This window comes from Camelus bactrianus, chromosome 10 (assembly GCF_048773025.1).
Source record: "Camelus bactrianus isolate YW-2024 breed Bactrian camel chromosome 10, ASM4877302v1, whole genome shotgun sequence".
In the NCBI taxonomy this organism is placed as follows: domain Eukaryota; kingdom Metazoa; phylum Chordata; class Mammalia; order Artiodactyla; family Camelidae; genus Camelus; species Camelus bactrianus.
Window position 1 is genome coordinate 43,401,056 of NC_133548.1, and position 71,676 is coordinate 43,472,731.

Sequence of the window (71,676 nt, forward strand, 5' to 3'; positions counted from 1 at the left end):
GACACCTTTCCAGATTGAAAACCCAAAGAAATCTAGCAGCGCACAGTCATCCTCACCACGGAGAAGGCTCTTTCCAGCAGCGCGTACTCCTGGGTCTTAGGACTGAGATCTGTACCTACTCCTTCTCTCCCCTCCTCTCCCTCAGCAGCACACGCTCCAGATACTTCAAACTGTGCATAAGGCAACTCTTTGGACTGCCATCCATGTAAGACACTATGGAATAAAAGCGATAAAAATCAGTTTTTTTCAGTTTGTTCTGTGTATAGGCAAAAAAGAGTAGGGAGCAGGTGTCCCTGTACCAGCAGTGCTGAGAAGGCTCTCTGGTCTTGGGTCAGGAGAAGCTAAACTGGCTTGGGCTGTGGGTGCCACTGCTGATGACAGTCACGCCACATTCACTGCCAACTTCTACCAGAACACTCACTTCCTGGTTTCTGTGTGAGTCCCAGAACAGTTTCCCTCCTCCCACCCAGCGGTAAACTCACATAAGATGGCATTCATTTACAAAAGGTAGGCTATGTTTATTTAGAGTCACAAGCAGTTGACTGACTCAGTGTGACTCAAACCACAAAGAAATCATTTCTCCTTCACTCCATTCTGAGTCGCAGGGTGGGATGGGGCCCAGGCTTGCAGGAGTGCTGCCTGGGGCCCATTCACAGGTTTACAAGTTTCTCATTGAGGGCAATTTGTGACTGTGTGAGATTGGCCAGGTAGGTCACCATCAGCAGGTCCTGGAAGAAAAGGGATCCACAGTGAGTGAGGGGCCGGGTAGAAAGGGAGCAGAAAGGCTAGCCTCTGATGGACCCTGGGTGTGAGGACAGTCCTGGGTAAATGACAGCTAGGAGACGCTGAGCAAGAGTGGAAGGTGGAAGACAGGAGGGAAATGCTTGAGAACGCTTTCTCATCTCTCCTGATACACCTGAACTGATGGAAACAAGGAAGCAGGAGGGGAATCTCCATGCACGTGGACTCCCTTCCTTCCTCCCAGCCTGGACTGCAGGGGGGCCACGGGCAGAGCCCTGCCTCCTCTGTCCCCGCCAGGCCCCCTCCCCCAAAGCCCCTCACACACGAGCACATGCTGAAGCGGGGGAAGGCACAGCTCTGAGAAGCCCCGGGCTGGCACTCACGTTGATGTTGCTGTTGAGCATGGTCTCGAAGTCCTCGGGAACTATTTTGGGGACTTGGTTAACCAGACTCATCAAGAAGCGGCCCACGGTATTGTCAGCAGACACCTTTCCAGACTGAGCAGCAAATGCAACGAGGCACAGTTAATTCTCACCCCTGAGACTACTGCTCGACCTGTGCCCCCGTCATGATCTCAGGGTGAAGGTCCCTGCATGCTTCCCCCTCCTTCCCCTGCTCACCAGCACGTCCTCCGCATACTGCAGCACCGTGCTGAGGGCGTCCTGGATGCGGGCCGATGCCCCGCCCACCTGCTGCAAGTCACTGGAGAGGCCGATCACCCGGTTGGGGCTAAAACAGGTCTTCATGATCAGGTCAACTGTGGGAGTGGGTTGGGGGAAGAAGAGAGAGATTTCAGTCATCCTATCAGGAAGGAGATCTCTAACCACCTCTCTTTGGATGCAGTCAACTTTCCAAAACTCCCCTGCTCTGCCCTTATTAGCTTTTCTTCCACCTGAGAGGGCTCAACTCCTGCACTCAGCACGGTAACCATCAGTCTTGGCCTCATATGAATGGCCACGTAGCCTCTGGTGCTGCTAATTTCCCACCTCTAACAACTTCTCAAATAATTCCTTGAGTCCCACTTATATAGGAGAATGACTTACTTCTAGTAACAGTCCGTAGATCACACTGATCACAAATCTTAGATCAACAGTTCCTCTTAACCCACCCAAAGCCCCCCATCCTTGTTACAGGACAGAACCCCCCATCCCTGAAAAATGCCAAAGACTAAAAAGAGGGTATGGGAAGGTCACTCACCTCCGATGCGTTCAGTGTCATAATACGCATATTTCACTGTCAGCGGTGTGAACATCACCCCCATGGTCCTCCCAGGAACACCCATTAAAGTGCTGGGGAGAGAGAAGGCAAGGTTAACAGATGGCCTTGCGAGAGGGTTTCCATGTCTAGTCCAGGCTGGGAAAGCAATCATACCAAGGGTACGGCATCTGAGTTTCTGAGATAAGAAGGCCGGACCGCTTGAACCTCAGAGATAATGGGGAAAAGTCACTTCCTCCCCTTAGCTCATTCCACACACCAAACCCTCGGCCTGAGAGAGCGGACTCAGCTTCTGGGCTGGGCCTGGACCCATCAGAGGATGACTTCACACACTGCGCAGTCTCAGTGGTGAGGACAGGACACTGCATTTCCTTGTGGGACTGGCTGCCTAGACATCCTCCCCCATGGAGAGAAGTGACAGGACACGTCTTTTCTGGGACTGAGCCCCTCATCAGCACTGAAAAAAGAAAATCGACGCTGGCCCACAAAGGTAAGACTGGGTGCTACAAATAATCTGACTAAAGGTGATCGCCTTTACTATGTCAACTATACACTTTTATTGGATCTTAAAGAGCCAGAAATACCTGGAAAGGCTAAGAAATCAAGCAGTGGCTAGAACTTAGTGGTACTCCAACTGGCCCATAAGGACTTGACACCCACCACCTTTGTCTTACCCGATAATGGTTAACTGGTCACGTCAGTGTCAGACACAGAAACAGCACAGAGCTAAACAGAGTAAGAGACACGCTAACAAAGGGTTTCATTCTAACCGGAAAACAGAATTGTTCCAATTCCCGCAGCTGCCCCTCTGGCACCCCACCAGAGCCTTTCCCAACACCCCCATCAAGCAGCTCTCCACTGACTGCGAGCTCAACGTGCCAACAGTGTAACGTTACTGGCGTCCAAGCTGTGCTCTATCCCGGGTTAACAGACGTGTTCAAAATAAGGACAGTCATCCTTTAAACTGCATGGCCCTGCGTCCTGTGCGCAGTTCTAGGGATGACGACAAACTGAAGGGCAACTCAGAAAAGCAGTGAACGTGGAGAAGAACCACGGCCAGAGCACCACGAGGGGATCAACTGCAGGACTATGGAAGAGTTAGCTTCCAGAAAAGACGACGTGAAAAACAAGCTTGTCCAAATACCTAAAGGGCTGCCATTTGAAACTGGTTATGAGCGACGAGCAGAAATCTGGGCTAGCCTCGGCTCAGTGAGTGGAAACGTCAGGGATAGGTTTTGTTTTAGAGTAAAACCTCTCCAGTGAGAACTGAGTGAGGAAGGGCAGCGAGTCACACACTGAAGGACGCCGCCTGCGTAGGGTGGAGGTGGGGCTGGAGTCCCCGGTCACCTGACATAGGCCTTGATGCTCATGCGGCCATTCTGGAGGCTCGTGTCCACAGTGAGGTGGATGGGGCTGGGGGCTTCCCGGCTGTAGTACTCGTGGATCAGCACAGAGTGCTCTGTGATGTCATGGCCCGTGGCGTACCTGGAAAACAGGGACATAGCTGTGGACTCACGTCTACATGTGACATCAATACCAAACACGAATGTCTTATAGTAACTTACGGTGAAAAACCACATGAAAATGAGTATACGTATGTTCCTATATGACTGAAGTATTGTACTGCACACCAGAAATTGATACAACATTGTAAACTGACTATACTTCAATAAAAATATATTAAAAAAGAACCAAACACGATGGTGGTGTGGGTGTCTCTAGGTACCTGACACCCTTACAGTAGTGATACCCTCTAGGGCAACACATGCCAAAAAATTAAGCACACTGAAAATTGTATCAAGTCAAATACAGGCTGACCTAGAGCTCCTGAAAAATTCTAAGTCACCAGGAAGGCATAAAAAGACCTGCTCAGTAAAAGCTGCAGTTCAGAGTAAGTAGTATTCTGGGCCTCACAGGATCAGAACCGCCAGCAAAACACACTGAGTTCACAGCTCCTTGAGGTGACAGACTTCAATACTCTGTCTCCAAAAGAGGGAGTATGACACCTAGTCTGGTGGCAGAAGACGCTGGCAAACACTGGGACCTTCCATCCTCCCCCACCCTCAACCCGCTCCCCCCGAAACTTACCAGCCCAGGATGAGCTCATTTGGAGAGACTTTCTTGTGCAGTTCATACATGTTCTTAGCAAATTCCATGTCAACAGCCACCTAAGGAGGCAGGCAAGAGAGTACGCTAAGAAGACAGAAGTCCATAGCAAAATCGGTAAAAAGGCCAGGAGGCCGCCCCCAGCAGACAGAAGAGGCCCGGGAACTATGCACAAATGGGCGAAGCTCTCTGAACCGGAGGAGCTCTAAGATGAGCAGGTCACACTGCGGTGCGGGAAGGAGGGTCGTCTGGAGCATCCCACTCACCTCATCTTCTGACTCATTGTGCGGCACTGAAAAGCAATTGGTGACTTCCACTGAGTGCTTGTCGACGGTTCCTGTGAGACAGAATTGTCCACGTGTTATAAAACCCCAGGATACCCAACTGCCCTCAACCACTTTCCAAATGCTTTCAAGAGGTTTCCTCAAAGTCAAAGAAAACAACAAAAAACTGGACTCATAAGCTCCAAGTTCAGTCACGCGCATCAATGGAACTAGGGTTCTCCAGAGAAAGGAAACTCTGGCGTGATCTCCAACTCTTTTCTTTAACCCTCAACAAATAGGGTCGAGCCTTCCTTCACCAGGTCTCCCTTTGCTGGTCTGTCACTTCCTGCTACCAGTTACTCTAGATCTTCATTCCAAGATCTTCATTATTTCAACCTCTGCACTTTCTCCTTATAATTTAATCTGCAGAGCTACCTGGAAGTTTCTAACCATGTCTACATAGACCACCCTTTCGGTAGCCTATTCTCAGAGCACAATTTCAGGGAGCTTCACCTGTACCTCCCATCCTACATCTGGCCCCACAGTCATAACCTCAATCCCATCATCATCCAGGAACCTTCTCCCTGTGAACATCAATGTCAGCCTCTCACCACAAACTTTTATTCTTCTAGTGCTGAAGATACTTTTACTCCTGCTACATTTGTTTCTTGACCTCACTGAGACTGAGAGTCCCTCGACCGCTCCGTTTTTATCTAATCTACTGGCACCTCGCAACCAGGCTTCAAGTGCTTTCTTTTCCATGACAAACCACAATGTCACTTATACCCATCAGTGTCTGTTTAATTCCACTTCACCATGGTCTCTGCCCCCTTAGCTGAAACTATGTCTCCAAACCCAATGGATACATGCTCTTTATCTTATCTGACCTCTTGTCAACAGACTTGACCACTCCGAGCTTCTGAAACAGTTAAGTCTTCTGTATTTGCATGCCACTAGGACACTCTCCTATTAGAGCATTTATCACATTATATTCTAACTATTTGCATATAAGAGTACATCTTCCTCTTAAATTTAAGGTTAGAGTAGAGCTCATTTCATCAAACTTCGAATTCTAAGTACCTAACAGTTTCTTGGTACAAAGGGACCAGTGACTTCATTTAACCAAATGGAATATGTTTCATGAATTAACTTCTGAGAAAATTTCTAAGTTTCTTGCAAGCAGAATCCATGTTTCATTCTTCAGTAAGCACTGCCTCTATAACTGCACCACGACCCCACTCTGAGAGAGGATTTGAAGATCGAGACCACAGCTGGTCTAACTAGGGTCTCTGTACTATTTGGGGGCACTCAGCTCAAACCTAGGATGGAGAAATGTTTCTTTAGTTAAACAGCCCTAGTGAGTTTGGAAAATCTGACGGTGAAGCTGAAAAGGTGAGCTAGTATTTGAGTGCCAAGTCACCGATGCAAAAAACATTTATTACAGAAGCTCCAAGAAGGGTACAGTCACAGAATCCTGTCATACTTTGGGAGGTTAAGAATGGGGGTGAGGGTGGGGGCATGGATGAACACCTGACACTGAACACTCTTCCTGGGAACCTGGAAGATGAGCGGAACTTAAAGAAACAAATGAGGGAGAGCAGGGGAGGGACCTGGGGCAAAGAGAATACAAAGACCTGGCTTGAGAAAACTGTGGTAATGTTTGAAAGACAATGGAGCAGCTTAAGTTTCTATAAAATGCTACATCTTCAAAGATAAAGAGGAAGAGAATGTGTGTGTGTGTCGGGAGCGTGCTTGATGTGACAGAAGATGGCAATCAACAGCTATTAAGTACATGGTTTGTGCCAGCAATTAGATGCTTTCTCAAATAATTTAGTTCTCAAAAGACTAAGTGGAAAGTAGCCCCCGAAGGAACTAGACTTTAGGTGAATTGTCTTAAGGCACATGGCCAATAGCTGCTGGAGTCTGTCTACACCTCTCGTCCTCTTTGCAATACACCAGGTGTCTTCCAGGGTGAAAGCACTGTTACACGCCCAAGAGTAAGAGAAATGATACTAAAGCGAAGCGAGTAAAGTGGATTCACAAAGGTGTCCAAAATCTGTGATTAAGATGGAGTCAAAATGAATTTGATGGGGCCAGCAGTCCCCAGAGAAAGAGATATATTGTCAGAAACCCCTCTTTAGGGCTTCTCAGTTTTACTTTACCATGAAATATCCACTCCCCAAATTTGGAACATGGGCAGGGAAAGGGTTATTTCTCCATTTGAACCTTAATACAAATAATAGATAATACAATCGTTTGTGTCCAAATGGACAAAGACTGCACAGGGGGAACAGGGTCTATAGCTCATTGGGGGCCAGTATTAAGTAGACTGAGGAACAGAGGATCCCGCTTAGATGTTCAGAAAAGCAGAATATTATTGAAACCCCAAGTGGGTTCCTGCCAAACCGGTTTACTTGTTGAGAGGGATATATTTTTACAGATGTCCCCACACCCTCTTGCCAAGTTGTTAGAAGAAACTCGTTGTAAACACCTGGAAAATAAAGATATTTAGCAGTAGATGAGGTGGGAAAACGTGGTCACTGGGTCTGGGGAGTGAAAGGTTTCTGACGTCCTAGTCAGCATTTGAACTCATTTTTCGTAGACCGGAACTAATCATACTTGACATGAAATGCTCCTTGGAAGATCAGCAATAAAACGTAAACCACTCGGCACACGGTATTTATTCAACAAGGCACTACGATGCGGGTGAAAAGTGAGGGGAACAACATAAAGGGGAGGTGGGAGGGAGAGAACGTCAATCCTCTCTGACCACTCACCCAGCAGGGTCCCGATAACTCGGGCGGCGCCCTCGTTGCGTCGCTCGTAGCTATCCACGATGGAGGCCAAAATGACCGGGTGCAGCCGGACCACGCGGCCGCCGGGGAAGGGGCCTGGGAGGGCAGGACTAGGCAGCGACTGCGCCGGCGTCTGCGCTGGGGCTGGCGCTGAGGCTGGGGTCTGGCCCGGAGCCGCGGTCCCAGCCGCTGCTGCCGCCGGGTCAGAGGCTGAGGCTGGAGCCGGCGACGGGGCTGGAACGGGCGCTGCAGCCGGCGCCGGCGCTGGAGCTGGAGCTGGAGCTGAGGCTGGGGCTTGGGCCGGGGCCGGAGTCGGGACCGGGGTTGTGGCCGCAGCCGGGGCTGGGGCTGGACTGGCGGGAGGAGCGCTCGCCGATACGGCTGGTGCAGCCATCTTGTCGAGAGAGAGCGAGCGAAGAGCGGAAGGGAGTGAGATGAAAAATATTAGGAGCACGATAGGCTGAATATGCACCACGTGGACTAGGTCTTTGTGCCTATTGGCTCCTTATGGTGCTTCTCACGGCTACAATTTCCTACTCTGAGCTTGTGCTCTTTGATTTTAGTCCGATGCGCACTCAGTGAGAAGCGGGCTAAATAGTTCTGAGAAAACTTGGGACCTCTCTGGGATGAGAGAAACAACTGCCACCAGATGGAGCGAGAGAGCAGTACAAGGGTGTCAATTTGCACTTCAAAGGGATAAACGATGTCACAGTGCCTTTTAAAGGGTTTTATTCTTATTACAGAACAGAAAAAGACTCACAGATACAGAAAACAATCTAATGGTTACCAAAGGAGAAGTGGGGGGAGGGATAAATTAGGAGTTTGGGATTAACAGATACACACTACTATATATAAAATAAACAACAAGGACCTACTGTACAGCACAGGGAATTATAGTCAATATCTTGTAGTAACCTATAATGGAAAATAATCTGAAAAGGAAAAATATATTATATGTAACTGAATCACTGCTGTACACCTGAAGCTAACATGATATTGTAAACCAACTATACTTCAATTAAAAAATAAATAAAGAGCTTTGTTCTTGACAGTGTCATAAGGTGTCAGTGGGGTGAGTTATTAATTCAACAATCTGAACATGTGCCAGATGGTCTTTTAGGCGCTTGGCAAAAATCAGTGGACAAAACAAAGATCACTGTCCTTGAAAAATTCACATTCTACTGGGGAGAGGCAAGTAAGTACATTATAGAATATATTAGAAGGTGGTAAGTGCTCTGAAAAAGGAAAAAGCAGCTGAGGGGGAAATCAGAAATTGTGAGGAGCTAGGATAGGTTGCAATGAGAATGTGAGATTTGAGTGGATTTGAAGGAGGCGAAGGATGTGACAAATTGGGAGGGGTGTGGGAGGGGAAGACCCTCCAGGTAGAAGGAACAGCTAATGTAAAGGCCTTAAGGCAGGAGCAGGCCTGCTGTGTTTGAGGCTATTTGGTGGCTGGAGTGTTAAGACCGAGATGGGAAGAAGCAGGAGGTGGACCTTTACACAGGGGTTGGGGAGCAGATCATTAAGGACTTCCCAGGCCCTAGTAAGGACTTCGAGTTCTAGTGTGAGTGAGATGGGGTTTTGAGCAGGGGAGGGTCATGCTTTGTCTTAGTTTTAAAAGGATCACTCTGGCTGCTTTGAGAAGAATAGAATGGGGGGTGTGTGATTACTGGGGAGAGGCAGGTGAGGGAGAAAGAGCAGGGAGACATGTGAGATGACCAGGTAATCTAAGTGAGAGATGAGGGTGGCTGGGACCTGGCCAAGAGCAGAGGAAGTGATGAGATGTAGGCAGATTACAGATATATTTTGAGGGTAGAAACAAGAAGACTCTCTGAAAAATTGTATACGAAATGTGAGAGGAGTCAAGGCTGACTCTGACACTTTGTGCTGTGCAATTAGTAGAAAGAAGCTGTCATCAGTTGAGACAATGAAAGTTAGAAGTGGAGCAGTTTTTGAGGAAAAGATCCCAAGTTCATTTTTGGATGTGTCACCCTTGAGATGCCTGTTAGACATGCAAGCAGAAGTGTAGAGTGGTCCGGTGGAGACACGAGTCTGTACTTTGGGAGAGGATTAAATGACCTGATGCTCTGTAAAGCTCTCAGCATTTGCCTGATGTGAGCAGTTGTTATTATTAAGAGGTTGCTATTATCATTACTGTGAGTTGGAAGGAGCTCTGGTCTCCCTGTGTAACTGTGGGTAATCTATAGGGTTTTTTTTTTTTTTCTGAGCCTCAGTTTCCTTCTCAGTATGGTGGGGATAATATCTGCCTGTCAGAAAACCTGTCAACTCTCTTAACTGGGTCAAGTCCCAGCACCCACCTGACAAGACAGATGGGTGAGGCTGGACTTCTTAGCCCTGACTCTTCTGCCCAAGAACTGCTTTCTCCTTGGATCTACCTTTTCTAATTAGAATTCACATGATCGTCCCCTGTCAGTACTCTGGGTGGACATATATTCTTTCTTTTCATTCCCCCAAACATAGGTGAACAGCCTATCTGAGGAGAATTGGAAAGTGACTTTTCACTGTTTACAGTCACCAAGACATGGAAGCAACCTAAATGTTCATCAACAGATGACTGGATAAGGAAATTGTGATATATGTATATATAAAGGGAAAGGCAGGTTGGGATAAATTAGTCATTTGGGATTAGCAGATACACACTACAGAATAGATAAACAACAAGATCCTACTGTACAGCACAGGGAACTACATTCAGTATCTTGTAATAACCTATAATGAAAAAGAATACGAAAAAGAATACACATATGTATAACCGAATCACTATGCTGTACATCAGAAATTAATTCAACATTGTAAATCAGATATACTTTAATTTTTTAAAAAAGTGAAAAGGAAAAGCATAGGGATGGAATGTCTTCCTTTGTGTCTGGCACCCAAGCTGGCAGAAGCAAGGAGCACGCCCAGCTCTGTCGGCCGTGGAGTAGCAGAACCATCCACAGTGACTCTGGTCACCTCCACCTACATGACAGCTAGGGCGTTGCCCTTTAGTCTTTCCTTTTGGTTTCTCTCAAGGATATTTATAAATAAAAAGACAAATGGAATTCAAAAAGGAAAGTGACTCTTGAATTTGATGACTTGGATCTTTATCAACCCTGCTAGGGCAGTGCCAGTGGAACTGAGGGTGGGGTGGGCACAGAAACCAGAATTCAGCGGTGAGGGATGCTCAGTTTGAATTGGTGGTGCTGTGTGTTGGCCACTTCTCAAGGAAACTGCCTGGGAAGGAAAGAAGACATGTAAGGTAGTAGCTGGGGGTCAGCAGGATTGAGAGGGGGACAATTTAGGCTGGAAGAGTTTTAAGTATATTTCACACCAAGGATTAGGATCTAGTGGAGAGAGAAAGATTGAATGTACAAGTGTGAGTAAGGGGAACTGTCTCATGAAACAAGGAAGGAAGGAGGATCTGAATGGAGAAGGCTTGACGAGAAGGATGTTCTTGCACAGGATGAGGGACATGATGGAGAGGCTGCCCTGGGCTGTGGCCTCCCTTATGGGTTCCTTGGGGGTGGGTCTGCTTTAGCCAGAGTGGTCCCCTGAGATCATCCCATGGTACGAAGGCCAGAGGAGAGAAGCGCCCCTGATGAAGATGTGTTGCTGCCTCCAAATGACCATGCAGACCCTTGAGACCTCTTCTCCACGTGTTGATTTGAGTTGACTGTGGACACTTTGGACACTTCACCATCAAGAACGTTGCCTTTATATCAATGACCTCAAGACCTTTCTGTCTGGAAGGAAAGGAGAAAGGGATGGATGAAGGAGCAGAGACATTTTAAATTGGGGACAGAGGGGACACTGCAGGAGCTCTGGTCAAATGTTTTTCTCAGAAAAGTGGAGGCAAGACGATCTGCTGAGAATGGCAAGGCAAGGGTCAGGTTCAGCCTTAGGGGAGTGGACAGTGTTTGGAAGAGGGGCTGAGAGTGATCCATCAAAGTCATTGACCAATTATGGGAGGACCCAGCTGAGTGCACAGATCTCAAGGGTCTGGTCAGCTTTTGTTAATTTTCCTCCAGCCACATGGCTTAGGGGCAGGAGGAGAGGGCTCATTGGTTTGGTCTTCCCAGGGATCTGACTGGCCAGGACAAGGGACAAGGGAGTCTGGATGGTGGCTTTTCAATGGCTCACTGAGGGATCTAGGCAGGCTGAACTGTAAACAGAAACGCTGGGTCCAGGTTCATCAGGAAAGGGCTGAAGACATGAGGAGAGAGAAAATGGGCTTTCCCCTTAAATATGGGAAATGTGTTGTGTACATGGTATATGGTGTATCAGTCAAGGTTCTCCAGAGGAACCAGTAGGAAATATATATATTTATTATAAGGAATTGGCTCAGGGGATTACGGGGACTGAGATGTCCCAAGATCTTCAGGCGACAAGCTGGAGACCAGGAGAGCTGATGTGTGCTTCTAGTTTGAAAACTGGCATGCTCAAGACCCAAGAAGAGCTGATGTTTCAGTTTGCGTTTGAAGGCTGGAACAGACACAGCCAGAAAAATATTTGACCAAGTATCTGGGGACCCTGTGTCCCAGTGAAATTGGCACATAAAATTCACCATCACACCTGGGTTCCTGGCTGTCCTGAGGGATGTTTGACAGTCCTGCCCGACAAGACCAGGGTCACAGCTGCAGGCTCATGTTAAGGGGGGGTGGGGCCTGTAGCTTCACGCACCCATCCCACCACCCCCAGAGACGGCTGGAGAGAAGGGAGCCCTAGCTTCAGCTCCAATGGCGGGAGGACCACCAGAGGGCGCTCCAGGCTTTCTCAACTCTGCAGCAAGTGCTACTTGGGACTTAGGCTGCCCTCCACTGGCGAAGCTGCACAGGAACCACAACTTAGTGGCCAACTACCCTGTCCTACAGACAGGGCCTGGCACAGGAGGGCTGGTGGGTGGCCTCCCACACTCTGTCTCTGCCCACCGCCAGCAGTTTTCAGGAAGCTGTGTTCCACCAGTCCCGGGACACTCCTCTACTACACGGGAATCAGCATCTTTAAGGCCTTCTGCCTGGAGGAGGCACTTTCACTGGCTGTGACAGACCAGCTTCCTGCACAGGTGAATGTTGTCCAGGGAACCCGGCTCCACCAACTGGTTGGCCACGCTGGCCAAAGCCAGCCTGACCAGGTGGCCCATCACATACAGCACTTGCCTGTCTCCAGGGCTGTCCAGGACCAGTCTCATGCCTGTCTGCTTGGCTTGGCACCCCCTTCTCTCCATTCTCTGGTTTTCTGATATCCACATCTTAGTTTCTACACCTGCCTCTGCCCTTCCCCCGCCTCCCCCTGGTTTTGGGTCAGTGCAGCTTCTTTCACTGGCTCGATAACCTCAGCCCATCCCTGACTCCTGCCTCTCCAGGCTCCTTGAATTCTAGGACTAGTGAGCCTGGCCAACCTCCTTGACTTCATGCCAAGGTAAAGGCAAGAAACCATATAGAGTTGCTAGTGTTTGCTGCCCCTCCTGCCTAAGCTATCATTAGGGGTTGGGTCTGTTCTGGCCCAAGAACCATGACCACCTGGCGGGTGCTTATAGCTTTAGGAAAGGAGACTTTAGAGTAGCCCCAGGCCTCTCTTTGCATGCTATGGGAGCCATGCGGTCCACTTTGCCTGGGCCAGTATTTGCAGCCCACAGCTGACCTTGGAGAGGTGTGTCCAGTGAGGCAGCCAAGGAGAATCACCTCCACGGGGCTAGAACCTGGTGTGCTGCTCTCAGAATATGGGATAGTACCTTTCAGGTCTTTGTGGACCACGGTCGTTAGTGGAGGCTCTTTTGACATGACGCCCCCAAGACAGAGGGAACCTAGTGCTCTTTTTCTTCATCTTTTTTGTGTCACAAGTGCTCAGAATTGTAGTAATCATACTCCTTGGTTCATGACGCACTGACATCTGTGGTCCATTCATCAACCTCTTTTTTAAATTCACTCATTTTTTAAATAATATAACGGACAGGACTTAACAGAACTAGAACATTCATTCACTTTTTAAAATGGTGAACAGAATCCATGGCCCAAACCAAGAACTAGAATATTATCAACAGATAATATTATGAATTATTATGATGAATATTAAAACATGAATTAATTATAATATAATGATATGGTATAATAGAATTTGTTATTAGGAAAATCAGCATTCTATCAGCAGATAATATTATTGTTGTTATGAAATTAGAATATCATCCATCAGCTAGTAGGTGTTTAACAACAAGCTCCCTGAAAAAAAAAAGTGGCCCTTGTTTTGGTGTCTGCCAATTTCCATGGTGTAAATACTCCCACCAGGGCTGACTGCAGGCTACTAGCTGTTTAACAACTGGCTGTCAAAATTCCTGAAATTTTAACAATTGGCTTTTGTGAGCCAGTAAAAGTTGGCTCTAGTACCATAGTTTTTTTTTTTTTATATCTACCCATGTCTCCCTTCTCTCACTGCCCACCCTTAGAAATGACTACTCACTTGAATTCTGTGTCTATCATCATTTGCTGTAAAATTATGGTTTTATTTCAACTCTTCTTCACACAGGAAGTTTGGTGGCTCCACATCGATAATTACCTGTGTGACGTGCTGAGCACACAGACTGTGCATATGCACAGGATCTGTGTGAGGAACTGTATGTGTGCACATGCATTTAATTAAAGAGCAGTTTGTACTGGATTACTGCAGAGGCTGGAGGAACCTCCTGAGCTAGGTTTTACTGCCCCTTAAAGAGCCTGAACTTCTCAACGGACCAGCTCCTGAGTGTCATAGCGAATGTGGGAGCAGTGAAACAGGTGCCTAGTCATCTTGCTGGGTTTTCATGGGGCCAGGGAGGCTTGTTTCACAAAACATGGATCTAATATCCAATTGAAGATTAGACATGTATGCTTAGGATTCACATTCAAATCAAACTGCTTTAAGCAAAAGTTAAATGACCCACTATACACACACACACACACACACACACACACACACAGCTTTATATATATAAAGCTGATTCTAGTTAGTTCTTTCTGGCTCTTTCTAACAATGTTATCAGGGCTTTTACTCTCTCTCCTCTGTGTTGCTCTTTTTATAGTTGTTTTCTGCTCTTATTTCAGAGAGTGACCCTTATGTGTCAGAGAAGATGGCCATAAGCAGCGTCAACCTAAACCACCCTTACTGCCAATAATCCCAAAGGAAGAGAATAGTTTTTATTAACAGCTCCTGCAGGGAAGTTGGGGGAGGATTCTGACCTGACCCTGAGCATGTGCCAAGCCGTGAACAATCTCTGTGGTCTGGAAGATGGACTTCTCTGACCGGCGAGGGTGAGTCTCCTGGCCTAGACCACATCCCAGTGGCTGAGTAAGAAAGGACCAGCACCTCCTGAAACACAGGGAATGGAAGAGTGGAGCCCCAAAGGACAGGATTCTGGGCAGACAAAGTAATACATCAATCAGTTACATACATAGACACATGCATGTGTGATGGATGGGGGTACACCCTGAGGGGCTGGTAAGAGGAGAAGCGCTGAGATCCTGTGTGTAGGAGTCTGGAAGAACAGGCCCATCCAGGCTACGGGTCCTGGTGGTCAAGGGAGCAGTGATTCCAGGTGCAGAGATACCAGGCTCATCTGATTATATGTGCCCCCCTCTGAGGGGTGGGAGGTGCAAACTATGGGAAAGAGAAGGCTGTGGTCAAAAGGAAAGAGCTCTGTCCCGGGCAACAGCTGTGGAAACCCTTTCTGAAAGAGTGGGCTTTGAGAGTGGCAAGCTGAAGAGGGTATCAGACGAAATACAAGATGGCAGGTAAATTTGAATTTCAGGGAGACAATGAATAATGTCTTTGCATGGGACATACTTATATTAAAAGATTATTTGCTGTTTATCTGAAACTCAGACTTAACCTGGGTGCTCTATATTTTAATTTGCTCAATCTGGCAGCCCTGCATGGAGGAGGGTGGCGGTGGAACAGGCCACGGCCGTGAGCCGCCTGCAGTAAGATATCAGCTCTATCTCCAATTATTCCAGAACCAACACCCCCAACCTCTCCCTACCTCCCCTGGGATTCCTAAAAGGAAAGAGGACCCTTGTACAACTCACAAACTGGTGAGGCTCCTGTAGCAGGTTAAAATGTGAACACAGCTGAGTATTCTTGGGAATATTTGCAAAAGGGTTGCCAGGAAAAGACTGTATTTTTGTTAGTAGATCCGTGGCAACTTTGAGATGGGGATGGTACACTACGCTTGACCATTGCCTCCACTGTTCGGCAAAGTCAGGGCATGGTTTACCAGGTAGAGAGTGATGGCCAGAGAATACATTCAGTCGGACGTGTGTGAGGTGGCTGCATACTTACAGAGAAAGGTCACGCAACTCTGCCTGTTTCCTGCTTGTAGTATGTCTTTTTCACATCAGCACGTGGACAGACATGGATAAAACTGGAATTAAGTTCACTAGTACAGTGGGAGGAAACTGGTTATAAATTTTTATCCCACCCCAGGTGCACACAGGCACTGCCCCCCTAGGCCTTCTCTCCTTAAATACAGGCTGGCATAACCCCTTTATCCTTTTCTATTGTTTATCCCAGTGACCAAAGATTTTTGTTCCCCCTCTGAAATGGGGTTGGCAGAGTTGCTGTCATTCCCAAGGAGCCATTCTGTGGTCATTTTTGAAGCTCTGGGCCTCATTTCTAGGACTACTGCTGACTCCCTTGCCTTAAGGTTTGGACTATTCCTCTACTCCTCTTTGGAAATGAACCTCCTATATATTTTTTTGCATAAGGCAACTGGAAGTTTTCCTCATGCTGAAATTTCTTCTTCTTTTTTTTTTTTTTAATTGGAGAACACCATCCATCGGCCTCCTTCTCCTGCCAACAATGCATTTATTTCTGTTGGGGAACCTCTTCATTAAACCTTTTCAGGTATACACAGCTGGAATTGATGCTGTCCCCGGTTACGGACTAGGGACCATGAGAAGTGCACATTAGGCAGCATTTCCCATCCTGGTCACAGTCAGTGTCTGGTTCATGGTTTTTACATGTGATCCCACTACAGTGAATAATATGAGAGGGGTCCCTGGATGGGTTTTTGTGAATGAAAACCTTTGTTCCCCTGGACAACTGGTATGTTTCCCACGAGATACAGATTAGAGAGGATGTATCCCGAAGTGTTGTTGGCAGCCTTATTGCCTCTAGGAGGGGAGAGCTTCCTTGAGAATGGAACCTACTCTAAGGAAGCAGAGATGAGAAATATAGAAAGGGAACCCAGGTCCTGGTTATAGCATCTGAGTTCTGGATAAAGCCAAGCCTGCAGATTCATTTATCCCTACATTCTGCTGGGACTAAGCAAATGGTTTTCTTGACTGTTTAAGTCAGTATAGACTGAACACTGAGTCCCCTGGTTCTTACACATACCCTATGAGATTAATAATGTAATCTTCATTTTAGCAAAAAAGTAATAGTGCCAGAGAAGTTACACATTTGCTTAGTCATATAGCTAGTTCGATGTTTTGACTTCAAGTCAAAAAGCCCTAACTATAAAATCACCTGAATGACTTTTCCCCCCAGATTTTCAGTGTTAGACCATTTTCACCTAGAAAATATGAAACATTTTGGTAGTGACACCCAGGCTTTCCACAAAGTACCTTCAACCTACTTGTCTTAACGTGTTTCCAATCACTACAGAAACTGGCCACCCTGTGCAATCAGACCCTCTGTCTAGATCACCCTGCTTTGCTCACGTCCCCGTGCCTTCCTCTGTTCTTCATTCTGCCTATTTACAACATTCACTCAGCCTCTGCTTTAATTTCCTAGTGGGGGTTGTCAGGGTGGAATTGAGTCTCTTGAGTGAAGAAGTGTTTATTTCCTGTAGAAACTGAGAATGTTGCTTCAAGTTTGTGCAATTAACCTTTCTTACGTCCGCTTGGGAAAGTCTACATAAGTTGGGATTAGACTTCAAGAGAAAGATCTTTGTAAGGCAAACCATTTAATGCCATCTAATGTTATGAAATCAGAGCTTTGAACCACAGAGTTACATTTATGCGAGGGTTTTTTTAACTAAAGCAGTGAAACATCTGTTTAAACGGGCTGAAAATCAGAGGCAATACTAGGTAAGGAACCGAAGATTCTGCTTATGTACCTGTCAGTGGGTTTGTCACTTACCGTTCTTCTCACTGACAATTAGAGATGCCTGTCAGTGCTCAGGTAAGAATGCCAACTACTCTGTCTTTTTCAGACTCACATAAAAGTTTGGGCGATAATTAGAGCTATACGTAGTTTGCTTGCACTAATCATCAATTCATAGAGGTTTGTCACTGAGGTGGGAGGTGGTCATTAATAAGGCCAGTCGTGGAGAAAGATGAAACCCAGAGGAGGGAGTGATTTGTCCAAGATCAGACAGGAAGTTAACACTAGAGCCAGAAGAACATGTCCCTGAATTAGTCAGGCCAGCATTCATGTTCATGTTAAAGGGAAAAGATGGAGCATTCAGGTTCAGTTTTTTCTTTTTTTTAAATCTTTCAGATTTGTTTTGTTAACTTTATCAGCCCCTGAAGTTTATCTATTTTTAATAGGCTACTCTATAAATTTTCTTATTTTTAAAACTAATTTGGTTTTATACTTTTGTCTATGAGAAATGATACTTAGAAGTTTTTTTTTCCTGTAGAATTCACTTTACTAATTTGGGGAGATTTTTTGACATCCAAAATAGTAAAGTTAATACAAACATTTGATTCTAATATGCCACTATGGCCAAACTCAGTAAATCAACTTGCCTTTTATTCTCTGCTATTGTCCTAATGATCTGAGCCCAAGACAACATTGCATGTCTTCAGCTTGTTTGCCCTTCTGTCCTCCTGGCTTCCTCATGTCCTGCAGTGAAAGTCGGCTAGTTTTCAAAGCAGCCTCCAAAGGCCAATTCTAGTACTAAGATGTCATCGAATACCTTTGATTTCAGCCAGCCAGCCTTCCTCCCTCCACTTAATGGCCCTTCTACCATGACATCCTGTGATGATGGTTTTTCACTCTTTCTCTCCATTCATAAGTAATATTGCCCTCTTTAAATTTCTGGAGCAGTTGTTCTCACTCTGCTTTCCCTTAAATGCCAGGCTGAGAAGTAAGCATTTTGTTTTACTGATAAAAGGAGACCCTGAAGTTTCAGGGAGGGAGGATGATATTATTTTGGCAGAGTTATGAGAAATAGATTGGAGGAGAATTTACAAAACTTGTAGAAGCCAGTTAGGAGACCATTTAATGATCAAGGAGGTGGAGGGGGATGGAAAGAATCAGTGAACTGGAGCAGTGTCAGTGGGAATGAACTTGCTGAGCCCAGAGGGGCTCCATAGTTTAAAGGTCCATTGGCCCAACAGTGAATAGGATGCTGGGGGCAGGGGAGAGTTGACCTGGGTGACTGGAGGGGAGATCAGGGGAGAAGTGAGGTGCTCTGCCCACAGAGCGGCTCAGGAAGAGCAGCTGGATCGGGAGGAAGATGGTCAGCTTTGCTTGGGACTGGCTGGACCAAAGGACTCAGGCAGCACGCATTCCTCCTATGTGCACATTGACCACTCTTCCAGCCACCCTTCAGCCTGGCTGTCACCTCAGTGGAGAGAAAGCCTGGCAGTCTGCAGTTTTCCATGAACAAATCTGAGAAACACTCATATCAGAGCCAGAAGAGATGTCTTGGGCCATTTTCCTGCCCCCAACCATATAGAGGAACCTGAGTGCAGGGAGGAGCAGAGACTTACCTTGGAGGCAGTGGCAGAGTCAGGACTAAAGCCCAACCCCCCAGTCTAGTGATATTTCCAATCCCACAAGGGGCCTCAAACTTCTACAGAAGCCATGGATTAATTCTGAGGCTCTCTATTTTTTTGTATTTGATTTATTTTTCCTTCAGACACTATGTTCCTTAAGGGCACAGCCTCGGTTTTCCCAATTTTAATATTTATTCCTCCATCTACTCAATAAATATCGGTTTAGCATCTATTACATCATTTAGTATCTATTCCAGGCACTGAGAATACAGTGAACAACAGAATAAAGTTCCTGTTCTCCTGGAGCTTACATTCCAGAAGGGAGAGTTGGATAAAAAGCATAAAACGAAAATAAACACGTGTTATTTCAGTTGGTGATACATGTTACAGAAAAAATAAACTAGGGAGATGGGATTCAGAGAATTCTGCGGTAGGGAGTGGGGGAGACGGAGAGGGAGAGAGACTGTTTAAACCACAGGATCAGAATGATTTTAAAAAGCCATATTTTCTATAGCCCTGAAAACTTTATGGGCATGAGGATGGGCCATGGAGAACTGACTAAAATTTCTCATTTAAGCAAATTTCAGTATAAGTCAGATATACTCTGACCAGAAATAAATACGTTTGAAACAATTTACTTACGTTCATCTGAGAAAAATGCATTTAAATTCAACCCCTTTTCAGTGTTTCTGTATTTCTTTGGGTGTATTATTCATATATTTCATTTTAAACAAAGTAATGTAAATGCATTTTGAATTTTGGCATTTATAGTAAATATTCACCAAATATTTGTTTTAATTTTGAATTATTAGTTACACTTTTTTCTGGATATCTTTTGCTATTTGTTTATTTGAAAATTTATATATAGATATACAGTTGAAAAGAACAGAGATGCATACATCAATGTAATAGGCAATGGATTCTAAATAATATAATGTCTGTGTATGTTTTAAGAAAAGGATTAATTTTCCACCTAGCAAAAAAGTTGCCAGAGAACATCTGCTGTCATTTTGTACTTTTGAAACAAGATTTCTGAGCCCAAATTCTTCACTTCTTCATCTGTACTTGAAAGATTCATTAATTCTTATTACTGGCCATTCTCAAAACTGCCAACTTGAAGACTTGTCTAAATGAATTCATCATTATATCTTCTGTCAGGAATACTAGATTCAAACTCTCAGCTATTGAATTGTGGCTTCATAATTTACACATAATGTCTGTGAAAACAGTACGTGCTCCACCACTGAAATGAAAAGGCAAAACCAAAGCTCTGAGGTTGAGTTCATCCTCCTGGGCTTTTCTGACTTTCCTGAACTCCAGGGGCAGCTCTTTGGGGTGTTCCTGGTTGTTTACTTGGTGACCCTGATGGGAAATGCCATCATTATAGTCGTCATCTCCCTGGAACAGAGCTTTCATGTTCCCATGTATCTGTTTCTCCTGAACTTGTCTGTGGTTGATGTCAGTTTCAGCGCAGTCATTATGCCTGAAATGCTGGTGGTCCTCGCCACTGTAAAAACACCAATTTCATTTGTGAGCTGTTTTGCACAGATGTATTTTATTCTTTTTTTTGGTGGAACTGAATGTTTTTTCCTGGGGGCAATGGCTTATGACCGATTTGCTGCAATCTGCTATCCTCTGAGCTACCCAGTGATTATGAACAAAAAGGTTTTCATGAAATTAGTGATATTCTCATGGGTCTCAGGGATCATGGTGGCTTCTGTGCAGACCTCGTGGGTTTTTAGTTTTCCCTTTTGTGGCCCCAATGAAATTAATCATCTCTTCTGTGAGACTCCCCCAGTGCTAGAGCTTGCGTGTGGAGACACCTTTATGTTTGAAATCTACGCATTCACTGGCACCATCTTGATCATTATGGTTCCTTTCCTGTTGATACTCTTGTCTTACACTCGAATCCTCTTTGCCATCCTGAAGATGCCATCAACCACCGGGAGGCAAAAAGCCTTTTCCACCTGTGCCTCCCATCTCACCTCTGTCACCCTCTTCTACGGCACGGCCAGTATGACTTACTTACAACCCAAATCTGGCTACTCCCCAGAAACCAAGAAGCTGATGTCTTTGGCTTACACGTTGCTCACACCTCTGCTGAATCCGCTCATCTACAGTTTGCGAAACAGTGAGATGAAAAGACCTTTGGTGAAATTATGGCAAAGAAAAGTGGATTTACATACACTCTGACTGTGCTGAGAAGCCATGTGATATCTGGTCACTGCTCAATGGAACTCTATTTGAATTTTACAAATGGCCAAATAATCTGCATTTCTTGGTATGAACATGTTTAATTTGTTGAGTTTTCCAAATTCAACAATATATTAGGGATCCCTTTCTTTTGATAATGTATTGTTGTCATTCATTTTTCATAGATAATATGTTTTCATGACATATAATACAACAGTTTATCTGTTTCTCTACTATAATTATCCAAGTCATTACTGAATTATTGTCATTAAGATTAAGCTTCAATAAACATCTAGTTCCATATGTTCATATGTACTGACATTTTATCTCTGTGTGATAGATTCCTCAAAGTGGGTCTGATAGGATGAAGAGTATGTATGCTTATAGATTTTAATAGCTGTTGCAGAATTACTTTTCAAAATCATTGTAACTTTTCAAGGGGGGAGGGCATAGCTCAGTGGTAGAGTGCGTGCTTAGCATGCACAAGGTCTTGGGTTCAATCCCCAGTGCCTCCATAAATAAACAAACAAATAAATAAATACCTAATTATCTCCCCCCACCAATTTTTTAAAAAATAAATAAAATTTAAAAAACATTATAACTTTTCAGACTGATCAGAAGGCTCACTCTGCTGCTGTAACAGGGTAGAGCTTCAAGGGACCAACTATAGATGAGATTTTAATTTCTGGAGTGAGAATGTGTTCCATAAATGTGTAAACAAAGTATAGCTATTTTTGAGAGACCAAACTATTCCACTTCATGGATGCACACAGATTATAATTCAAAACAGGATTTCTCCTGATATTTTCCCGTATATTTATCCAGCGTTGGTGACCAGAGAACTCCATGGGGACTTCCTTAAGTCTCACTTGCTAGTTGTAGTATCTTTTTCACTTACAGACCACTGTCTTTAGAGACTTTTGTTAAATTTCCCCTGATGGTCCCAAATTGCCCTCAGACACTTTCGGTATAAATAAAAGATGATTCATTTTTTTATTGTGGGAAACTAAGTGATGAACGATTTGTGCATCTTTCCTATGGTTCTTGAGTCACATCATTAACTGTGTGATCTTCCCCGGAATAATTTCTCATCTTGCAATATTTGGAACAGTGAATGCTTGCTTCCTCTTTCAATGTTGCCCTTTGCAAATAGAGAGGGTCCTCTTTATTGAATCTACACCGCGTGAGCTCCGACTGTCCGTAGTTTCTGCTCCAGGGACGGTACTAAAGGGACATAACACTATCTCCATTGTCATTCAGCTGTGAGAAAAACACATTTTGATTACTGCTGCCTCTGCCAGGAGAGTAGAGACGCACAACTGGTCAGTTTCACAAAAATAAACCTCACCATCAAATGGTCGTAACCAGTCTGAGTAGCAGCCGAATGCTGTATAATCTTTTCAGTAGGATATTAAACAGGCATTTGGAGTGCTTTTTATCAGATTCTGTCTCTGGTGTCCTGAAATTTCCTTCTCATAGCCCTTAGAGGGGCCAATTAAATAAAGCCATTCATGGGGGAAAAAAACCTCTGAAAGCCTAATCTCAAACCAAAATGTATAGCTTCATTTGTCCACATATTTGTTGATTCAAAGAGTTTTTGCTAAGATGACCGCCGACGGGGCGGTGAAGGAGGAGCCGAAGAGGAGATCGGCGAGGTTGTCAGCTAAAAGTGAAAACGAAGCCAAAAAAGGTGACAGGAAAGGATAAATCTTCAGACAAAAAAGTGTAAACAAAAGGGAAAAAGGGAAAACAGGCTGAAGTGGCTAAACAAGGTTTACCTGCGGAAAACGGAGAAACTAAAAATGAGGAGAGCCCAGCCTCTGATGAAACAGGAGAGAAAGAATTCAAGTCTGATTAATAGCACACACCTGGTCTTGTCAGTGCCCTGTCTCCCTTCTTGCACAATCCAGAGGAGTATATTTATCAACTATTTCGTAAATGCAAGTTTTATGGTAGCTCTAGAAACATTTTTAAGAAGGAGGGAATCCCACCTCATCCCATTTTTTAAGTGTAAATGCTTTTTTTTAAGACGTGAAATCATTTGCCTGTTGTTTATTTTTTGATACAACCAGAAAATAGCGGGATATTGAATATGGGAGACTTTGATTGTCTTCAGTGTCAGCTTAACATGCCATAATGGGGGAGGGTAGTTTTTATATCCTATAATACAGAGCATAATTAAATTGCAATTTGGAGTCAGTTGTGCATTTAATGTCTTGAACACTTTACTTCTCTTCCCATGTTGTTTTTGGTAGAGTTGTTTCCTAAAGCAAACCACTTCTTGATCTTGGCTCTCCTCGTCAGAATTTTGTGCACTCTGTAACATCTTTGGTCGTGGTAGTCCAGTTTTCCTAGTAACTTTGTTAATGTGCAGTGAAGGATTGAAAGTTTGAGTACATAGTGTATATGATATTGAATTGTGAATTGGTGGGACTTATGATGTAACAGCATATCAACATTGGATGATATTGGTACTTGATACCCTGTTAAGGAAAATTTGCTTCCACATTTTAAGCTGGTAAGTCACTGGAATAACTGTTTGGTAAAGAGTCACAACTACATGATTTTTTTAGATTTTTGGTACATATGTTAAGAATTGTGTACAAATTGAAATGTCTGTGTACTGATCCTCAGAACAACCAATAAAATCTCAATTGTGAAAGAAAAAAAAAGGCAAATGCTTCAAAGAAGTTAATCTTCACAGCATAGAATCTGGGTTTTTTTTTTTTTTTTTTCACATTTTATCCTAAAGTTAGGCCATCTTCATCTTCCTTACTTCTAAAGAGTCTCACCTTCCCCTTCCCCAGCTGTGGAAAGCAGAAGAGAATGTGGGAGAATGAAGGAAAGCTCCTATGTTGGGGTAGCATCTTGTGGGAGTGAGTCCAATGGGCCCCTCGGATGACCACGGAGTTGGTCACGAGGTGTCCCGTGGGATTCTGGCCTATGACCCACACACTTCAGAGGAAACTTTAGAGGAGCTGCTGCTGAAACTTTCTCACTGTGGACTTTATACCAGTTTGAAATATGCAGTTTGAACCTGTATTAAAAGTTGGCTTTATTCTTTTGATTCTGCATTTAAAGTTGCCTGGCTGGTTTTAGGTACATTTTGTAGCTCCCACCTCTCCCGTTTCCATTATAGGGGTCTTCAACTAAACTTACTGTGGTAATTATTTTGCAACATATACATATATCAAATCATTAAGTTGTAAACTTTAACCTAATAAAATATTCTATATCGATTATTTCTTGATAAAATTTGAAGAAATAAAAAATACAGAATAAATATATATTACTCATTACTGCCAATTTAATATTCATAAAGCATAGAAAGCATGGCTTAATGGAAGCTATAGGAAAATGCAACAAGGATTAAGAAAAACTAGTTTCCTATACTGGTTCTGCCACACTCTAGATAATAATAGTAATAATAATAATGTTTTATTATTATTATTATTAATAATAATAATAATAATAAAATTTGGGATCTTTTAATAATCAGTTATTTAACAATACTTATAATATATTCAGTTCTTTTACCTAAATTTTGCTTTTGTTTTGGAGTTTTTTCCAGGGGGGAGATAATTAGATTTATTTATGTGGTTTTTCAGTGGAGGTGCTGGGGATTGAACCCAGCACTTCATGCACGCTAAGCATGAACTCCACCACTTAAGCTATGCCCTCCCCTCTGTTCTGGAGTGTTATCGCAAAGTATGTTCCATGTATGACTGCCAAATGCTTGCATTTATTGCTATTTTCTCTCTGACCAATACTTTACCACTTTTTGTAAAGATATCAGAAACATTTTGGTAGGAAAATGTACAGAAGCAAGGTAAAAAGTAGTCTTTCTGTCCCACAGTTACTCTCTCATTACCATCCATTAAATTAAAATGTTATTAAAATCTTGCCATGTCCATGTCTTTGCTTTCTGTTTGCTTTGTCAGTCGTTGAAGAAGGTATGTTAAATCTCCATTTTGATTTTTAAAAATAAATTTAGTACTATCGGCTTTGAACTAGTTTGGTATTAATCTTCTTTCCCTTTATCCCCTTCCATGTATCTGAAATGTATGGATCTAGTCTAATACACACCTAGGAAGGGGTACAAAGCATGACTCCACATCTTGATGACATTTCGCAAACTGCACATCCCCTGTGCTACTGTCCCCTACATCAAGAAATAGAAGATTTCAGTATGTCCGAAGGTCCCCGGGATGGGATTCACAGAATATGAATCACGGAGAGCACATATTAGGCAGCCTCCCCGATGCCTGGAGCATGTGACTGGCTCATGCATGGGGTGTCATCCCACCATGGTGAATGATATGGGAGGGATCCTTGGATTGATTTTGTGATGAAAATCTTTTCTTCAGCACAACTGGTACATTTCCCACTGGACACAGATTAGATAGAATGAATCTCTAAGTGGTGTTGTCAGCCTTGTTGCTGCCAGGAAGGGTGAGCTTCCTTGAGAATGAGACAACCTACTCCAGGAAAACAGCAAGTGGAAGTGAACAAAGGTAACCTGCATTCTGGCTACATTGTCCAGTTCTGGACAAAGTCAGGCCTGCAGATTCATTCATCTCTTCACTCTCCTGGGACTGAGCCAGTGGCTTCCTTAATTATTCAAGCCAGTTTAGACTGATCCCTGAGTCCCTTGATTTCACAAATACTTGATGAGATTAATAATATTGTGTCTATTTTACAGAGAAAGTAATAGAATCAGAGAAGTTAAATGAATTTGCTCAAATTATACAAACTAGTCCAGATTTTGGACTTCCAGTTTAAAAATTCTGTCTGAAGTCAATTGTTATGACATTTTTCTCATAAAATTTTCAGTGCCTCTATACTTCTACTACAAATGATCAAAAGTTCTTGGTTGGGAGGGGACAGGTGGGAGGCCATCGAGGCTCTTTACAAAGAGGCCTCCATCCACTTGCCTTAACCTGTTTCCCAGCACTGCACAAACTGCTCATTCCATCGAATCACTCCTCTCCCTCTGGCTTACCTGCATTTGCTCACACCCTCATCTCTCTGATCTCTTCTTTCCCCGTATGCAACCTTCATTCAGCCTCTGTTTCCACCTGCTATTGGGAAATACAGTCTCTTGTCTGAGGAAGTGTTTATTCCCCATAGGAATTTGAGGAAGTGGTGCTCCAGGTTTGTGCTTTTGAGCTTTCTCACCTGAGGAGCCAAGTTCAAGCTCCTTTAGTTATTATGCAAAAATACAGGGAAGCATGTACGAAGTGACTGCAAGTTCTCCAGGGATGGGTTCTCCAGGGCATGTGATTCAATGTCAGATAATGTCTTAGAATCAATGGACTTGAATCACTGAGTTGTATTTATGGAAAGGTGGCTTTTGACTAGAGGTAAAATTTCTGATGATGTAGCGTGAATTTTAAATCGACAGATTCAATAGGTAAGAAAGTGGAGATTTGGCTGTGTGCTTGTTAGTAGGTTTTCTATTTACAGTGCATCCTCAACTGATAGTTGAAGATGCTTTGAAGTGAAATCTCAGTGCTCAGGAAACACCAGACACAGCTGAAATATTTGACTCAGTAGACTCTTCGGGGTTGATGTTAGTCAGTCTCTTCTCTTCATTTCAGAGAAAGGTTCAGGCGACAATCAGAGATGCGAATTTAATAAATAAGTCTAACTCCAACTTTTTTCAGTTGTAAGGATGAAGCCTGGAGAAGGGGGTGATATGCCCAAGTATTTTATATCAGTGAGTTATCACGACAGCATCAGAGTCTGCTAAGTTATAGAGAAATCGTGGACCATCTGTGGTCACTCTTTACCACTCAAGAACCTTTTGTTCCTTAACATGCTTACAATCAGTCCCCAAAGGTTTCATTTTATTTATATTACACTCTAAATTTTCTAATTTCAAAATCCATCCACTTTTAAATATTTGCAAATGAAACACATTATTCTTCTTTTCTCCATTAGAAATATGTTTTAAATGTTTGATCCTATGACTATACTTTACTAATTCTAGGTGATTTTTTAATATCTTAAACATAATTATTATGGTTAATGCATTCAATTTTAATGATGATTTATTGAGAAATAAATCAATTTGCCTTCTAGTGTCTGCTGACGTTCTACTGATCTGCACTCAAGACATTCAATGTCTTCAACTTGCTGTATCCTTCTGTTCTCCTGGGTTCCACAGCATATTTCTGATGGTTTTCGAATCATCACACAAAGGCCAACAGGCCTCCACTGTAATGCTAAGTTGTCATCAGATAACTTTGCCCTGAGCCAGTCATCCATCCCCCTCCTTTTGCTTTCCTCCTGCTGATGGCAGTCTGCGATTCTGCTTCTTCATGCTCCCTCACCCATCAGAAGTGCTCTGCACTTCACTGAAAGGTCTACAGCACTTGTTTTCACCTCCGCTTCCCAACAGTGTGTGTGCTGGTTTCACTTTCCTTTTAGACACTCTATTCCTTGAAGGTTTTGTGGATTTTCCTCATTTTTTTCTTCCTTTATTCATCAAATATTGGTTTAGTGTCTACTATGGGCCAGGGGCTGCTGTAGACATTATGAAAATAGCAAAGAACAAACAAAATCTTTGACTCCTGGGGTTTGTATTCTAGTGAGGAAGTTAGGTTTTACATAGACATTTTTATATAATGTCAATTGGTGGTAATGGAGAAAAACAGAGCAATTTATAAGAGCTAGGAATTAGAGAGTATAGAGGTAAGGATAAAATGCTCTCTTGTGTGGTTGTGGGGTCCCATGTGTGCCGGAGGTCACTGAGCCTAGAAAATGGTAGGTGCTGAGTCAGTGTCATTCAACACTGAATAGTGATTAAATGAACTTCTTTGTGAGAAGGAGAGGAGGGAGAAAGGTGGGGGGGAATGTTTAAATCACAATTTCAGAACGATAAATATTGCACTTTTTTTTTAGGAAGTTAAACTTCTTTTGGGGGGAGGTAATAGATTTATTTATTTACTAATGGGGGTACTGGAGATTGAACCCATGACCTCGTGAATGCTAAGCAGTCTCTCTACTGCTGAGCTATACCCTCCCTCCAAAATGGACTTTTCTTAAGTCATCATAAAAAGGACGAGCCGTAGAGAATTTATCCTCAAAATTTCCCATGCAGGCCAATCACATATTTAACCAAATCACAAAAAGGGATTTTGAACAAGATTAATAGTTATAATAAATACCAGTCAACTATGCTGTAACTTTGAATTATTAGACCATTACCAAAATTTTGGTGGCTTTCTTTTTCCATTTGTCAACTTTTTATACTTTATTTTTTGCAGCCTTAAATTTCATATTTATGTAAAATTGAGAAAATTAGATGATACTGGTAGCAATGTCATGGGAATGGAACCCAAGTTATGAAATACTTCAGTTTGTTTTAAGGCTACTTTCGTTTTCCAACTACACAATGTACAAGTTGCAAAAGAACTTTCATATTATTTTGTACTTTTCAGACAAGATTTCTCAGCCAGACTTCTTCACTTCCTCCTTTTTATCTGAAAGATTCATTCGTTGGAATAACTGGCTGTTCTTCAAAATTGCCAAACTGAATTTCTGTCAGGATGGGTTCCTTGTTACATCTTCTCCCAAGAATATCTGGGGTGAATGCAGACACACACTCTTAGCTATTGGACTATGACTTCATAATTTATATACTATGTGCATAAATACAAAATACACTCCACTACTGAAATGAAAAGGCAAAATCAAAGCTCTGTGTTTGAGTTCATTCTCCTTGGCTTTTCTAACTTTCCAGAACTCCAACAGCAGCTCTTTGGGATTTTCTTGATTATTTATCTGGTGACCCTGATAGGAAATGACATCATTATAGTCGTCATCTCCCTGGAACAGAGCCTCCACGTTCCCATGTATCTGTTTCTCCTGAACTTGTCTGTGGTCGATGTGAGTATCAGCGCAGTCATTATGCCTGAAATGCTGGTGGTCCTCGCCACTGAAAAAACATCAATTTCATTTGTGAGCTGTTTTGCACAGATGTATTTTGTTCTTTTTTTTGGTGGAACTGAATGTTTTCTCCTGGGGGCAATGGCTTATGACCGATTTGCTGCAGTCTGCTATCCTCTGAGCTACCCAATAATTATGCACAAAAGGATTTTCATGAAATTGGTTATATGCTCATGGGGCTTAGGTTTCACATTAGGTACTGTGCAAACATCATGGGTGTCTAGTTTTCCCTTTTGTGGCCCCAATGAAATTAATCATCTCTTCTGTGAGACTCCCCCAGTGCTAGAGCTTGCGTGTGCAGACACCTTTATGTTTGAAATCTACGCATTCACTGGCACCGTTTTGATTATCATGGTTCCTTTCTTATTGATACTCTTGTCTTACACTCAAATCCTCTTTGCCATCCTGAAGATGAAATCAACCACTGGGAGGCAAAAAGCCTTTTCCACCTGTGCCTCCCATCTCACCTCTGTCACCCTCTTCTATGGCACGGCCAGTATGACTTACTTACAACCCAAATCTGGCTACTCCCCAGAAACCAAGAAGCTGATGTCTTTGGCTTACACGTTGCTCACACCTCTGCTGAATCCACTGATCTACAGTTTGCGAAACAGTGAGATGAAAAGAGCTTTGGTGAAATTATGGCGAAGAAAAGTGGATTTACATACACTCTGACTGTGCTGAGAAGCCATGTGATATTTGGTCACTGCTCTGTTGAACTTTATTTAAATTGAATAAATGGTGGAAACAGTTTGCATTTCTTGGTATGAGTATGCTTGATTTTTGAGTTCAACACATGTGACAATTATAAGGGACATCTTTATGTATTAATGTTTTTATTCTTTTTCATAGATGCATAATTTTCCTTACTACTGGGTACAGCACAAATTCTTCAAAAAATTCTTTGTTGGTGTTCATACCTTGTGTGTAAATGTTTTGTCCCTTTAGAGAATGCCAAGTAAAGAACCTAGTCATGCACACTCATAAATACTGTTGCTCTAACTTCTGCAGAACAGCTTTCATAATGTGGTTTTGATGGATGAAATCAACTGTAAGTTTGACTTTCATCAACATTATCTTAATACCTTAAAAAACGATATTTACAATTTTAGATTGATTTTGAAAACCTACTCTGCCCCACTGACTGGTTTGAGCTTCAAGAAGCCAACAAATAAAAAGATGACCTTTTTAATTTTTGAGTGAAAATCTGTCCATGAATGAGGTGAAAAGAACACCTATTTATTGAGAGGACCACGCTGGCTCTATTCAGGGACCTACAGAGATTATAATCCACATGATATCTTGCCTAGATGATAAAGCTTCTTGGTTGGTGAACACATCCACAAACTGGGAGAGTGATGCTCCTGTGCTCAGGACCCTCCCAGACCTCACCCTGTGCACTTTTCATCTGGCTGTTCATCTGTGCTCTTTATCATATCCTTTAATAAACTGGTAAGTATAAGTAAATGCTTCCCTGATTTTTGTGAGTTGCTGTAGCAAATTAACTGAACCCAAGGAGGGGGCCATGGGAACATCTGATTTGTAGCCAAGTTGGGCAGAAGTTTTGGGTAACCTGGGGAACTTCTACTTGTGATGGGCATCTGAAGTGGGGCGAAAGCAGTTTTGTAAGACTGAACCCTTACTGTGGGACCCGATGCTATCTCCTGATAGTGTCAGAATTGAGTTAAATTGTAGGATGGTGACACGGAAAATTCCTCAGTGTGGAGGAAAAAAACCCTATACATTTGGTGACCAGAAATGTCCGAAGTGAAGTGAAGTGTTGTGAATGTGGTAGTGAAGTGTGAGAGTAAAGAACAATAACAAGTGAAAAAGAGCAGGACCCTGTGCCCCACCCCCTGCCTCTTGTTTATGGAAAAGCTGATGTATCCCAGGTCTCCCTGAGTCAGAGAAGAGCAGGCGCAAGCAGGCGAATAGGAAAAGCCTGCAGGCATTGGGGGAGGACTCTGACAACCCATCTCAATGATTAACTGAGATTACTTCCCTATTTCCCTTTAAACCTTTCATGGATGAACAGAATCTTTGGAAATGGTGTTTTGAGGGAGAGGCTGGGTCCATGAGATTGCAGGTATACTGGTTAAAAGCAACTTTCCATCTGTTACCACGGATGTTAGCCTTAGCACCATACTCCTGCCCCTTCCTCAGCTAGAAACCAATTACTCTTACCTAAGTCTTAGGAGGCAGCTGCAGAGAAGAAACAAGAACTGGTTAGAACTAATGGAGTCCAGGATGGTGGAGGATTTGACTTCTAGTGGACCTTGAGCCTCATAATACACCTGTTGTAATTATTAACATGCTAAGTGACCCACCCACCAGCACCAAGACAGTTGATGATTGCCATGACAACCACTGGAAAAGCCCATTCAAGGACTGAAAAGCCTGTACAAGGACTGATTGGATCCATCACACCAGGAAGGAGAACACGAAGGCAGAAGCCTCCCGTAAAAGTCCACGTGGCCCGACCTGGGCCGGAGCTGTCCCTACCAGCCACCTTGGCTGACGGCTCCCTAGGGGCTGGAGTGCCTTTTCCTCCCTTGCGCACTTTTCTTCTCCCTGCTCAAGCACTTTCCTTTCTTTTTCTCTTTGGAGAAATAAAAGCAGTTTTCACTCTGTCCCTCTGCTTCAGCTGTGCATTCTTTCCAGCTGGCAGGCAAGGACCCACACTTTGGTGGGCCTCCAAATTTAGGGGTCTCACTCTAGGCTAACACAAATAGAAAACTGAGGTTTTTCCCTAATACACAGCCTTATCAAAGTAATACAGCCTGTGATATGTGACACATGAAGACATGTCAAATGCTGCAGTCAGCTTCTTAAAATAAGGAGCCTTTTGGGTTTCTGAAGTCCCTTGACTTGCTCCCTGCCAACAGGTCACAGACCTGTCCTTTCCTTTGCATAATGACATAGAGTCTTGGGACGCCTTGTGACAGGGCAGATCCAGAGGATAAGGACATATACTTTACTGTGGAGGCTGAGGATCTGAGGAGGCATTGCTGCTCTGCTAATTTCTTTTTCTCTTTGTTGGCTGTAGCAACACAGTTTTATCTGGTCCTACCATATATGTAAGTAGCCTGCTGAACCAAATCTGCATTTTAGTTAAGGTTGTGCCAAGCTGGCTTATTTTCAAGGGCTCTGCTAGGAAAATGCCATCACTGACTTAAAAGCATGGCCCTTCTGTTTCCCTGAGGTCTAAACAGGACCAGTTTTTCATTGTATAAAATGTAGAGATTACCAGGCAGTTTCACAAGGTAGTGCAGATCAGGGCTCCACCCATAGCTTTTCACAAGTATGTGCGTAGTTCCAGAGGAAGGCAGAAAGCAACCACTCTAAGCTGCGATTTGGAGATCATGGGAGCTGGCATAAAAGGGTAGGTTCTGCAAATCTCCTTACGGCCTCCAGAGGGACTCCAAATGCCAGGGAGAAGGTCAGAGAACCGCTCAATTGTTGTGCTCTCAGTCAACAAAACGCTTTACGGCAAGTGCTTAGTATCTGCCAAACAAATAAACTAAAGCCAGTAAGAACAGGACAAAATGGATTTCTAGGGATGGCTGTGTTATATGTCTAATCAACAATTGTTAGCCAAGCTGCTAGGGCAGGCAGAGAGCTAGATGTGAACACAGAAAGTGGGGCGCGGGTCAAAAGACAGGAAACCATACAGCTTGTGAACAGCAGAGGTCCTTGGGCAGACAGAGAAAAGCAGGAACCTCCAGACTGACAGGAAACCACACATTTTGGGGAGACAAGGGTCCTGGAGGCAGACAAAGAAACGTGGGAAAAGGCAGGAGTCTCTGGTGTCCAAATGTAACCTTTTGCTCATTATGTCCTCATTACAATAAAATTAGCCTTGCAGGTAGAAGTACCCATCATGCACCCACACAGTGACAATTTCCATCAAGACAAAATAAGGACAAAAATCCCCCCTCCCTTTGGGGAGGTGGAGCTGGGATGAAAATCAGGAGATAAGATCCCCAAACCCCTCCCTCCTTGATGAATATTTTGTGCATTCATTTTCCCACCCTATATAACCAGCTTGCCAAAGAAACTCAGCGCAGGTACTCACCTGTGTCTGCCCGCTCTCCCCTTGAGAGTGTACGGTCCCTTAGTGAATCCTCACCTTGCTTTCTTGACCTCTGTGTCTCTTCTCTGAATTCTTTCTGCTGTGAGACAAGAACCTATTCTCTGATAACAAAGCCTAATTTACTTCCCCTGAGCAGCGAGCGACCCAGAACAGCTGTGAGGAACTAGAGATGACAACAGCCTAGTTCCCTGAAGTCCTGAAAGGGCAGCAGTGCCACAGGAAGCCCTGTGATGCCAAGGTCCTGAGAAGCAGCAAGATGATTGTTTCTTAATTCTGTGTCATCACTGATTAGGACTGTGTAATTTCTTAGAGTCTGAAGTACACAGATATCTTGCGTATTTCTACAGTTATCATTAAATACAATTGTTACAGATTGAATTGTGTCCACCACCAATTCATAAGTTGAAGTCCTACCCTGGCCCCACCTTACATTAGAACCTTATTTGGAAATAGGGTCGTTACAGAGGCAATCAAGTTAAAGTGAGATCATCAAGGTGGGCTCTCATCCGATGTGACTAGTGTCCTTATAAAAAAGGGGAAATTTGGGTACTGACATGTACAGAAAGGGAAGAAAATGTGAAGAGACATAGGGAGAAGACGGCCATCTGCAAGCCAAGGAGAGTCCTGGAACAGATCCTTCCCTCGCAGCCTTCAGAAGGAACTAACCCTGCTGACAGCTTGACTTTGGACTTCTAGCCTCCAGGACTGTGAGTTGATCAGTTTTTGTTGTTTAAGCCACACAGTGTGTGGTGCTTTGTTGTGGCAGTCCTAGCAAACTAATTCATGGGTATTCTGGAAGGATGTTTACTGTCTATTTTTTATTGAAATGTAATGCTTGATCATTAAAGAAATTTGGTAGAAGCCTCATGACCTGAAGTCAACCAACCAATATTTTGGTATTTATCTATATATTTAAAAAGTACAATCCGAACTGGAATCTGATGACAGGTTGTGCCTGCAGGAAAGAGCCTATGAGAAGAATTTCTTCTCTGCAATGATGGGATTATTTTCATAACGAAGGCTAATAGTTAGTAATTAAATCATTGGCCTTAACTTCATATAGATTCCATCATGAATATTAAACAATCTACTCACATTCTCGAAGGCTCTTTACTTCAGAATTTTAAGCAAATATGGTTAGCTGAAATGCCATTTCCCTTGTGGATTCTTACTATGAGTTGGGAGCTGGGTCAGCTCAAGCTCTGATGGTCCTGTTGGAGAGTCTACATCTCTATTTTTTTTTTTAACTAAATGTCACCATTCTTGAGTTCATAGTTTTAATGAATGACCAGAGTGATTATTTTTGAAAAGAATAAATGGGTGGAATATTTTTAAAAGTAATTGCACAACTGAGAATGTGGTTTTGTTGCCTTCACACATGTATGACAACTTGTCTTAGTGACATTGCTTTTGATCACAATTAGTTTTTCTTAGCAGTCAGAGACTATTGTCATTTTGTTCTGATACTCAGTGTTAGAAAGGCTGAGGCCAACCTCACTAGCATTCATTTACTTCTGCCATAGATACTTATTGAATATGACCCTAATATTCAAACAAAAAAATAGCCACAAATTTTGTTTGGGTTTTTTTCCTCCACTCAGCTCAAATGCTTGTAGACCACAATTTCTGCTGCTCACCACTGCGGTTGGTTTAAGAGCAGAATATGATACAGTCAGAGCCAGAAAATACAAGGGGTCAGCTTCTTCTTCCTAGAAATTCTAGAGAAGAAAGTCTTATTCTTCTTTGATGAACTCAGCTAAGAGAGAATGTAAAGCTTAATGTTGCTGGTGCCTTTTGTTTTTTTCCCAGCCACCAGGATAAAACGAGGAGCAAGCGTGTCACAGGTTACGAGACAGGATGAAAGGGGGCAGGGCACAGCCATTCAAGGAATGCTACAGCAGTTGACATCAAAATGGTGAAAGATTCAACCCCCAGGAGGCCTTGAGGCTCAGGATGGTGGGAGATCTGACTTCTAGCAGATCTTGAGCTTCATTATACGCCCATTGTAATATATTAACATGGTGAATAACACGCCCACAGGCCCATGGCAGTCCCAAGGCTAGCCACAAAAGGTCAAAGAGTGGGAAATGGCCAACTTCCTGGGAATCCCAGCCCCCTCCCCAGGCTACTTAGACTGATCCTTCCACTTATTAGCATAATAGCCCATAGCATAATTAGCACCAAGCCCATTAAAACTGGCAACATGGACCCTCGCAGCCGCCTCTCTGTCTCCCTCTTCAGAGGCGGCCCACTCTCTGTCTATGAAATGTGTACCTACTTTTAATCCGAGCACCCAACCCCCACACCTCGTGGCCTTTCTCTTGCCTTTCAATGTATCTCTCTGAATAAATCTACCTGTACTCAACTGCAGCTCGCTCTTGAATTCTTCCCTGCACGAAGCCAAAGACCCACACTTGGTGGGGCACGTCCCAGGGGCTCAACCGGAGCCTGGGACACGGCCCTCCTCACGCCCCATGTCTGTTTTCCTGCATCAGTTAGAACTGATAATTATAAATAAATGGGGAGACTGAATAGACAACTGTCAGATCATGTAAACTATAGAGCTCTGACCCACATGCTCTACTGCAATCAGCTCAGAACAGTCAGGACATATTCAACAACTGCCAGTTTCCCTAATTTTTGGTCAACAAGTGCCATTTCCTTATTTTTTTTTTTTTAATCACTGACCCCTCCAACTTAGGGCAACCAGAGAAAGCCATGTAAGGACCCTATGGGGCCTCCCTGGGACAGACCCTTCCCTCATACCCTCTGCTTAAGCTCTTCTCTGAACTACCTAGAAAATTGTATCTGATGTGTATTTCCTGAGTTTTTCAGATGCTAAAACCACCACCAAATGGAAGAAATTAACTACTTGATGATCATGAGCACGTAGTCCCCAGAACTTCTGGCACCTAATGATTGACGATCATCAACCAGAGAATTGTGTACAGCTGACCATATGCCCTGGGACGCCCCTCCCTCAGCTGGCCTTTAAAAATGCTTTGCTGAAACCCTTCAGGGGGTTCGGGGTTTTCTGAGCATGAGCCCTGCAGTAAACCTTTCTCTGCTCCAAATGCCAGCATTTTGGTTTGTTTGGCTTCTCTGCATCCAGCACATAAACTTGCGTTCGGTAACACCCAGACCAATCACAAAAGTGCCCACTTCTAGTCAGCCACCTCCAGTTTTTATCTTTGTACTAAAGTGTGGCTGGAAAAGACCCAGATGTGGGCTGAAGCCGAGGCGACTTCACAGCAAATGGACTGTCAGTTGGTGACTTCAAATAAAAGTAAATTAACTTAAAAATGATTCCATTAATGTGAGTAATTTGGGTGTAAGATACAGTTTCTCTTGGGAACTAAGAAGAAAGGCAATTCACTTTAAAAAGTTCATGTTTCTCCTTCCTTTGACTTTTCAGCCAGGCCATAAGAGGGGAAAAACCAGGCATTCACTGCTCATGAAAATGCTTTCAGTCTTTGTTATTGCTGTTTCTAAGTATTAAGTGCTTTTTAAATGGTACTATAGTCTTTGCTAATAAACTCTGGACTTACGATATCTGGCAATTTACAGTATACCAAGTCATGTTCCAAAATAAAATTATAGCTAATCTGCTTTTGGTGTTAGGTCTTCTAGGTGGACTATTTCTCTGCTTTTCTCATTATCCAGAAACAGGGACAGACCACCCCAGACATCATGATAAAGATGTCCCAGGATGAGGCTGGGGTGGCCTAAAGCAGTACCTGCCAAGAGTAAGGCACAGACACTTCCATCTTAATAACTGAAGCTTTTCTCTTGGTCTACTGTTTTGTTTATATTTTGTTCAGGTATAAAGCTATTCAATGACCAATTTTAACTGTGATTTTGTTTAGAGCAGTGGTTCTTAAAGTTGCTTTGGGGACCTTAAGGATACCCTGAGACCCTTTTAGGGGTCCTGTGAGGTCAAAATCATTTTCATAATAATATTAAAATATTATTTGCCTTTATCTCTTTCTCCCAGAAATATAGAATTTTCCAGAAGCTACATGATACATTATATCATAACAGATTGAATGCCAAAGCAGATATGAGAATTCAGCTGTTTCCTATTAAGCCAAATAGTAAAGAGATTTGCAAAAATGTAAAGGTGCCACTCTTCTAAATATTTTTTGAAAATATAATTATTTTCTATCAAAATATATCATTTCTGTTAACATGTAGTGGGTAATTATTGTCCTTTTAAAATGAGTTAATAAATAAATTTTTTTAAATGTCAGTTTTTAATTTCTAAAATAGTAAATATCAATTACTACAATCTGTATGTATACACAAAAGCTCTTTGAGGTTCTCTATAAATTCAGTGTGTAAAGGGGTCCTGAGACTAAAAACGTTTGAGAAGGGTGGTTTAGAGAATTCACTGTAGGCAGTTTCTCAATGATTTTAAGAGGAGGACGTGTGTCCTGCCTTACTTGGCGTTACCCACCCTACCCTCCTGCTAAAAGAAAACAAAAGGCAGCAGAAATACATGTGCTTACAGGTCCCTGGTCTCTCAGTGTCAGACATGCCTCTCTGTACAGTTGATCTGTTTCCTTGGTAACTCATCTGTAGCTGACACCTGTGGCCTATTAACAACCTCCCTAGGCTGCTGGATTTCACAGGGCGATGACTGTCTGGGAATAATTAGGGAACTTGGTAAGGAAGTTTCCTCATGCAGGAAATTGGTTCCTCTGGAACTTGTTAAACATTAACTCCACAGCCAAGATCCTGAAAACATTTACTGAAATTAGGAAGAGTGTTCAGGTCCTCTGGGGGGCACTTACCAAGGGTGAACAGTGTCAGGAATCAGGGACTATGAGTTCATTCTTACAGGTTTAGGTGTCAGTGCTAAGCGCCGATGAGGGAGCAATTAGGTTAAAATGACTCCTGACTTTCTAACAAAGTCACACTTTTGAGCCTTTCCCTGGGGTTAAACATTGGTCGAGAGCAGGGGTGTGGGATGTAATTAAAGTCTACTTTAAATCCAAATGTTCCCCTTCCCTGAGCCTCTGTTGCCACCACAGATGTTAGTAAGGCTGTCACTCGGAGAAATTGGCTCAACTTCAGACAGTCCCAGTCAGTCGTGGATTTCTGACAACTTGATCAGTATCAACTCCAAGTAAAAAGCGATAGCGTTTTCCCAAGCTAACACTTTGAGGCTTGAAGAGTTGTCTAATGTAAGCACTGGGATCTAAGGTAAAAACAAAACAAATCTATAAGCAAAACACTGCTATCTTTCCCTTGAAACAAGTGCTGAGAAATCAGAAGAAGTGAAAGGAACTAACAAAGGGTAGAACACAGAGGCTTTCCACCTTGATGACACGTCCTGTCAGCCACGGGAGGATTCCCTGCTGGGCTGCTGCCTGTGGATCCCACCCAGTTCTGCACTACACTAAGCACAGCCCTTTTCAAAGAGTGGCAGGTCTGACATGAAGAATGGCAGTGCTGTCCTCTCTTCCTGAGTGTCAGTCAGATGCTTTACAAATGGCCTGAAATGAAAAGCAGTTTCAGTAGCACCTAAAAGATCACCAAATTACATTCAAGAGAGTATGAGAAAACAGGGAGAACATTTCAGTATGGCAAATTTGCAGCAATAGAAGGAAAATAAAGAAGTTTGAAAATATAGTAAGTAATACTTTGAGCGCCTGCTGTGAGCGGGGCGCTGGGCAAGTGCTTTGTGCTCTTTCAGTTGATGCTCTTAAAGGTCCCCTAGCTTGGGCTCCCCTGTGACCTTTGTTTCACCCGAGGACACCTAAGTGTGAAGAGCTTACCTATCATCCAAGGCTAAGCAGCAGAAGTGGAAATAAAGCATCTTTCCGTTTAACTCCAAGGTCAAAGTTTTTGATGGCCAACATGCATCACGTCCCATTTACTTCTTCATTCAACTAATGTTTACTGAGGGGGTCACTCCATGCCAGACTCTAAAACAGGGAGACAAAACAGACATTGTTCCTGCCTGCATGGGGCTTGTGGTAAATAGCAAAAGACATAAATCAAATAATACACAAATCAGCGTATCATTGCAAGTCACCATACACATTTGAAGGAATGTATAATACAAATGAATTATACGTATATACTGTATAGACATGTTATGTATGTATACATGAACTTGACCTAGGCTGGAGAAGAAAGACTGTCCCCAGAAAGTGATATTACATTCAAATCTGAAGTTTAAGTAGGAATTAACCAGGGAGTGTGTGGAGGGTAGGTGTGGGAGAGAGTGTCATGGGCAGAAATGACAGAGGCTCTGTGGCAGCAAGAAGCAAATCCAGGCAAAGAACCCAGAGAAATTCACTGTGTGATATATGACTGGAAAGATAGCAGGGGCCAGGCATGTAGGAATTAGAGCTGTATTAAGAAAACTACTGAAAGTCTCTATTGCTATATTTTATTTTTAGTTTTTGTTTGTTTTGAAATTTTTTTGGCTGTTTTTCTGGTGTGAGAAATATTTCACATCTGGAGTAGAAGGAATAATGTGAAGAATATTCATGTAACCAGTACCAAACTAACACATTATAATTGAATAATGTTTTTAAATAAAATGAACTCAATTATCATTTTTTATAGCTATTGAATTTTACTTATTTTTTAATTAAAAAAATTTTAGGGGGGGCTGAAGGTAATTAAGTTTATTTATTTTTTTAATGGAGACCTCAGGCATGCTAAATATATGCTTTACCACTGAGCTATACCCTCCCCCTCTTCAGTTATCATTGAAATCTCTTGTATACTCCACTGAAAATTTTTAAGCCAAGGACAGACATGAACAGATTTGCATTTTGAAAAGAATCTTTGAGAAGTTGTGGAGTAGAGAATGAATTAGAAGGAACAGTGTGGATACAGAGATTCTGGTTGGCTGGCTACTCAGGCTGTCTAAGTGAGGGGGCGGTGGGCTGGACTGGGGTGATGGCAGAAGGGACAGGGAGAATAGAGAGATTGGGGAGATATTAGGATGCAAACGGTGTGACTGTGAGTGATGGGTTAGTAAAGGGAAGTAAAAGGGTGGAAGGGAAGGTGAAGATAACTTCTGAAATACTCTTCCATGAAATGAAGTAATCTTTCTAGGGGGAAAATGATCTATCCTTAACGATTGTCTCCAGAATTAAGGAAAAAGTACAATCAAATTAGAATGGAAACATAATAAGCTGATTGTTGAAGGCAGTAGAGTTAGATTACACACATTTAAATTTTTTCTAGATAATGTTAAAGTGTATTCCAAAGCGGTTGTACCAATTTACATTCCACTGTAACTTAATGGGTTAAGTTTAAGTTTGTTAAGTCTTTGAGGGGAAGGGTATAGCTCAAGTGGTAGAGCATATGCTTAGCACGCACAAGGTCCTATGTTCAATCCCCATACCTCCTCCAAAAAAATAAGTAAATAAATTAAATCCCCAATACCTCCTCCTCCTCAAAAAAAGTAAACCTAATTACCTCCCCCCTAAAAATAAAAAAATAAAGGTTTGTTAAGTTTTTGAATGAGTTAAATTCTTAAAATTTTTAACTTATATTTGGATTGATGTGTATAAGGAACCAATATCTCCATGTACCATATCCTTCTCCTTCAATGAGATCTGGATTTGGGCCTCTGTTACATTCATCATGCTTATCATTCAATGGAATTTTTAACTGGAAGAATTTGTTCCTTCAGCTGTGTGACATTTTCTTAAGGTTACAGGCTAAACCTTACGGACTGTGTCAACCAGGCTCCCTTGACCTCTGTATTCCAATTGGGTTCAGCCAGTAGGAGACGTGGCAGGCAGTTGGGGGGTGTGGAAGGAAAGAGGAGCCAGGATATTTATTCCTCTGGTTCCCTCCCTTCAGGATTACACATTTTGCAGTGGTTGTGTTCTTCTTCCAAAACCAGAGCTCCTGATGGGGGTCCCTTTCCAAAAAGCTACTGATTTTTCTGGATTCTGGTTCCCTGCCCCCACCCCCATGTCTCTCAGGCATAGGGGTGGGAGTGGCTTCCCAGCGATATTAGCCCCGTGTGCTCCCCCATCTCTTGCTGCTTTCCCTTAATGCTGCTCGCACCACTGTTGTAAAAGCTTCCTTCATGAAGCTGTCTTCAGCCACTATCTTGTGTGTCCTTCCTGATTGTTACACAAGAAACTGAAACTGAGAAACAGGATACACGTAGGTATAACTATACAAAAGGCTTCCCAAAGTTCGGGAAATGTTCGGTCTTACTAACCACATCGTTTCACACAGTAAAAAATAAATAAATAAATAAATAAATAAATAAATAAATAAATAAATAAATACACAAACATTTTTTACCTATCAAATGGAGTCGTAATTAAGGCAAATGACAATTCTGGAGACCTGCGAATTACTCCTAGACTTTATATGGTTCAAAATATAAATTGTTATACAGTTTTTGGAAAACGATGTCAGGATGTATGAAAGAGCCTTACAGAATAGCTGTACTTTTTGACCTAGGAATTTTATTTTTAGGAACCCAAACTAAGGATAATGATCAGAAATATAGACGAGGATCTAAAACAACATCCTAAAGTGTTACCAATTACAGTGGAAAAGATGGAAACGAATCAAGTGAACTACAATAATTGGCTATATGAAAATAATAAAACTTCATAATGAATAGATTATACAGTCATATAGAATTTTTTCATGATTTCGTGAATGCTCACAGGATAATGTAAAGTAACATAGCAGGATGTAAAAAAGTAAATAAACTTATGTGTCACCCAGTCTCTCCTTAGAGGTGCCAGTCACTTCCTCTGGTTAAATTAGGCCCTCCCCTCAGGACTGTACCACTGCTATCTCTTCCTGAATTTCTCAATAAACTCAAAAGTAGAGAACTATATTAAATAAAACAAATGAATAAATTTGTGCTGCACTAAGCTTGGAGCACATCACAAAGCCTTGGACTTAGACAAACCTGCTCCACTGCACGTCAGTATCTGCAGATGCCAGAGAGAATGGTTGGTTATGTTTTCAAGATTCTTATTTTTTGTGAGTCACTCACTCAAAAGTGAATTTCATGTGACCCACACAGTTCATATTTTAAATTAGACCACTCCAAACATGCTCTCTTCATTTGATGAGACTCCTTTTAGCTGATTTTATCTAATGTTGTACCAGAAACATAAATTTAATTTTATTTATATGTATTATAAATTTATTTATATACACACTGTAGAAAAAATAGAAAGAATGATTCAACATTGTTTACAATGGATTCTCCTGGACTGATGATATTATAGATCATTTATACCATTTAAAATATTTTCTGATTATCTTCAAGTATTTTCTACTGAGCATGATTAACTATTCCAGTATGAAATAAAACTGTGAGAAATACAGAGAAGAAAAGAATTCAGAACAGGGGCATTTCCTTAGCCTCAGTCACCACACAAATCTTTTTCTGTCACCTTTAGTCCCACTCAGAGTCACTTCTCCTCTTTACTCTCTGTCTTCGTTTTCCCCTCTGTCTCTTCTATTCCTTTTTCTTTATTTGTTTGATTTTTTCTGTTCTGTTTTCACTTGCTCCCTATCTTTTCTTTTTATACCATTTCCCCCTCTTCATTTCATTTTCTGACTGTGAAGAGCCCCAGGGGCTGAGAAAAAAAGAAGCCCATGCACTAAATTGCTTGATCCCTTGTTCAGTAATCTGCAAGAATGCAGAGGCCAGTGACCACACTTACGTGAAGAGTGGGCATTTATTGGGTGCTTACCATGTGCCCGGCACTGCCGGAAGTACTTTACACATATTATCTCACTTAATCCTCAGTACACCTACACAGTCGGTACTGTCACTGATCCAGTTTTATAAAGCTGAAAAGGAGAGTTGACATGAGTGGCGGACCCAAGATTCGAACCTAGGCTGCCTGACTCTAAAACCTTTAATGACCATGTGATCCTGACCCTCATTCTTGCCAGGCAGCTGCAGACTACAGGCTGCAGGCTGCATTCCTCACAGAGTGCTTTGAACTTCTTAGTCAAGGGGAGGATTTGTTGTGTTAAGGGAATAATCCTACATTCTTATCCTGCTAGTTACACTTAAAAGAGGAGGCACCTCAAAATTTAAAGGCATCTGGAGACTCCAATAATGTATTTACTAAACATAAACCCTAAAAATGCTTTCTGAGGTTATTTAAAACGCTTACTTTCAATTAATCAGCATTGTATAAACATTATTTAACCATTAAAATCAGACAACCTCAAGGTTCCCTGATGTCTTCAGTGGCCCCTTACATTTTCTTTAATTAGTGCCTCCTCCCATCTGCTTCTAATGAATGCTGTCCCATTCCTAGAGGATGTTTATGGAACCACATCTTTCTCCCAAAATGTACATGGCTCCTCTACTACATCCAGGTAGACTGACAGCTCCCTTCTTCTGCTCCTACTCCGCCCATATGATCTTCTATCATAGCACACAGGACATAGTCTCCCCCCTCACCCCCTAACTCTTTTCACTTACTAGGCTGTGAGACTCTTGCAGTTAGGGGTCATGTCTAATTCAGCATATCCACGCAGCACCCAGCCTGAGGAAATGCAAAAGAGAGTGCCTGTGAAGGTAGCTGTGTCATCCAAAAGGGAACCATGTCACAATCTTGTGAATTCAACATCATCCATGCATAGACACTCTCTCTTTGTCCCAGAGTTGATTTGATTCAGGGATTCTGAGTCACCCTAACAAAGCTCACGAGAGACTTATGGATACAGTCAGATGTTACTTTTCTCAATTATAATAAGAAAAATTAGAAGTCTAAGTTTGAGTGACCTGGAAACCCTCCCTTCCCTTTTCAGTGAGTGAGTCTGGAATCAGAGTAGGGATGTTCCGACTTGATAGAGCAATAAATGGTGTCTGGTGTCCTGGTGCATCCATTCTCCAAGTCAGGAGGACCAGATATTTGGGTTGGACCCACAGGGTCCCTCTCCCATAGACTGGTTTCAGACGGCATTGCTGTATGTTGTTTTGCCAACTGTCTTGCTTCTTTTGCTGACACATTCTCTTTTTAAATTGTTCTGAAGTATGAAGAAACTTGTACACTATCCAATAAAAACCAGGACCATAGTATAGGAGTGGAGGATGAAGGGGGCATAAAGGAAAATGAGAGAAGCTGAGCATCCAGAGATGATTAAGATGCATTCCCTGTCCTCAAGGAGCTTACAGTCCAGTGGGAACAACAGGCACATCACAGGCGGTGGAAGGGAGCCTGCGGAGGAGAGAGTGGGCAGTTTTCGTTGGGTCTGGCCTACTTTTTTTGTTTTTGCATTATTTCTACTGGGTTTATAGTTTTAGGCTATCACTGCCTTTATAACTAAGAAAGGTACCCCAATAAAATCATCTATGGAAAGCAGAAATAACAGGCAACTGACAGAATTTACAAAGGCTGGAATGCCTAGACTGTGCTGTGACCACAATGCTCATGTTTTTCAAGGGGGTACAAGTGCTCTAACTTTCCTAATAACATCCTCGTAATTTTCTCAAAAGCAGGATTAGTATTAAATCCCAGGGGGAATGTTGCAAGAACCCATTTTCTCAAGTTATTTAAAATTCAGACTTGACAAACTACCCCCATTTATACTGTAGTAGGAACCTGGTGATAAGACATTCAAGACTGAAAGGACATTGCAAGTAAGTGGCTTCTAGCTGCAAAGGCTCTGATATTTTTTGAAAAGTTATTTAAAGTGATAACTCACAGGCATTATATTTGGCTTAAGGAAGTTTAAAAAGTTAGACTTGAATTCATCAAAAGGCGGGTGTCATATATCTGACAGTTTCGTTCAACTTGAATTTTAAATAAGCATTTTTAAATCAATGTTTTAATTGTAATATGCTTTAATTCTGCAAAGTTTTTTTAAGATACCAGAACTTGGAATATTATTTTTTAAATGCTTTAAAGGCTCTTAATTAAAATGTTTCTTCTTAGTTATATTTTTTGCAGGGTCTTGCAAATTATTTGTTGCTCCTTAATAATTGAACAAAGGTTTGGAAGGTTTTAGAGGCTGTGCCCTTCTTTTCATTTATTCTTATTCCCGAATTTTAGCAATTATTAGGTCCTCATATATCGCATCTCAAAAAATTGGTTCTCACTACAAAACTGAGAGGTTCAAATAGGATTTAAATTGTCAAAAAAATTGGGTCCACTCTAATGCTTTCTGAATCATGCCAGTAATCTGAACCTGTAGCTTAAGAAAGCAGAGAACATGGGAGTAAAAGGAATTGTAGGGCTCAGACACTGAGTTTGACACGAATGATTTACCAGTATGACCCACGGGAGGAGGGCCACCTCTTGTCTTAAGGCACCTCAAGTGTGTGTTCTTTGGAAGACAAAATGTAAAGCCTTCATGAAGCCTAAAGATGTGATTTGTTAAATTTCTCATTATATTTTTGAACCTGAGAACACTTAGGACAAAAGCAAGCTAGGCTCCCCTCGCACATGGTGAATGGAGTGTGAAAAGCATTTCTGTGCTGGGGTAGCTCCTGAGAACAGTCTGCCATCCAGGCCGGCTTGCCCTGGCTCTCCTGCTAATCCCAGCTTCAGACTTTCCCATGGTGCGAACAGAGGGGAAGCAGTTCAGTCTCGGTGGGCACAGGAACAGTAGGTCACAGCCCACTGCAGTGCTCCTGAGAAGCCGTCTGGTGACTGAACCCAGTCTCATCACTAAGACACCCATTATAAAATAGAGGGCTTTTGTGCTATATCCAGCCCCTGCTTCAATAATATGTCAGCCGGGTTACTATGTTTCTCATTTCTTTTTTCTTAAAAGGAAAAAAAAACATTAAATGAAAAAAGTTATAGAACCTCTCAGGAGGGCCTGAGCTCTTGCAGCAGCGCCCGCACCTCTGTAAGAACGTCAGATGACCGATGGGCCGTATCGGGAGACTTCCGATCTCTTCCCCACATGTGAATCTGACCTCCAACTTGGCCTGCTGTGTGAGCTAGGATGTGTCACTTAACTTCTCTAAGCTCTCCTTAACTTATTTGTTTTATGGTTAATCATAGCAGCATCTGTTACTGTGATGGTGAAGTGAGATACACCCATGTATGCAGTGCCTGAAAGCGGACAGAGCCCAATGCACGTTAAAAACAGAGATTAAGACCTGTGATAGTGGCCCAGCTCTTTTGGGCTGAGATCCCAGGATATTCTGAGCAGACTTCTTGGTGTATTCTTTATGTTAGTTAAGTCCAATCAAAGATGAGGAAACTAAATATGTCAGTGGCAAGTCCAGACAAGAAGGGTAGAGATGTGTGAGTTCCTAGCCACCAGCTGAATTCTGACAACCAGACAAGTGAGAACAAGAGGACTCAGCTTCCGTTTTCTTTTTTTTTCCTTGAGACCTGGAAGTCAGGCAAGACCTCTCTGAAAAAGTGGCTTTTAAGTCCCTATGCAGAACAAGAGGACTGCTAGGCAGAGGAAAATGTGAGGTGATACGTAGCTAGTTGGTGGGTAAAATGGTTCTCCTGATTCCCATTTTGATGCTTCCTTTATTGCATCAAATTGGCCCCATTAGTGTCTTCTTGGAATCTCCAGGAAATATTTTGGATAGATCACTGATACAACTGACTATGAAAAGCATCACACGGAACCACATTCACCCATTTGAAAAAGCATTGAACCACTGGTATGTTCAAGGATCTAAATGTTCTATGTTCATTGGGTGTCTAAAGAGCCAGCATCTTTCCACTAAACCCGTTATCCTTTTGGCCAACAGTTTCCCAGTCAGTTCTGAAATTCCAGCATCATCCTTTATTCCTTCATCATCTCATTCTTCTCTCTTTCCACTAGCCTTAGTCAGTAACTGCACAACTAGATTGTGGTTAACATCCTTTTAACTTGGGTCCTGGCCTCTAAGCTTGGCACTGGGTATTAGGAAGGTAATTTGGACTTAAAAATATGGAGTAGAATTTTGGCTGAGGGTTTAAGACTATATCTGGAATAGGAATGATTTTTAAATGCTTTTGTTTGTTTATTTCTAAATAAAGAAATCAGTAAAAAGCACCTGGGTTCTATCACTTAGAAATAACCAATACCTACCACACTCAGCAGTCTGTGTGTATATTTACATATATTTCACATATAAAATTAAAAAAAATAAAAGGATGTTATATGAATAATTTGAAGCCCTTTATATATACATCATGAGCAGTTTCATGAAAATAAAATATATTTACATTATTTTCATCAATGCGTTATTATGTATATTATATACTATGGTATCACTATTCCTTAAGTTATTTAATTAATCCTCCATTGATGTATCTTTGTATTGCTATTGAGTTTTTACCATTATAAACATTATTATAGATAATTGCATAATGCATAAATCTTTTTGCATTTCTTGGAGCATTTTCATCACATAAATTCTTGTAAAGGAAATTATTGGGTCAAAAAGTTGTTTTAATTCTAAGGCTTTTGGTGAATATTATCAAATTGCCCTCTGGAAATTTTATACCAATTTAAACTCCCAAAAGCAGCCTGTGAGTTTGCTTCTTTTCTTACACTATCACTTGGTTATTAATATTCTTTAATATCTTTCCCAGGCTTACAGGTGAAAAATGATCTCTTTATTGTGTTAATTTGTATTTCTTTGATTGCTAATGAGATTGAACATCTTTTGTGTATTTTAGGTTATTTACATTTTTTATTTTGTGAGTTGTCTTTTATATCTCATATGTCCTCTTTTATTGATTTATCTTATTTGTCTATGTTAATTCTGTCATATATACATTCTATTTTCTTATTTGATATTTGTCTGTGTTTACTAGTTATTATAATAGAAATTTAAAATTAAAATTTTTTATTTCATCAAAACTGTCATACTTTTTATTCACAATTTCTGACCTTAGTTCTTTTCTTAGAAAAGCTTTTCCTATTCCCAGGCATAGAAAAATATTTCTATTTCCTATGCATGGGTAAATAATGGATACATCTTGTCTTCGCTTTGAAATGTGAGGATAATAAGGGGAGGTCAAAAGAGAATATAATGTTTTTGAACCTCAAGTGACTGAGGGAAAGTACCTTGTACAAAACTGTGAGAAGCAGAAATTGGCTGTGGAGTAGATGAGGAATTTGATCATGAAGAGTTTGAACTTGTGGTCCCAACAGGACATCTATGTGATGATAACGACGATGATGATAATATATGTGTTTGTGTATGTGTCTGTGTGTGAGAGAGAGACAGAGACAGCAAGCATGAAAGAATAGATTAAACCCAGACTGAGTTAACTTTTATTAAGCATCTACTGTATTTAATAGGCAACACTGCATTTTCCTGGATGATTCATCAGAACTTGAAAGATTTTACTCTCTTCTTTAAAGAAATAAAGCAATAGCCTGCACCTCCGTGGAGTCTGAGAAATGACTCAGCAGCTTCTCCCTGGACCCCTCCCCTGCCCTGTTTCGTCCCCTCCTGCCCAGATCGCACATGTCAGGTCTCTGATCACCCTCCTTCTACTTCCCACCTAAGGAGCACCACCTGCAGCAGGCAGAGAGCCCTGGAGGGGGAAGAAGTCTGGGGAAGAGGCTTCCACAGGACCTACACTCTCGTGCTATATCCTCTCCGCTTCTTCCAGGCTTTGTGCAAGTCCAAACATTGGCCAAGGAAAAGGAGCAGGAGAGAGTCAGATGCCCCCGACCACAGCCCCACCACATACCCTGGCCTCCATCCCACAGCTCACTCCTAATTGCTCTTTCATAGGCTGGGGTGAGGCCAGCAGAAGTTCAGAGCCGTCACGGTCTTGGGGATGTGAATGCTGCCTTCCATGACTGTAGCTGTAAGGAGTAGAGGAGTTCCTTGTGAACCAATTTAGAACATCAGAGCTTTGTTCTACGGGAATAAGTGAGCTGTAGTGGTTCAGGGTCAAAGTCGTGTCAGCGGAGACATGATGAGTTAAGAAGACTTTCATGGTCTGAGTTGAGCAGATCACGTGCAACTGTGTTTCTGGGAGACAGGGTGTCCACGTTCCAGATCACTGACTTGAAAACAGCCTTTGGGACCAGAGTGCCTGGGAATTGGAAACGGGCCGTACTAAGTTTTCCAATCAGGCAGATGAAATGAAGAAAAGCCATTATTGGAGACATTTGCGAGCTTCCATAGTTTGTAAAAACAGTTTTTAGGCAATAATTTTCCAAATACTTGCTTCAAATCAAAGATTCTGTAAATTGAACTCGTTGGAAGTGGTAGAGTCTTATTAAAAATAAGAGCTTTATACTTTTAAATGTTTAAAATGCACTTGCGTATACCCTTATAGTTACCTTGCAAGATGTTATTTTCATTTTCTAGATGAAAAAGTGAAGGCTCATACAGATCAAGCCATTTGACTGATAGGGTGGTTCAGAGCAGACCTAGGACTCAAGACCTCGAGTGTCCTGGCTGGTCTCCTTGCTACACCGCCAGCCCTGCTACAGGCTTCGAAGGCCTGTTTTTGAGGTCATGCTTTTTTTTTTTTTTTAATTGTAAGCAAAATCTTCACCTTCACCTCCCAGATCATACTTTTTTTTTCTTTCTAGGCCCAGCATAATTTATTTTGATTGCTTGACATGCAGGCATTTATTCCATGGTTCCAAAATGTGGATTTATAAACGTTATCAGAAGCCAGCTGCAGGTTTAGTAAACCTGCAATTTACACACGCACTTCACACACGCACTTCTTTTGATAAATTAACAATTTAATGTACAGAGAAATGTGAATAGGCTGAGAGAGAAACCTTAGAAGTCTTTTAACACCTAATTAATTTATTAAATGTAATGAATTAAAATAGAGCAGAGAACTCAGATTAAAGCTGATAGAGTTGTTATTTTGCACCTGTGGACACCACAGGACCTGTATGTGATTTGTGCTAAATATAAGAAGGAAAGACACCCCAATATTTGTGAAAGATATTTCAACATTTCTTTATAAAAATGATCCCCCAATATAAATAACATTAATTAGAATTTCCTTTCAATTTGCTACTCTTTTATAATTAACATTAATTTAAGCTCTGCATCTGAAAGATTTCCAAGGAAAGCTACTTGCTAGTTTTCCTAAAGCAAATGAGGAGATAAGGAAGCATACTATTGCTGATGTTAGCTTTCACGTGAAACGGGATGGTAGGGATAAGGAAGAGTTAAAAATGGTTCTTTCTCAGAGGAAAGGCAATGGAAGTGGAATGAAAACCTTCTGTGAGAAACCCAGAGATGGCAGGAGCTCTCCCTACTCTTGCTCAAGTATGAGAAGCATGCAGACGCCATAGAAACCCCAGATGAAGGTGAGCCAGGGGTGGGCTGGAGAGTGTTTGCACCTGGCTGGCTCCCCGTCCTATCCTGCATCCTTGGACCACGTCTGGTGTGGTTGGCAAATGAGATTGCCTGTAAGGAGGGGCAGAAGCTGCAGGGTGGTAGGTGTCCCAGTACCAGAGTGGTCAACACACCAAACCCAAGAAAGTAAGCTTGTAGGAATAAAACACTTTCTTTCAGACTACAGAATAAAACCTTCTGGAAACTGTCTGTTAGGACAGTCAAGCTGATGCCATGGCATTGAGATAATTATTTGATTTTCTAAAATAGCTGATCTTTCCCCTCTTCAATCTGCCCTACCTTACCAAAAATGGAAGTTCTAGTTATTTGCTAAACGTTTGTATTTTTACAGGAAAAAAAGAAAAAAAAAGAAGAGCTTGGAAGCATAGGCTAAATCTGTCACCTTCCCAGGAGCCTGAACTTTCCAAGTTCTGACATCAGTGACTCCCTATCTCTCTGGTGGGTGCACCACTTAATGGCAGGCGGCAGCCACTCTGAATTAAGCATTGAATTAACATTTTGCGATTCCACCCTGTTCTCCAAAGAATGCTAGAATTATACATCCAGGACGGAGTTGAAAATCTGGGTGCATGTTTGAGATTTAAAAATTCTGAGGTTTCTGAAATATTTACACACATCAAATAATAACAAAAGGAAATGAATATAGTAATTGCCCTCTTGGTTTCCTTTCCCATGATCAACATAATAAAAAAAAATTCTTTTGGCTTCTTTCTAAGCATGGCAAATCGATAGAATATTAAATGAGAAGAAATAAGAAATTTAAATTTTAGCCCATTGAAGCAGTCAGCATTTTATGTGCAAATGAATATAAATTTATACATATATTTGTCATAAATTTCAGCTACATATTACATGTGTTAATGAAAATTGTCTGTGTAGTGAAGGCTGGCAAATAACATTCATTTTTAGGATTACTATGAGGAAAATGGATTTACATTTTATTTATATGTGAGAGCAGTTTTATTTTCACTTTGAATGAAATGTTGGACTTTTAAAATCTGATAAAGGAAAATTTTCATTATTTTGGTAACATTTACTTATTCAGAAGACAGTGTTTATTTTGGGCCAAAAAATTAGTATAGTTGTTATGAGTATTGATTGAAACAGCCTCACTTTATAAGTGAACAAAGATGCATAATCATGCTGGTTTCTCTTATGGCTTAAATGTTGTCATTTTAATACTATATGTGTGTACATTGTGCAACAGATTTTTTAAAATGTAAATAATTGATTGAAGAATTTTCTTAAATAGCCCAAATCAGAGACATAAACTTATAAGACTAAGGAGCCCCAGTGGGAAAGGAGATAGAAAATAGATCCTTTCCCCCTTTCTTTGCTTTTTAGGTCTTTGGGAAATTTAGAAAAATATGGACTTACATCCTTCACAATCTGTGAATACAATATTCTCAACTTTCTACTTTGCTTTATAGGAAATCAAAGAAGCACACTGAACAAAGCAGACAAATTCAGCTGCTGGGGAGGCATTATGGAGAGGTCCTGTGACATATCTTCTTCAGTTTTCTCTAAAAAGAACTGAAGAACTGATGAAATGAAGTCTTAGACTGAACAGTCCTTTAAAAATATGATTATAATGCATTTGCTGAGAGGATTGTACTAAAACATGTGATATCTATTTACTGTTTTTATTTTCTCTTTCTAAATGAAACTGATACGGAAATAGTTTGAAAAAATTGGAAGAAATGGGTATGGCCTTTTATTGAAAACATAATTTCTCATCTAAGTGTTGGTACCTGATCATTTTCTTTGTCTCAATATAGTAATGGTCCCTTGCCTGACATGGAGCATCGGTAACTCTAGCTACTACCATCTTCCCAATACACCGACTTCCCACATGTATTTCTTTCACTGGCCAGGCTGTGTTGTTGCCTTCATATGTCTTCCTGCATTAAAGATGTTAGCCTCATAGGGGAGGATGTTAAAAAACAGTCTTCCTCTTGCTGTGGTAATCACTTTGTAGTGTACACAAAGATTGAATTGTTATGTTGTACACCTGAAACTAATATAATATTATATACCAATTTTACCTCAATTTTAAAAAAAGAAAAGAAAAATAATTTTCTTGTCATGACCTTAGTAGCTTCCTTCTTCTGTTATATCCCAACCACAGGGCCATTATTACTGGGCACCATGTCTACCCTTCCATTGGAATTAGAAATACATATAGAAGAGAACAAATCAATTCAGCAATTGGTTGTGATATGTTTGTTCTGTACCAGAAACTGTGATGGGTGCTGGCGTGCAGAATGAAGAGATGACTTGGTAACTTTTCAGGAGGTCATGATCTGAGCCTCTGCCTCCCATTATTCTTCATCACTTTCCTGTCTGCTTTGCTTTCTCCTCTCTTGCTCATTACCTATGCAAGCTCTCCTACCTCTTAGGCTTGCTTCATACCCTTCCTGACTCTTTTCCTTTATCCTGATAGTATCTTTTTTTTTAACCACAGCCAACACTCTATCTCCAAGTGTTTAGGAATACAGCTTATAACTCAACTCTCCAGAAAGCCTATTTGAGCTAAGTAAGAAGAATTACAAATATTTAATTATTTTTATTTTTCTAAATGACTAGATCACAAGCAACAATAAAACAAAGATTCCCATCATATTATGTGAGAAGTAAATTTGGGTGCAACAAGGATCCCTTAGTTCCTTGATTAACTTTTGGGGGGGAGGTAATTAGGTGTGTCTACATATATATATATATATATATATATTTTTTTTTTTTTTCATAGAGGTACTGGGGACTGAACCCAGGACCTCATTCATGCTAAGTATCCACTCTACCACTGAGCTATACCCTCCCCCTTGAGCTATACCCTCCCCCCTCCTTGATTAATTTTAAACGTACTTGTAATTGATTGGTGATATATATTCCTAGCTATTTTTAAAAGTCAAAGTAATAATCACATTTGAAAAGAGTTTAGGGGAGGAAATCTAATGGTTTGTGGCAGATTTGTGTGTCTTAAGAATTATTTGGGAAGAAGCGTTAGAATAGAGGCTTGGAAAGACCATAGCGTGCTCATATTCCTGCCTACAAAAAAAATTAAGAGATTTTTCTTTACCTATCTCCATTAACAGCAACACATTATATAGATTTATCTCTCACAAAGTTGGACTATCAAATCTGTGAAAACAGAAATAAAAAACATGGAAAAATGTTGCAAAACTAAATATTTCTCTAGATCATTTAAATAATTAAGACAATTTCATTTCTCAGAAATATTCATACTCAACCTGGTTACCTTAGGAAACTCTCCCTCTTTCTTTTTATTTTTCTTCTTAATTCTCATTCCCTTTTTTAAACTTATATGTGACTCCTTCCTTCCCAAACCATTCCCCCTAAAAATTACTGCAGTTGCAGTTTCCAGAAACTAGAAAAATTAAATCCTGCCTGTTGAATAAATGACCACTTTGAACATCTCTGAAAGTATCCTAAACTCTATCTCCTCTAATTATACTTTCTTTTCTAAACAAACCATAAAATAAACCCCACATTTAATTGATTCATAGTTTTTCTGTCTCCCCCCCCCCTTATTGCTGTAATACTATTTTTTCTACTGTTCATCTTAAGCATGCAGTATTTCAACTACATTTAGATTAAACTTGCTTTCTGTGTTTCGGTCTCAAAACTTAACCACCATCTTTAGCAATATGTTATGTTTTAAGATTAACAGATTTGCTACAATGTAGCCTGTTTGTAAGCAGAAAAATATTCTAAGAACATTGATTTTCATGTGTGGGTTTTGTACCCAGCTTTGTTAATTTCAATTACAATTTGTTGGCTTTTGTTAAATTTCACCCTAACCATTATTTTTAGGATCTTTTTGAATTTCTCACATGATTATCTAATTGGTAGTAAGCCACTTCATTTTCAACACAGGATGTTATTAACAGTCTAGTTTGTAGATCTATTCTGATTAGTCCAGGATAATTGGTTAGATTAAATTGTACTATCTCAAACAAATGGTCCAGTATTTTGGGTCTTTAAAGAATCCAGATTGAATTGGCCTTTTTTCTTGATTGGACAGCAACTGGCCTGCTAAATTTCAAGAGACTGGGTATACAGACCGTGTCAGTATAAGATACTTTCCCAGTGCTTCCTTCTGATAACCCACTATGACTCCTTGCCCTCTAGCATCTTCCTCAGGGTGTCCTTTACTTCTGTGTTCCTCAGGCTATAGATCAGAGGGTTGAGCATGGGAATTACAAGACTGTAAAACACAGAGACCACTTGGTTGTACTTCCAGGAATTCTCTGCTTTAGGTTGCTGCAGGTACATGAAAAAGAGCGTTCCATAGAAGATGATGACCACTGTGAGGTGGGAGGCACAAGTGGAAAACGCTTTGCACTTGCCTTCGGAAGACTGGATTTTTATGATGGAAAAGAGGATGCAAATGTAGGAGATGAGGACAGTCAGGAGGGAGCTAGTGAGATTCACTGTGGAGAAGACCAAGAGCTGCTTTTCTTTGTTGTGGGTGTCGGAGCAGGAGAGGGCGAGGAGAGGTGGGTCAGCACAATAGAAATGGTCAATGATGTTGGAGTCACAGAAGGACAACTGGAAAGTCAGAACGGTCTGTATCACAGAGTTTAGGAAGCCATAGCTATAGACCCCAATCACCAACTCCTTGCAGACCCGCTGTGTCATAATGGCTGTGTAAATCAAGGGGTTGCAGATGGCCATGTAGCGGTCATAGGCCATTGTGGCCAAGAGGAAGCATTCGGTGGTGGCAAAAGCACTGGAGAAGTAGAGCTGGGCAAAGCAGCCCAAAAAGGAGATGGTTTTTTCCTTCACCAATAAATTTTGTAGCATCTTGGGCCCAATTGAAGAGGAGTAACAAAGATCAATGAAAGCTAGGTGGCTGAGGAAATAGTACATGGGGGTGTGGAGCCGCAAATCCACCTTGATGAGCAGTATCATGCCAAGGTTTCCCACCAGGGTGATGAGATAAATTGTCAGGAACACCACAAAGAGGGGAAGCTGCAGCTCAGGGCGATCTGTGAACCCCATGAGGACAAATTCAGTTACCGTGGTACGGTTGCTTCTTGCCATTTTGTTCTTTCTCCTGTTGGAAAAAGAAAACATGGCTTCAAAATGTTTACATACTTAAAAACAAAAGCTTCTTACCTCTTTGTTCTAGCACTAGATGACAAAAATTTGGCTTCATAATCCCAATGGTTAAAAGCTGTCATTTGCCATGGGTTTTATTCTTCTAAAACAGAGTCAGAAATGTCTGAACTCATTCATTTTCTCTTTTGATGGAGATTGACAAATTGACCTTCAAGGAAGTGGCACCAAGTTACACTCCCAACAATGTTGTACAGCAATATTGGTTTTCCCACAAACCCAGTTTTATCAAATTTTAAATCTTCGCCACTGTGATGGTGGATATTGGTAACTCATGTCTCCTGATTGGTACGTTTTCTAAAAATTATGAATGGAGATTAGCCTTTTTTCAAACAATTGTTTGCATGTGTATTTTTTTTCTATGCTTTGTCATTTCACTTCCTTTGTTAACTTATTTATTACGTTGTTGGTCTTCTAAGCATTTTATTTACAGGGCTCTTTCTTTAGTAAGGAAATCAGCCATTTGTTTGATATATATACTGCAAATTCTTTTCTTGTTTGTCACTTGTCCTTCAGCGTTGGTATGGTAATTTTTCTTTGTGCTATGCAGTAAATTTTAAGTGGTTTGATGTCAAATATATCAAGCAAATTTATCTCCTTCTTTTGGAATTCTGATCTTTGTAACATGGTTAGCTTAGCTTTCCTCAGTTTAAAATTTCTTTAAAAATAATCTCTTGTTCTAGAACTTTACTAGATTTCTTTTTTACATTACAAAGTTTGATCTTTCTGAGATTTAATTTTGACGTAAGGGATTAGGTAATCAACTCTTTTTGTTTGTTTTTGTTTGCTTGTTTTTGTTTGTTTTGTTTTTTTGGGGGGAAGGTAATTAGGTTTATCTCTTTATTTTAATGGAGGTACTGGGGATTGAACCTAGGACTTCGTGCATGCTAAGCATGCCCTCTACCACTGAGCTATATCCTCCCGCCATAATAAACTCTTTTTATTTATTTCTCCAAATAGCTAGCTGGGTGTTCTAATGCTATTTGTTGGTGAAATCATTTTCCAGCTGATTCTGTTGATTTAAAACTCCAAAATTTTTGTAAAGTAAAACATTCATAAGTGTATGGGCTAATTTCTGGATCTTTTTCTTTGTAGTCTCTTCTAGAACCAGGACCAAACATTTAAACAATAGTTGAGAACCTGATTTTAATATCTGGGAGCAAATTTTCTGGCTGTTCTCACATATGTATTTTTCCAGATGAACTTTGGCATTATTATATCAAGTTCCAAAAAAAAAAAAATCCCATTTGTACTTAGACTGCTATTGCATTGAATCAATATGTTAATTTGGAGAGAATTGACAGCTTTACAATTGAATCTTCTTTTCTATAACTAAGGTATGTATTTCATTTACTAGAGTCTTTCCTAAAAAGAGTTTTAAAGTTTTCTTTAAACTTTACAGATAAAGGTCCTGCATATTTCTTTAAGGTCTGCTCATAGGTACTTTATCTTTTTGTAACTAATGTAAATGAAATCTTTTTTTTTTTATTTGGTGGTTTATTTAAGTATTGTTTACATATAGGAAAGCTATTGATTTTTGTAAATTAATTTTGTAACTTCTTTCTTACCATAGTTTCTCATTATTTAAAAGTATTTTTTTAATTAATTCTGTTGGGTTTTTCTAATACAAATTCATATATTATGAAAAGGACATGACTAGTGTAATGCAACTGATGTTTGAGAACAACAAGGCATGAAAGAACTGCAGATATTTGGTGTGGTTAGAAAACAGGCTCCCTCAGGGTAGACCTGCTTTTGAGATTGGCAGGGCCCAGGGTGAGAATAACAAAGGGACGTCCACATATCAAATGTCTAAATATGTAAAAGTTAGAAAATAAAGATAACAAATTAATAAAATATGCTTTATCCTCCCTCCTTAACAAATACACCTTTCTAATAACCTGGAAGGCAGAATTCTTTGGATGGTTGTAACTCCAAGCAGGAATGAGGGGACACAAGGAAAATCTGCCGCCAATCCGCATGTGTGGCTGCACATGCGCGGACATGCCAGCCTGCATGTACACGCTCTGTTCACAGCCCTGCGAACAGCCATCCCTGGGCTCCCCTTAAGGCCCAGGTAGTGAACACCAGTAGTGTGGTTCACCCTCACAAGGGTGATCTGGGAAGGAGACTCTTGTAGACTCTGGGAATGAGTTGGGGGCTGTTTGGGCAAGGAATTTTGAGGTCTTGTTTCTTGGAAGATGGTCTAGGAGGAGTATATAGGATGGACTCTGAGTAGGCACATCCCTTTGGTCTTGACCCATAAGGTGTGGTGCAGTAAGAAGAGATCCAGAGTTGCCCTAGAGAATGGGGTCAGGAACGATCCCTTTTGTTTGGATCTAAGGCCTGTAAGAAAGTGATGAAAAGCATGGCTAAAAGTCCATGTCTGAGCTAGATAATTGAGGGCCTTATCTGGTATAAGGAGTTTAACCTGTACCCTGTAGGGAGTAAGCAGCCTTTTAAATGAACTGAGTTGGTCAATGGAAGATGAAAAGGACCTGAGAAAGTGAAAATTGGGTCAGAGATGAGCATTTTAGGAGGGAACAGTTGAGCAAGGAGTTGATCTCAGAGCATGTTTGGGGGACTGTGAGCATCCTTTCAGGTAAGAGCAAACATGTATGAAAGAGATTAGTGAGAAACAAACTGGATGGGGGTAGGTAGTGCCATATTGTGAAGAGCTTCGCATGCCAGGGAGATTTTAACAGCTATTTCATGGACCCATTAAACATTTGAACGATAGGGTGACTTGACCAGCACTCAGCTGTCAGGGAGTTAATCTGGAGGTGTGTGTATAAAGTACTGAAGGGAGAATGCCACCAGCAGGACACTGGCTAGGATGTTTTCCAGGTAAGGGATGATAAGGATGTGAACCAAGGAAATGATGGAAGGAACAAAGAAACGAGATAAGAATGAGAGATACTCTAAAGGCAAAGTCTGCATCCACTTGTCAATTGACTGAGACTCTCAGTTTTCAAGTTCGAGAGACCGAGGTAATGATAACCTAAGAATTAAGAGTTTAATTTTACCTTGTTTCTTAACTGAGGAGATCTGATACAATTTAAGTACACATACACATACATCAAAATTAATATTATACAATTCAAAACTTGAAATATAATTGAGGGGGAAAAAAACAAGCAAAATTTCCCTTTGTAGTTATGTAACAGTGTTACGGAGGGGTAGTGCTTTTAGGAGAAACAGAATGTCTGAGCTTGGAGTGGAGCCGCACGGAAGGGTGTTGAATTCAGTTAGAGGGGACAGTGGGTGTCTATTGCAAAGTCAGAGCTAGTGATACTGATTTGGGAGTCATAAGTAGACAGAGGATGGTAAAAGCTGTGGGAACCAGCAAGATCATTCAGGGAGAGAGAAGTATCAGGAAAGGTTCAAAGACAGACCTCTGGGAAAAGTGTACCTTTAAGGGCTGGGGAGAGGAGTAGCAGTCTTAGGTGCCCTAAGATATTCAGGTGAGTTCATGTCAGAAAATAAGGAAACTTTTAAATACGGTCATTTCTGATACTCCTGGCTTATGGTTGAGGTGACCTGTTTGCTGTGGTCTTATCTCCCTCAGTAATAACTTAAAGCAAAACAAAACAAAACAAGCAAACAAAAAACAAAAATCCTGCAATCTTCAAGCATTGCATATAAACAATCTTACTCAGTAAATTGTGTGTTGTTCTGGATCTGTGCCATCTAAAGGCAGGAAAACATTCTTTTTGAATTGGTTTCTAGAATTGGTGAAGTCTTCCTGCTCCTTTGAAGTATTGTAACAGTTCTCAATTCAAACTGAGGCGTGGGAGGGTTTAGTAACTCTGGAAAATCCCCAGAAAACCAGTGGGCAGACTCTAGCTTTATTCAACAGCTCTTGTGTGACAGATGATTTTATTGTGTTAGCTGTTATTGATATGATTGCATGTTTGTCCCTAAAGTTTCTAAGACACTGTTAATGCATTCTAATTTCTAGATTTTTAACAATTTCTTTTCTGTTAGTTCAATATTTATTCATTATTTACCCTATGGAGATGCTTTTTTGCATCCTAAAAGACTTCTAATTGAATGCTCTTTCTTAAGTTTTTAAGCCAGTATATACTCTGATTTTCTTCAAGGGCAATTAAGATTTAGGCTTATTATGGGGAACTATTTTCAATATCTTGTAGTAACTTACAATGAAGAAGAATATGAAAAGGAACATATATATATATGACTGAAACATTATGCTGTACACCAGAAATTGTCGCAACATTGTAAACTGACTATACTTTAATAAAAATTTTAAAAAGTTTTTTTTAAAGAATGAGGCTTATTAATAACTTCAATGTTTAGTCTATTTGTTCTCAGAACTGGACTTGACAATAAATTCCAGAAAAGGAATCTCTATTAATAAATATTTGACCTGTAATTTTCTACCAAAAAGAAAATCTATGGTCACTTAAAAAAAAAGAGTACTGTGATTTACTCTCAAACGTAATGATTATAACCAGTGATGAGTTGAATACTTCTAACATGCCAAGAGATTTTATTTTACATTATCTTATTTAGTACATAATGATCTTTTCTTCCAGTTTCTTAATGAGGAAATAGAGACACAGAAATATTCAGTAGTTTTTCCCAAATTTACAAAGTAGTTGAGCCACAATTTGAAACTAGGTGGGCTGATCCCCGAGCCTTAACTATACCGCCTTCCCACTTATGATTCCTCAGTATTTATCCATTTTATAATTTTGTTTTTCCTATTTAAAAAAAAATTTAGACTCCTATGAGAAAATTTTAGGCATATTAGGATGAGTTCATTAATGCTTCTTTGTTCAGATATTTTTAACATTTACTGTTGCATTTAACTAACATAGTGAATGTTTGATAATTCATTGTTGTGTTTTTCCTTTCTTTGTTTGAACAATTCAAACAATTAAAAAATATTCTCAACCCCTGGGAAGGGAGGGGCACATGAACTACTTTGAGAATCTGATGAAAGCTAAGTTTCTGCTCCTAGAAAAGTTTCACTCATATGAAATTTTGCATGCAATTTAAGAGGCTTCACTAGTTTAACAGGTCCCTGCTAGGGTTTCCTCATAAAATAACACACAGAAAAAAAAAATCTCAGCTATTCCAGGCCAGGGTCAACCAGTCCTTCCCAATTTGCTTCTCTGATCGTTGCAAAGCACCGCTATCCTAAAGCCCTGTCCTTTTCAGTCCCAGAACTGAAACCCTTCTCTTGGCTACCTTATAGTTTGTATTACAACAGCCTGGGGAGTGAAGACTACTTACCAAGCACCAATCGGTCGATCAGTCAGGATTCCCAATGCCTCGGAAGCGTTCAGTTAGAGTATTTCCAATCGGACAAACAAGCTTCTTCATGTCTGACTGGAAAGCTTGGTCTCCGTGTTCCACACCGACAAACTGTGAGTATTTGTAAAGTTAAACTGTGACGAGCCTGTTATCGCTTGTTATTCTAGCACTCCCTGGTGCCAAGGGAACAGTTTATACAGAGTTTCTGTGAGATATTTCACATTTGATTTAAAGCACCTTTGGGAATTAGAATCCCTGAGTCATCCTGGTAACTAAGGATGACTCAGGTTGGGATGCTTTGGTGCATGTTCTCAGGATGACTCTCAAGTCCAGAACCTTTGGTGTGATGCTCGGAGATGGGCTTCCTGCCCTTGGAAGAGCATCTTCAGCAGGTGGCCTTTAAGTTGGGGCTGGGGTGGGGGGCCATGGAATGTTTCACAGGGGACTAAGTAAGGTTATGTACAGATTGTGTGACTAGGATGCACATATGGACAGTTTTGCTTGCAAAGAAAAGATGGCCTTGGCTGTCATATTTATCACAACAGACCATGAAGAGAAAAGCAGTTTTCATTTTTCCTGCTGTTATATATTTCCTGTTGAATCAAATTAAGGAGTAAAATTTTATTCAAAACCAGGTGTGAGCAACGAAAGGTTCTAAGGGTCCTGCATGCCTCTTTCCCTTTCTCTCTCCCTCCCCCATTCTGCTCTGGCTTGAAATTGGGGCAGTCAGCTCCACTTGATGGGGCCAGGTCGGTTTTTTTTAATGTATCTGGTCTTTGCTCTTGGCTGCCAGGGAAAAAGAGATTAGGACTGGATCCTCTAGGTCATTAATTGCAGTGATGTTGCACAGCCCTTAAACTATTGCTGCAAAGAACACTGCCCCCAATCTCAGCATTCAACACACAGCAGAGCTAAGGTGAGAGTGTTCTTCAATTAGAAAGTGTATTTTCTGTCTCTCAGCATTTCCATTGATTCACACCAAAGAGGAGGCAGCTGGAAGAGAAGTGTTCACATGAGACCCAGGGCCTGGTTCTAGTGGCCTCTCTTAGCCACTTTTGCCCTTGCAGCAGGTAAATCTATAAGCTTTCATTTTGGTGACAGAGGAGAATTTCTAGGCTATATGTGGTGTAGAGTGAAATGTTAAGTTTGATGTGCTAATCAAAGAAGTCCATGAGTTGAATCAAATTAAGGAGTAAAGTTTTATTCAAAACCAGGTCAGCAAAGAACGGTTCTGAGGGTCCCATAGGCCTCAAATGCAGCGTTTGATCACAACCAAGTTACCTAAACGATAAAACATGGGACTTCTATTTTCAGCATCCTTTGGACTGTACACCTATCTTGAGTAGTGACTTAGGCCTGGAGTAAGGGACAGAGGCAGAGAGGCAGCTCACCTACTGCCATCTGTGCCACATTTCATGTCTAGCCCAAGTTCAAATGATAATCAATGTACTTTTTACCAAGAATTGGTTTTCCTATGGAATTCTCACTCCCCAATGAGTCAGTGATAGGAATTGAATATCTAAGGGGATGAACAGTCAGGCCTCTTAAAGGCTGTTTTTGCAGAAAGCAGGTGACTTTGTGCATCTTCCCTGGGAGAATTCCTAGCAGGGGAAAGAGAAGGAGAGAAATTGATGCTGTGGTCACACAGAGCTGAGGAGAACTGACCACGGCCCTTTTGAGCCAGAATTTACTATGCTGCTCTGCTCGGCAAAACTGGGAAAGAGAAGCTCTAAGTCCAGAAGTGTCAGATAGTCACCAGTGAAATTCTAAAGAAGAAGAAGGTGTTTTTAAAAATCCACTGGGTCATGAGATTTAATTCCAGTTTTTAGGAAGGGCTTGTATTAAAGGAAAGGGTACATCGTTTTCTGCATTCAGCCTGGGATACCCTTTGACAAAGAACCTTCTCTAGGTGTGAAAGAGTCTTTGTAAGTTAACTCTTGAGATGGTGACTGGAAACAGCATCAGAGTCATAACTCAAGACCACTGATATTTTGTTTCACCACAGCCAGGAACCCATATGGATTTAGTGAGTCTTTCACTGAACTCTGAGTTGCTGGGGGCTCTGAATTACCATGTTTGCCCTGGAGTAGCTGATGTGCTGGTTGCATTTAGTTTGAGGCTTTATTATCCATTTAAATTTCCCTTGATGAAATGTTCCCATATGAATACATTGTGGAGTAAGTGAAGCAACTAAGAGCATCCACTTACAACCCTATCCTAATGTTACCAAAGTTTAAACAGGCCTGGAAGAAATGTTGGTGTCATCATTTGAATGAAACAATTCAACCTTCAAAGTAAAGGAAGGCTTTTTCACTCCTGTATTTACTATCTTTGCATTTGTGACTGTGCTTGTGCTGTGACTTCCCATAAAACAGCTTAGCTGTCTGGATTGAGGAAGATTTCTTCTCTTTATGAGCTGAGAAAAGACATGCACTGGGTTGTGATTATACTGGGGATATCACAATTCAAATGCCTGATTGCACTGTATTTGTCTGAAACTGATATGAATGACATAAGCATATTGACTCACAGGATTTGTTCAATAATGTGCTATAACAGAAAAGTATTCTCCAAGAAAATGATTCAAGCAGTACTTGGAAATTGTAATAAACTTGGTATGTATTTTCTTTCAGATAGAAAAGCCCATAGATAAGTGTAACAGAATTTTTAGCATTTACTATGTAAACTTAAATAAGCAAGGTGTGTTGTGTATTTGAGAAATGAATGCCTTCTGTATTTACCACCCAGAGACCCCACAGAACGTAACATAGAAAAAAAGGAATGGGATGAAATATATTTTTATTTAAGAAAACAATAGGTAGACAACCACTAAGCATATTTTCTAATATTGACTATTTCTCTTGTTATATTTGGAGCATTTTGGTTTTCTGCATTTGATAATTATTTTTATAATTCAAATATGTTATCCCCAATTCCAAGGCCAGGTGATACCAGGTTGGACTGCAGTTAGGCTTAATTGTTTACTTTGTTCGTTTGTTTGTTTGTTAATCTTTTTTTTTTACTTTATTACTTTTTTTGTTTAATTCAGGTTTATTTTTTTTGGAGGGGGGGATAATTAGATTTATTTTATTTTTTAATGGAGGCACTGGGGACTGAACCCAGGACCTTGTGCTCGCTAAGCACACGCTCTACCACTGGGCTACCACCTCCCCACTGGCTTAATTGTTAATAACAAGGCCTGCCTTCCTTTGATGCACACTCAGTGGTCTTTTTCTTTGGTGCTGTTTCTGGGAAATTCCTTCCCTCGGATTGCCTTGAGGTATGTGGCAGAGGATGCAACACATTTATGGCTCTGGTTACCTGGTCCAAGTTGGGACAAGACTCGAGACCGTCTGTTTTAGAACCTTAGAGAGGAAAGTTGAATAGACCCAGGAATGAGAGGTGGAAGATAGAGCTTGAAAAAAAAAAAAAAGCTTCAGAGGGGAGAATCCTTGGGACTAAAACCAGCTTGGATATCTGGGAGATGAAGACAGTCCTAATAATACTGGTGATCTTTACAGAAACATAATTTAAAAAACTGTTCTCTTTTGAGCAAAATCCTTAACAGCCAAGAGCTCGAGTCCAGGGCTGTGTAAGACAAGGAATTGATGATGGTCCAGTCAGCAAAGAGCAGCAGAGAATCTATCATTGTATGTGTCCTTGAAATCAGGTGAGCCCAGGCCAGCAGGCTATTCCAGACTTCTTTAGACACCATGATTATGTAGCTCACAAGGTGACTGACAGACATGGATTGGTCATAGGATACTCTGGCCAGGAGACAATAATCCCTGGTGAGTGGAGCATATAAGAAACGAATCTGTATAAAGGAATGCGCCACGGTCATGGCCGTTCTCTGCAGGATGAGACTGTGCAGTACCCTGAGGGAATGGCAGCCCACCGTGCAAACTAAAATGTGCAAGGGACAAGAGAAATTCCAGCCTAATTGGAGTATCAGGATTGCCTCCCATATCCAGGAAAGGATAGTGGCATTCAATGCTAAGAAAAACACAAAGAAGGACATTTGATGTTCTTGATTTTCCGGGAGCTCGTGAAAGGGGTGCATGAGTCTAGTGCACTGAATTTCTCCTGTCATTTTGTTTGTTCTTGATTTTGTTTCCTTCTGGGGGAAAAATAAGAAGATAGCAGACAATGAGGAAAACAGTGGATTATCAGAGGGATTGAGAGTAGACGTAAACAGCTTTCCCTCAGCAGATTTTTGATGTTAGTTCTGCAAATGTAACTCTCACATCCTTAGTGTGTACAAACAACACTGAACATATTTGCTCCTGTGAATCTTCTCACCACAAGCCATTATTAAGTCCTCTTTCTCGCACCCCTTGCTTGAATTACACTGTAGGCATGCATTCTGATAATACCCCATCTTACCTGTGAGCCTAATTTTTGCAATTGATTTCTGAAAAATAGAAATGTCCTGGTAAAAGAGGGGTTTATAAAAGTGTTCAGTGGAAGGAATTCTGATGCGACATCACTGTTCAATCTTTTTACTTAAAGAGATATTAAAATACAACTGGCATGTGGCACTATTGACTTCATACAATTTAAAGCATGATTATATGAGGAATAAAGATGAATGAATGAATGATAAGATAATAAGATGCTGGTTTTGACTGGTACTCTAGGTGTGTCCTTGCAAAGAAAGATATCCAAATAGATTGTAGAACACTCATTGCTAGGCTGAACTCTCACATACTGTTCTTTTCTCTGCGACTTTATATGAAAAATGTCCTTTATTGACCAACTGAATACCTAGAACTATAGCATTAATTTAGCTCATTCATGTTTCAAAGCTCTTGTTACATACTAGGCTCTGTAACTGTCTCCAGCCATTCTATTTTCAGAATTATTTTAACTTATTCACAAGCACATATAGTTGAATAAGAAGATCTTTTTGTTTCGGCCCATGTACTTACTTATAACCAGTTTCAAATTTAAAATTCATTTTTTGCACATATTTCATATTGCCTTTGCATTTGTTATTGTACTATTATTTGTTTGGATACTTCTGCCCCAAGTACTTAATTTGTAAATGTTCAAGCTTACTTTGTCAATACACTTTATAACACACTTTAAAACACACTTTGTATGTAACCTGAAAATAAAAATAAAAATTGAAATACTCAATTCCTTAATTATTATAGAACATGGCTGAGAAAAGCAATATGATAAAACTAGGCAGAATATGAAGATGTAGATAATTCTCTTAAACATTTTACTATAAAACAACATTGTAAAAGATTCTGGTATCTTTTTTGGTCATGAATTATTTCTACAAAGACAATCCTTTTATGGGAGTTAAAAATGCCGCCTTTAGCCTCATTCATGCTCTTCTAGCTTCATAAGTCAGATTCTATTTGTTGAAGCCTGGACCCCCACCATTCCTAGAATCTTTCTGATCTCTCTCGGTCAACGTGCACACGTGAGTTCAGAATGAGACTAATCTAGGAGGTTATTTTGAAGCTTGTTGATTCCTGAATGAAACTCAACCAGATGGCCCTCCTAGTGGTGGGGCAAGCTATGGATTCAGACAGTACTCACCAGTCATCCATAAAGCAGTTAGCAGAGATTTTAGAAATTTTATTAAAAATGCCAGTTTTGTTAAATTTGAAAGAACCAGGTAGTTTCAGGTCCCAAAGGGAGAAAAGAGGTATTTCTCTAGTATTTTTGTCTCTGTTTGAAAAAATATATATATCTATGAATTAATGACATCCCCTGTGCTCTAATGCCCCCATTATCTGGGGATGTGCCATGACTGGCAGATGTATCAGCTTGAGCTGCTGGGGAGGCAGGGATAGGCAGAGATGGTGTCTCACCTGCGAGTCCTCTGGGGCTAGTCTTTAATTCTGTTCCTCAGCTTCAGTTCCAAATATAGGAGATGTGAATCCCTGGACTAATCCTCAGGCTCACTGTGGTCTCTAAAATTGTCTGTGAGCAAAGGCTGTGCTGCTCCCCAAGGAGTCATTAAAACCACCTACTAATCCAAACCCAAGTCTAGTTTCAGGAAAACAACCTTCTTATCAAAGGCAAGCAATTGTTCCAATGAGCTTGAAAATATACTTGCTTATGACTGCAGTAAGTCAGCCTTGGTTTCAAATCAGAGCCAGCATGTTAATAGGACTAAATAATAATGATAATAAAAAATAAGGGTAACAGGTAGTGGACAGTAGTAGTACTGCTAGTAGTAAATTATTTCTAGTTTTGTGATTAGGGGTGAAAATTCTGGAGCCACACTACCCAGGACTGGAATCCAAACTCATCCACTTACATATGATCTTAGGCCAGTTACTTAACCTTCCTGTGCTCCTATTTCCTCATCTTCAAGTGGGGACAATAGCAATACTTCTCAGTGGGATGTTGAAAGGATTAAACTAATTAAAACATTAAACAATTCTTTCTTGTGTTATTGTTACTGTTTTTATTGTTTTCATATTAATAGTGTCTGATAATTATTGAGTACTCACTGTATGCTAGACGTTATTCTAAACTCTTGACATTTATTGTCTCTCTTAATCTCCAACAGTTCTGTTATCTTCATTGCATAGATGAGGAACGGAAGTACTTAGAGTTAAGTAACATGGCCAAGGTCACAAAGCAAGTGAGTGGGTGGCTGAGGTGGGATTTGAAATAAGCAATTTGAGCCCAGAATTTAGATCTTTCTCCTTAATGCTATTCTGTTTTCTGTCAATTATAAGGTGCTTTTAAATGATGTCATGTACATTATGTTCATTTATATTGTCATATTTAAACATCTGAATACCTGACTCCATATGTAATGGTGCTACGTAAGTGGATGAGGGCCATCTAAATAAAAACTCTCATCCATGTTGATTTTCTTCCAGTAAGCAATGTTGCTGCCATTCTGCACACATTTCTAACTTAGAAAAACTCTGCTAATAACATGTGCCTAACAGCCAGTGAGAGTTTTTAACTGCAAGCAACAGAAATAAAGTCTGGATATTTTCAGTAGATCAGAAGCCACCAGGAAGGCTGTAGAATCAGGTTGAAAGGTATGCCCCAAGTCCCTGCACGGAACTGAGCACGTGAGGACCCCATTGCTGGTGCTGCTCAGTGCTAGGAACTGCAGCCTGTGTTATAAGCGCAACCACCGCTGCATACTGGACACTAAGGACACTAACATCAGCCCTGCTGTCCAGAAACTGGATCTGCTGCCTCAGCAATACTTCCAGGGGCTTCCTCTGAGCTCAGCTGATGTAACATATCAACTGACAGGGTCAGTGTCTGCCCTAGGAATTTTGGCTTAGTCATTGATAGCCCTTCATTTCACTCAACTACTTAGGCAGAGAATTTACAAGTACAAATCTTTAATTCTCTTTGAGGCTTCTAGAATGATTAGAAGAGACAATCCAACACCATAGTTAATGAATTTCTAAAGTTCTTCATTCTGATGGAGGGCATTTTGTCATTAAAGACTTGCCTTCAGTGGCCACTTTAGGTGACCACAGGTGATATTTAGTGAACTATTTTAAACCTGAGTCTCTTCACATTAGTTTGATGTTCACTGCCTTTTGCCACAACCAACTCCTTTGTTGACTTTTACATTATTTATGGTTCTTAAACTAAGTAATATTAACAACTGTGGCTAAATTAAGCAGAATTGGGTTGATTGATCATAATGATCTTAGACTCATGAGTAGCCACTCAATAAGACTTTACTTTTGTGAATCAAATTAAATGCTTATTTGACCTTCTAACTGTGTTCTATAGATCACTTATCCATTTTTCTTATTTTTTATGCTTCCGTCTCTCCATGCTTTATTATGAACATTTTCTTCTGACATATCTTCCAGCTCACTAATTTTCTCCACTGTGTCAAATATGTTATTAAAACCATCTGTTAAGCTCAATTTTTATATTGAGTTTTGAGTTTTCTAAGATAGTTTCTTTTTATATAGTTTTCAGTTTTCACTGAGATTTCAACATTTTTTAGTGTCCTTTAATACATTAATTATAGTCATTGGTTATTCCAGTATCTGGAGCCCCTTGGGTCTGTTTCTATTGTCTCTTGCTTCTGCTATTTCTTTGTATGTTGTCTTATCTTTTCTTCTTTCCACATAGCCCCATGAGACTGTCAAAAATCACGAATAAGCTTTTTGGCCACCTCCTTTTGGGAATCTGCAAAATTCCCTAGGAAAGAAAAGTCCTGAATGTTAGGCTCAGCTCTGTGGGTTTCCATCTTTGCCTAGATCTTACCCTTATAATAACTCACTACTTTGTTACTTATCTGTTGCCTTCAAGAAGTTGATTTCATTTTTCATTTTCACCAGATTCTGGTTGTTCTGAGAGGATTAGTTTGAATAGGCTAATCAACCAGTATCAAAAGTGGATGAATACTTATCTTTTTATTTTGTTTTTGTTTTGTTCTGCAATTTTCGAGTACTGGAATGTGACTTTTATGAGTGCAAGGACTGTGATTCTCATGCTTGCCCTTTTATTCCCAGTGCTTAGTACAGTGCCCAAGACTTAGTAGGTGCTCAGTAAATATTTGCAGAATGAAGGAATGATTCCCGAATATGAGTCTTTGGACATACATTATATTTGACAACTTCATTCAAATAAATTCAAAGAGACAGAATCCTGAATTATTTTTGAAGAACAAATTAGGGGTTGCCAGAAGTTAAGGAGGGGATGGGAATGGGGATGGGACAGGAGTTGTGGTGACTATAAAAGGATAACACGAAGGATCTTTGTGGTGATGAAAATGTTCTTTATCTTGACTGCATCGCTGTCAATATCCTGTTTGTGAGATTATACTATAGTTTTATAAGATGTTACCATTGGGGAAAAGTGGGTAAAGGGTGTGCAGGATCTCCCTGTACTACTATTTCTTATAACTACCTGTAAATCTATAATTATCTCAAAATAATACATTTAATTTAAAAAGTAGCATCATCTAGAAATATATATGTATACATATATGTGTATATATATATATATACACACAAGCACTAATTTTTCCCAGAAGGATTTCTATTTTGAATTGAAATTACATCTGCTCACTGTATCTTTGTTTATTCTTTTTTAATTGACGTACAGTCAGTTACAATGCATCAATTTCTGGTGTACAGCACAATGTCCCAGTCATGCATGTTTTTGTTTGTTCTTGTGTGTCCCAATACAATTAGAATTATTTTAGAAATCCATCAAAAGTTTTCATTAAAAATTCTAATGTACACATAAAAATAAGTTTATAGATATTCTTAGATGGTACATATTTATATGAGCATGGGTACATATAATTTTCTCTGTCCTGATGGATTTTCAGTGGAATTTTGACAAACAAGTATTGTCCTCAAGGGGTTACATCCCCAAAGACCCTGAATCTCATGAATATAACCTTGCTTGGCAGAGACAAGTCTTTGACATTTGTCCTTGTTGTTGAGGTACAAACATCTGCAGGTAATAACTTTCCTTTTCTATTGATACAGGAACGTTTGTCTCTCATTTTTGTATTAGAACCTAAGGTTTGGGTATTTTAAGGGAATAATCATTTGTTGAACATCCACTTATTTCTATGAGTATTGTTTGGTATTATCATGCACATTATCTTATTCAAAACAAGAATTTTCTGAGGTATTTCTTTAAACAAATAAATATGGAAGGGTTGAAGATTTTATATAAATTGTCTAAGATTCCATAGGTAATCAGTGGGAAAGCAAGAATCTGATTCCAGGCCTAGATGGCTGCAAAATTCATGGCTTGTCTGTGCTTCCACGCCATTACTGGCACTCAAAACAGACTCTGAACTTGATCTGGTCATAGGCATCTATTTTCTCTAAAATTTTAAGCTTTCTGTCTTGGGCCTGTGTCTAGTTAACGAAGTTTCTAATTCTAATTCTAGGTAGGATTTCTGAGTTCAGACATGTAATTGTTGTTCGTATCGTGACATGTTATTGCTCAACCAATTCACATATAACATTATTTCTGTTCAGAATAAAAGCGTAACAATGTGGCTGGCTGAGCACATGGTTGATGATGCCATTTGAGTGTGTGTGTGTGTGTCTGTGTCTGTGTCTGTGTCTGTGTCTGTGTAATGTCAATGTGCTTGACACTGAATTCTTGAAGGAAAAATAAATTATTCTTTCATCTTGGTTGCTCTGTAAAGAGCCAATTATAGGAATTCTTGTGGTTGTTATTGTTGAGGAGTTTTGACAATGAAAATGCTGCACAAAGAATGGAGGTTTCCACGAGTAAATAAACCTTATATTAAATGACATAAGAAAACATTGAATCATCTTAAACTTCTTCCAGTAGAAGAGAAAAGAATATAATTGATAAAACGGGATGAAATATTTGACATGTGGAAAAGAAATTTTCTCTCTTATTTTCTCAGCTACAACACCTCTTTCTGTTCCCTCTGGACAGCCTGTCCTTCATCCTCCCCTGCTCCATCATTTCCTCTCCACTTATTTTTGTAACAGTTTATTTTTCTATTCCTTTCTTAATTCTATTATAGGCAACAATTGGATATTTAAAATACATAGACACAAAGACATTGCAGATTCCATAAATAAAGTATCTTTCTACCTAAAACATTCTCTTCCTGTGGATGTGTGGATTATGGGCTATGGTGGGTTTAATCTGTGCCAAATCCTGGAATATCAGCCTTGATTTGATTCTAAAACACAGAGTCACAACTACTCAGGCAGATTCTGTAATTCCTGAATCTCACCAATTGTCAGGCTTATCTATAAAGGCAGTTCATTCAGACCAAGTACAGTTGCAACTATTTGATAATTCTTCTATGTACTGAATAAATATTTTTTAATTGAAGTATAGTGATCTACAATGTTGTTAGTTTCAGATGTACAGCAAAGTGGTTCAGTTACACACATACATCTATAAAACTATTCTTTTTCAGGTTCTTTTCTAT

The 71,676-nt window shown here is 40.8% G+C and overlaps 4 protein-coding genes and 1 pseudogene across 4 annotated transcripts; 3 read left to right on the forward strand and 2 right to left on the reverse strand.

Annotated features, from left to right (window-relative positions):
* Positions 1–493: 493 nt before the first annotated feature.
* Positions 494–7,537, reverse strand: EIF3F (eukaryotic translation initiation factor 3 subunit F). The gene is made up of 8 exons (XM_074372452.1): positions 7,103–7,537; positions 4,329–4,399; positions 4,045–4,124; positions 3,304–3,441; positions 1,939–2,030; positions 1,362–1,498; positions 1,125–1,238; positions 494–728 (listed from the first exon to the last, which is right to left on the reverse strand). Exons 1-8 carry the CDS (start codon positions 7,512–7,514, stop codon positions 651–653), a joined length of 1,122 nt encoding a protein of 373 aa, XP_074228553.1. The 5' UTR covers positions 7,515–7,537; the 3' UTR covers positions 494–650.
* An 11,363-nt stretch (positions 7,538–18,900) lies between these two features.
* OR10A3 (olfactory receptor family 10 subfamily A member 3) lies at positions 18,901–22,088 on the forward strand. Its single transcript, XM_074372453.1, has one exon. It carries the CDS (start codon positions 20,065–20,067, stop codon positions 21,007–21,009), a length of 945 nt encoding a protein of 314 aa, XP_074228554.1. The 5' UTR covers positions 18,901–20,064; the 3' UTR covers positions 21,010–22,088.
* Positions 22,089–22,293: 205 nt separating this feature from the next.
* On the forward strand, positions 22,294–24,404 carry LOC141578864 (non-histone chromosomal protein HMG-14 pseudogene; annotated as a pseudogene).
* A 91-nt stretch (positions 24,405–24,495) lies between these two features.
* LOC105076659 (olfactory receptor 10A3-like) lies at positions 24,496–29,753 on the forward strand. The gene has a single exon (XM_074372454.1). It carries the CDS (start codon positions 28,693–28,695, stop codon positions 29,635–29,637), a length of 945 nt encoding a protein of 314 aa, XP_074228555.1. The 5' UTR covers positions 24,496–28,692; the 3' UTR covers positions 29,638–29,753.
* A 20,005-nt stretch (positions 29,754–49,758) lies between these two features.
* LOC105076660 (olfactory receptor 8U9) lies at positions 49,759–60,899 on the reverse strand. The gene is made up of 2 exons (XM_010964913.3): positions 60,747–60,899; positions 49,759–55,422 (listed from the first exon to the last, which is right to left on the reverse strand). Exon 2 carries the CDS (start codon positions 55,407–55,409, stop codon positions 54,474–54,476), a length of 936 nt encoding a protein of 311 aa, XP_010963215.2. The 5' UTR covers positions 55,410–55,422; positions 60,747–60,899; the 3' UTR covers positions 49,759–54,473.
* Between the last annotated feature and the right edge of the window lie 10,777 nt (positions 60,900–71,676).

Bases quoted from the DNA above. Each gene is read 5' to 3' on its own strand.
- EIF3F (XM_074372452.1), bottom strand. From the start codon at position 7,514: ATGGCTGCACCAGCCGTATCGGCGAGCGCTCCTCCCGCCAGTCCAGCC. The intron at 3,442-4,044 runs GTAAGTTTCGGG...CCTGTTTTCCAG, and splicing joins AATGAGCTCATCCTGGGCTG to GTACGCCACGGGCCATGACA. The intron at 729-1,124 runs GTGAGTGCCAGC...CTTTTCTTCCAG, and splicing joins TGCTCAACAGCAACATCAAC to GACCTGCTGATGGTGACCTA.
- OR10A3 (XM_074372453.1), top strand. From the start codon at position 20,065: ATGAAAAGGCAAAACCAAAGCTCTGAGGTTGAGTTCATCCTCCTGGGC.
- LOC105076659 (XM_074372454.1), top strand. From the start codon at position 28,693: ATGAAAAGGCAAAATCAAAGCTCTGTGTTTGAGTTCATTCTCCTTGGC.
- LOC105076660 (XM_010964913.3), bottom strand. From the start codon at position 55,409: ATGGCAAGAAGCAACCGTACCACGGTAACTGAATTTGTCCTCATGGGG.